This window comes from Caretta caretta, chromosome 21, assembly GCF_965140235.1.
Source record: "Caretta caretta isolate rCarCar2 chromosome 21, rCarCar1.hap1, whole genome shotgun sequence".
Taxonomy (NCBI): Eukaryota; Metazoa; Chordata; order Testudines; family Cheloniidae; genus Caretta; species Caretta caretta.
In genome coordinates, this window is record NC_134226.1 from 8,748,834 (window position 1) to 8,820,167 (window position 71,334).

General features: G+C 48.6%; 2 protein-coding genes across 2 annotated transcripts; one reads left to right on the top strand and one right to left on the bottom strand.

The window, feature by feature from the left end:
- The first annotated feature begins 17,433 nt into the window (after positions 1 to 17,433).
- FMOD (fibromodulin) lies at positions 17,434 to 32,512 on the top strand. The gene is made up of 3 exons (XM_048826946.2): positions 17,434 to 17,679; positions 21,548 to 22,540; positions 29,360 to 32,512. The coding sequence occupies exons 2-3, from the start codon at positions 21,553 to 21,555 to the stop codon at positions 29,509 to 29,511; spliced, it is 1,140 nt and encodes a 379-aa protein (XP_048682903.1). The 5' UTR covers positions 17,434 to 17,679; positions 21,548 to 21,552; the 3' UTR covers positions 29,512 to 32,512.
- Positions 32,513 to 55,260: 22,748 nt separating this feature from the next.
- On the bottom strand, positions 55,261 to 59,454 carry BTG2 (BTG anti-proliferation factor 2). Its single transcript, XM_048826800.2, has 2 exons — positions 59,189 to 59,454; positions 55,261 to 57,763 (listed from the first exon to the last, which is right to left on the bottom strand). The coding sequence occupies exons 1-2, from the start codon at positions 59,355 to 59,357 to the stop codon at positions 57,423 to 57,425; spliced, it is 510 nt and encodes a 169-aa protein (XP_048682757.2). The 5' UTR covers positions 59,358 to 59,454; the 3' UTR covers positions 55,261 to 57,422.
- Between the last annotated feature and the right edge of the window lie 11,880 nt (positions 59,455 to 71,334).

Here is a 71,334-nt window from a genome sequence, read left to right on the forward strand (position 1 = left end):
GGTAGGGCTGCGTCAGGCACGCACTTCCCCGAGCCCGCCCACTTGCCATCTGTGCAGCAAAAGCCACTTTTTAATCATTAGCGCTGCAGGACCAACAGGAGAACTAGGCGGGCGGCGATCGCATCCTCACGGAAGAACGGTTGCAACGGAGCTGCCCCTCCTGCGAAAGAAATTGATCTCCTCTCGTCACCACGGGCAGTGGGAAGGCAGCGCACACGAGGAGAAGGAGGAGCAGGAGGTCTCAAGGCTGCTGACCCTGTGCATAAATCCACGCACCCCCCGGGCTGCTGTGGAATTCATCGTGCTGGCCCAGGGGTCGTGTGCAAACAATGGCTTGTGCCTGCAGCTATCCTAGCAGGGCAGCCTTTCATGGGGAGTTTGATGGGGCAAGGGGCCCCTTCACTCTGCCTCTTCTCCCTCCCTCCACATTCACCTCAGTCTTCACAACCCCTTCAGTGTCTGTCTCCTGTCTCTTCATTCCCCTTTCCTCCACTTCCCTTCTCAGCCCAGGTGGAATGCCGATCAATGTAGTCAGAGACGGCAGGTCCCACCGAGGTGTGGAGATTTGGGATGGTGTCATAATCTTTAAGGCTCCTTGCAATCAATATTGGGATCCTACCATTGGGGGCAAAGCTTGTATGAGTCCCAAGAGTTTGCTCTGTATCCCAAGGAATGGCATATGGCAATGTTAGTGCAATTGCATTAGTAACATTTTCTTTGGATCAATGGATAGATAGAGGGACAGACAGGATTGTCCTGCAGAAAATGACTGAACTCTTTCATAATAGGCATCATTTCCTGCAGGGAATGAATTCACAGTACAGAAGACCCTTTTCAAAGCTTGCCAGTGTGTGCATGAATTAGTGCAAGGGACCCAGAGCGAGGCCCCCTGATTCCTAGCCCCAGCGCTGTCACTGATTCATTGTGGCCAGGCTTTTCAAAAGAACCAGTGATTTTGGATGCCCAACATGAACCACATTCAGAGGCCCTGATTATCAGCACGTGGGTGCTCAGCACTTCTTGAACATCAGGCCCTGTCTCACTCTGGGCCCCCAAAATGGATGCCCCTTAAATGACAAATGCCTTTTGAAAACACTGGCGGTACAGCAATGAGATTATCAGCACACCCCTGCTGTCAAATGTATCTACTGTCTCCCTCTTAGTGGAGTAGCTCGACTCACCAACTCAAGGGTTCATCAAGGACTGTGAAATGTTTAGATGTAAGGCGCTAAGCTCTGTTCTCTAGTCTTTCTCTCCATGTCTCCAGTTAGAGGAATACTGCCGTTGTCTCTGACTGAATACAGCTTTGGGCTCCGAGCCCAGCCACATCCCCAAAACACAGCTCCATCCCTGGGAATGTTTGGCAAGGAGCTGCTGATGGAATCCTTTCAGTCATGCAAACTTGGCTGTACAGAGTCTATTTACTTATTTAATTATTTTCCCTAAAGGCGGAGAAATAACTCATCCCAGCAGGAGTACAGCAGGAGCTCCCAGGGACATCAAAAACAAAACACATATAATTGCATGTGGGGGGAAGTAATCTATGAATCACACAGGTACAGAAAGCTTGATTGAGGTCTGAAGGATCAGGGAGAGCGGGGGGTTTGGGTAATGGGCAGAGGTTTGCAATGACTGGGGCTAGATTTTGGGGGAAGGCCATTTCATGGGGGCATCACACAGGTGTGGAGGAGCTGCGTACAAGGGAATCAGGGTGAGGCACTATTTGGAGTAACAGGGCCAAGGTTTGCAATGACTCATACTTGTTTTTAGTGGGAGAGTAGATCAGAGCATGGCAAAATTTCACATACTAAGCAGGCCACTTTCATCTTGAAGCCGTGTTGGCAAATGTTGGTGTCAGCAAAAGGCAGATTACACCAGTAACAAATAGGATACTCCTGGTCTGTGCAGAATAGAAATCATTGGTGCCTCACTCATGGAAGATGGAGTAAACTCAGCTGACAGCAGCTCCAGTTCATACCCATGAGATCAGATCCCCACTCTGTCCTCAGAGAACATCTGCCAACCAGAAGACAAAAGACAGTCTAAAGAATATGACTGGAAAACTTTGTTCTAATTGCATGTATCCAACCCTCCCTATAACGTATTCAGCTCCCCGCGTGCTAATCCGTGGCAGCATTTAAGAATACAAAATATAGGGGGTTGGGTATTAGGAAGCCCATGACCTGACCACCTGGATATTTGAATAGTAACACTGGAATGAACTGGCTAGTGTGTCTGTGCACCATTGTCCCCTATTAGGGAATCAGAATTTTCCAAGTGTGTCTCATAAGCTCTACGTCTCTACACAGAAATTGCAATGAAATTCTGTGTCTCGTCTGCAGGAAATGAAGTGTTAAGTGGCCACAGCTGCATTATAGTATTTTGCAGTCTTCTGGCACTTTCCATCCAAGGACCTCAAAGGAGCTTACTTAATGAAAAGAAATTAATGTCTGTATCACTGTACTTATTTATTACAGATGGAGAAACTGAGGCACAACTGGCAGCAAAGCTGGGAATACAACCGAGTGGGCCTGCTCCCAAATTCTGTATTCTAACCACTCGACCATTCTTCTGCCCAGTCAAGCATCAGCTTGAGAAGAGACTCCCTAACGTTATTGGGGCAACTCTGTGGACACTGCAAAACCTGTTCGGCCCAGGGAGAGAGCTCTGCATACAAACAGATTTTGTGTCTGTGATATATTGAGGAGTCTCTGACATGAGCAGGTTTTTGCTGTCTTCACACTGGGGATTTGAAAGAGGGTTTGCATCCAACTGGGATTTCCATACATCAATATTCATGAATGTTATCCGCAAGCAGCTTTGATCATTATTAATTATTATTTGTATTCTGGCAGCACCTTCAATGTGCTAGGCACTGCTTCCTCCTCCCTCCCCCCCCCCCCCGACACCAGGAATTCAGTCTATATCTAAGTACCTACATGGGCCCGCATCATGGCCCCAACCCTACCCATTTCCTCCAGCACACACAGGAGAGCGGAGGCGGATACAAAGAAAATATGTACAATTTTTCTATGCATATTATTGTAGCAACCTGCCTGGAACTTGGAGGGAGGAACACAGGTTTCAAGAGGGAAGAGTTTGGAGGAAGCACCTGGAACTTGGTTAACGGGCACCTGGCCAGAGTCAAACACTAGCTATGGTTGCAGCATCTCCATAAATAGTTCTCTTAATAAACAGCCAGTTTAGTTTTATGAGCCTGGAGTTCTTTCATGTTATTACCCTGCAGGCAATGCGTGAAACAGTGATTTCTGTTATTATCTGTATTACAGTGCAAATAACACTGAGATGAGGGTCTCATTGTGCTAGGGCTGCACAGACATATGGTAAAAGGCAGTCCCTGCCAGGAAGATCTTACAGTCTCAAGAGACAAAGGGTGGGAAGGGAAAACAGAGGCACAGAGAGGGAAAGCTATTTGCCCAAGGTCACCCAGCAGGCCAGTGGCAGAACTAGGAACAGAACCCCAGTCTCTTGACTCTTCCATCTAGAGCCCTGACCATTCAACAGCACTGCCTTAGTGGATACACACATTCTATTTATTGTTTCAATTATAATTAAATAATTATATAATTTAATTTAATATATTTAAACAAACCCACATCAAATCTACCCAGCGGCTCCCTGATGGCCTGCGTTAAACGGACGTCACTGGCTGACATGTACCACGCCAAGGGTTGGTTTGCACACAGTAGAGAGCAAGGCAAGGCAAAGACTTCCATTTCTGCAAGCAGAAAATTCACAGAAAGCCCCCGGGTCCCCTGAATGTGCCAATCTTGGGCCTCTGGCTGGCAGCAGCCTTCAGATATAGAACTGGGTCTGAGGAAGGTGCTGTATATGTGGGGCTGGCTGCCCCATGCGTTGCTGTGTTGTAACACAGCGGCACCTAGCCAGTGTTCCTCGGGGGAACGGGTCTTGCTGTACAAAGCAGGGCCATTATGCGGTTCTATAATGGGATAACAAGGTTTGGTCCTGGCTCTGATCTGATCCCCTGGCAGGTAGGGGGACGTAGATGGGCTATTAGCGGCCAGCCACGAAGCGTAGCTTATTTTTCTTTGGCCTCACCAATTCATTAGGGGCTTCGCTGGAGTGGGTGGGCGAGATTCTGTGGCCTGCATTGTGCAGGGAGTCAGACTAGATGATCATAATGGTCCCTTCTGACCTTAATGTCTATGAATCTATGATCTCTGTGATTAACCAGCCAATCCCCTGCAGGCATTATGGAACCAACCTGTGTTATTATTTGCAATGCAATATAGCTCCAAGGTTCCAGTCACGCTCCTGCTGTGCTGTGCACCCAGAATGAAAGAGAGAGTCCCTGCCCCTTACAATCAATGGGCTCTTCTACATGCAAACTTGCACCAGCATATCTAAAGCAGTGATTTTAAATGGATGTCATTAAACTGGTGCCAGCCACAGTGGGGATGTCCTTTAATCAATATAAACCTGGTTTATATTGAGTTGGCTTTTGTCCGACAGGAATATGGTTTAGCTAAAAGGGCATCCACTCCGCCTTCTGTGCTGGTTGAACTCAATCCCTTTAAAAAGCACGCCTTTAGTTAAACCCGTGGAACTTGTGCGGATGGAGAAGGCCTAAGTAGTTCAGAAGGGGGTTTGAAGGGCAGTGCCTCAGCGGTTCGTTTCAGAGAGACATTGGCTGCGTTTACTGAACATGAGCTCCGTGCCCCAGGAGAAATGAGGTGGCTGACGCCAGCGCAAGGAGACACTCAAAAGCAGGGCATTTCATTTATTTATTTGTTCTAACAGAAAGCCAGGCGGCGGGGCCAGGCGGCACGGAATTATAATGGCTTTCCCAGAGAGCTGACGTTTCCCTTCAATTTCATATTTCAGACATTTTTAAGGGGAAAAAAACAGCCCGTGTGCACTGTCTGGGAGACACATTTTGTGCGTGACCTTCTGCACAATGTCTCCCAGAAGGCAGGTGGGGTTTATTTCAAACTAGGGGAAACTGGGAAAGCTATTATGGATTTGAAGAAGTGTGGAAATGTTCCACAGGGTCCTCGGCTGCCTATCAACACGGCTTAAAGAGAGCAGGCCACCGGCAAAGAGAGCAGACCGAGCATAGGGGAAGGAGGCCTGCGTACCTGCTGGAAAGGAGGAGATCTATCTGCAGTGGAGTCCTGGGTATTAAGTGTTTTGCTCTCCAGCCCAGGCATATAGAAACACTGGACTGCTGATTGTTCTAATAGGAGATGTGCTTTCTGCTCCTAAAACGATGGGATGCTTATGCCCCTCCTGCCCTAGATTGTTGCTGTGCACTATTAAACAGCTGGTTCTTTCCACCCCAGAAGTGGCTGCATTTCAGTAAGAGGTGAAGCAATTCCTGTGAACGGTATTTCACCAAGTGCCTGACAGGGAAAGCGTGGTCTAAAAAGAAGGTCTGTGCTCAGAAGAGCACACAGAAGCTGAGCAGGGCCGGCAGCTGTGAACACATGACAGCTTGATTTGTGTTTATCTCCTCAAGAGTCGGCGACACTGTTTTTGGAGAGGTTTGGGGGTCAAATTTTGCCTCCAGATCAACACCCTTGAAGTCAAACTAGTGGGAGTCGAGGGGACTCAGCAGCTGGCTGGCTGTACGAAAAATGACGCATAGCATTCCTCAGAGGGCTTTGCCTTTCAGGGATCTCAGCTGGCTGTCAGTGGGATGTAAAGGAACCTGTTTCTGTTGTGCTGTTTGTTTAGGACACTGAGGCTTCTGAGACGTGCAAAGCATTCAGTGGTTCCTTGAAAACACGAATTCAAAGCTGCGAGTAAGGAAATGCAACATTTTCCCCCTTCGCTCCTTTGACAGCAGCAGCCTGGATGCCACAGCCTGGGATGGTGGGGGAGGGAGAGAGCTTGCCTTCTGCCAAGTGGCTGCTGTAACCGTACAGCAAAGTCATGCATAACAGACATTAAGCAGAAGGAGCCACTTGGACCTGGCCTCTGTCTTGAGATCTGCTGGAAAGCCAAGTCTCCTGTCACCTTGTGTGAAATTTGCCATCTGTTACATGGCATCAGGACTAGGTGCTGAAGGTCGGGGCGGTGGGGAATACCTGCAGCACCCCTCAGATTATGAATGGGAAAATTGCTACTCCAATTTTAAGAAGAGTCCAAATTGTGATCTCAGATACAGCACTGTAAGGCCCGTTGTGGGATTGCTCAGGATTTACGCCAAACAAGACATGTCCCGGCCTGTGATATGTCCCTCCCAGCACTGCAAAACAGGAGACGATATAAGCCAGTTCCAGCTGTCTGGATCTGTCCTCTATCCCACACTCTCTAGGCCTGGCACTCCTTGAATCCCAGTGAAACAGGTTCCATAACCAGTCCCGTGTCAGAGAGAAATAGCTCCAAGGGAAACAGCCTCTGGGAGTATCAAGGTGAAAGGCTAGTCTTGGTAAATTCCATGGGGATGTCATAATTCTGCATTGTCATAGTCTGGGTAAGGGCCTTGGAAGCTTGGTCTCCATCCGCAACCTACTTCACATATCCCCAATACACCGTGGCCTGGGGGTTTGACCAGACTGAATCCCTTTTTGGGATCCCTGCCCACTTTCTGCTCAGGCTTGTTTACTGGCCCATGGCTGGGACACTGCTGTGGTTTCTCAGACCACTTCAAAGCAGCTGTGGAAGACAATCCTTCAACACCCCCCATTTAACCTGGGCTTTCCCGATCTCTTTACGAGGGCTGCTGATTTGCGGGTGCCTGTGTTGTGGGGAAGTCGGCCTTAGGAGGCTAACATCCCAGAGCTATTTCACGCACCACCATAGGCAAACCCCTGCCTAGAAAAGTGCATCCGAGCTGCAAAAGCAGGAAGTGGGCTGTGATCTTTGGACTGTTTCCTGCGATCATTACGAAACCTCTGCAAAGGGCCAGCCTGCCAAGAGGGGCATAGTAAAAGAAAAATAATCTTGGATCTGAGCGGCCCACAGGCTGCCGCTATACCCTGAGCCCTGAACACGAGACATCTTGCCCGCTGTCCTCTATCTCCAGGATAGGAATGAATTGCAGCAGGAGTCTGATAAATCCTGGTACCTGCAAGTGCACTGATCCCAGTTCAGTTTCCATCTGACTGTGATGACCCAGAACTGCCGTGTCTAGCCCTTTGGAGAACCTGGATTCCCATGCAGAATAATACATCCCCAGGATTACTGTATGCTTGAAGTGAGTAGCTCAGCTTCTTCACAGCTGGAAGTTGATTGAACTATCACAGGGGTTTCTATGGCAGCTATCATTTGTAATCATTGAAAAGACAATTTGTCCATTGTAGACTTCCTAATGTATCAGTAGCATAGTGGCTCAAGAGCAACAGGGGCTCTTCCAAGATTTGGGGCATTGCTAAATAGGGAAGGAATTTCCTCCCAAATCCAAAGGATCACTTTTAAACTGGGAAGCAGGATAGTCAAGTGTCATGCGGAGAGTTTACCATGTAAGTTTATAAACCATTAAACTTCATTCAAGTGTTACTGGGCCCCAAGGCCAAATATACATCCCTAAGAACAGGGCTTCATACACAACTCTATGGCAAGCTTACCCACAGGAAGCAAGGCCCAGGAGATGGGAAGATAAGGAAAAGGCAAAAATCCTGACCATTAGGTCACACAGAGGCTTAGGCCTGCCAGTTACATGAAGGCGTCTAAATGCCATCCTGGTAGCATACAAAGCCTCAAAGGGTATTGAACCAGCCTGCTGGGCATACCCCCAGCCTGTGCAGAACTGGTGTAAGACCTCTACATAAGCCCTGCTCTCAGCCCCCTCCATAGAATACATGGACAGAATGCATTGGTCTAGGGCTAGCCTCTGATTCCCAGGACACAGCTCAGGCCTGGTCTACCTAGAAAATGACATCAATTTAACTACATTGCTCAGATGTGGGGAAAAACCAACGTAAACCCCCGTATAGACAGCATTAGGTTAATGGAAGAATTCTTCCATTGACCCAGCTATGGCCTCTCGGGGAGATGGATAACCTACGCCAAAGGGAGAGCTGTACAGGGTTATCCGGAGTGACAGCATAAACCACAAGAGAGAAACATGAGTCCCCAAAAATGAAAATGCAGCTGCACCAGGTGGGTGCATTCACACTTCTTTATTCTACTTTCAGTACCATGGAAAAACCCAGCCACCTCCCAGAAATCAGCACGACTGCCAATTCACTTACTGTGCTCCTGAATGGATTTGCACTTGGCTAATCTTGTGCAAATGCCTCTCTTGGCGCCTCTCTTCTCAAAGTTGTTTCTCTACATGCTAATAACTGACCTTCCGTTCAGCTCGTTCGGTATTAGCATTGCATGGCGTTTGTTCCCGGCTATGCAGCATGGCCTTGCTAATGCACCCTGACGCCTGGGAGAGCCTTTGGAAGCTGCTGCTGCACCTGTAACCTTTCCTCAATTAAGGACCCACCCTTTTCAAGTTGATTTGGCACCGTGAGTCCTCCCCTCGTGGGTATTGTTACTCTTTCTCTTAGTACATAATGGGTATTCGGGGCCACTTTTATTATGAAGATAACAGTCCAAACCAGCTGGGAGCAATGAGGAGGCAAAATTTAGGTTTCAGAGCGATGGGTGCTAAGGAAAAATGGAAGGAAGACAGGAAGGATGAAGATTAGGTAGACAGACAGACAGACAGATAGATGGATAAGCTGGTCTGATAGAGTGTGTGGCAGTTCTCCAGGGTTACATCCAGTTCTTTTCAGACAGAGGAGGATCATCTGAATACAGTGTCCCAGAAGAGTGGGGATGCTGAGGATCTTGGAAACCCTCTCACCTGGCTTGGCAAATGGCTTGTATTTTTATTCGGTCCCAGGGACCATTGACTGGATGATGGCATCTTATGACCCCCACGAGGCTAGAATCTCATGGCACACCCCATTGTCCCAGCTTTCCCATGCTTGGGTGGTTTGTGAGATGTCAGACTTTAAAAATCCCGTGACTCAGATTATATCCTCTTCATATCCATCCTGTCTTCTGCTTGCAGAGTATCTCCCTGGCCTGGGACCCAACCTCGCCTCTCCTGTGCCCAGTGGTGCTGGTGAGGAAATGGATTTCTAGGGCAAACAATGGAGGTTCTGCTTTGAAATCCCTCAAGCCAATGGCTCTGAAATGGGTCAAGCCAGGTGGGTTTGGAGAGACCTTCCTTCCTTGATGAGGCCTTGGGACTCTCATTACTGAGTCCAGGCTTTTGTGGGAGAGAGGAGAAGATGCCTCCAGCCTATCATCAACCCCCCAGTTCCTGGGTTAGAAGGGGTTGCTAATTACCCTCAGGATCTGGGCTGTAATTACCGTGGGACAAGTCAAAGGCTGCTCTAGCAAACTGTCATTCCCCAGTGCCGGCAGCCAAGCCGAGTCAGCAGCTGGAAGCAGAGGGGCACCAGTTCACCCTGCTAGCAGGGGGTTCTCCCGTTGCACCACGCTGATTCTAGAAAACTCCAGGCCGAGAACTCACAGTCACTTATTTATTTCATTTGAGGGTAAACATTAAAGAATCTCCCATGGAAATAGAGTGATCCCAGAGAGTCTGGGGATCCCAGGTGGCAAAGACTTTCCGCTGAAACACAAGCGTCGTTTATAAAGCACCAACCAAATAACTCTCCTCGGAGTCAGAGTTTCCGGGAGTGGCACTGGGGCTGCTCCCCGTAGCCGCATTGTCTCCGAGTGACCGTCTCTCTCTTCAGACTCTCAAATCTCAATTCAAGAATGTTGTTTGGGTTGAAAAAACTATGACTTGGAAAAGTGAGATCATGGGTGAAGAGGCAGGTCCAAGGAGAATTAACCCTCCCATCCCCATCATGACCTCTGGATTTTCGGAAAGCAGTATTATAATGAGGCATGGCAAAACTCAATGTTTTAATATAATTTAACCAATAATATCAATCTTTATTGTTTAGCATTTTTTCAATTTTGATTGATTTCAGTGATCTCCGTTGCATGAAATGATGGGGTGGGGCTGGGGGGGGCTGTCAGATAATTATTCAATGAGAGTAAACAGAGAGATTGAAAAAGTTAAAGCTTTACAAACTGTTGACACCAAATCATCAACATCACGTGTCAAAATATACAATGCAAATAGCCTTAAATCAGCAAGTCAACCCTGTTTGTACTGTTCACTGGCTAGTCCATCCGTCACAAGCCTAATGCAAAATTCTAAATCACTGAAGTTTGGCTGTAATATGTTCAAAAGCAACATTTTTCTTACTTTGTCCGACTGTCTATTTCTATGATTATCCGTGGATATATTTCTTTGTGAGGGTGTGTGCGTGGGTGTGTACAGTGGAATCGACGTTTACCGACACAAATCTAATCCTTCCAAACCTAATTAGAACCACTGGTTATGGCCAATTAGTAGATGTCATGTAGGTGCCATACAAGCTTCCCATGCACTGTTTGATGGAGACACCTCCATTCCGATCTGCCACATCCCCTAATAACCCTCTGCCCCCTTCACCCCGGCCTTCCTTCCCCACCTCCATCCACTCTGCTAGTGCACCTCAATGCCGTCTAATCCCGTCTTGGTCGCTACTGGAGCTCTGCCAAAACACCTGAATCCAGACCTGCAGCACCCCTGGCTACTTCACTCTTTGGCTCCAGCTCTGCTGCCCATCAACCCTATCCTGCCGCACGCCTTGCCGTGCTATTAGTATTGTTCCCATAGTAATAATGCCTAGAGCCCCCAGTCACGACTGGCTCCCCCTTGCGCTAGGTGCTGTATAAACAGAGTTAGAAGTGGTCCGGGCTGCGAAGAGTTTGCTGTCTAAATGGACTAGACAGATGAACAATAACTGACACCAAGCAAAATGTCAAAGGTGCACAACTTGTAGTTAGATTTTTTTTCTCAATGAAGAGCCCCCCCACCCCCCTCCCGCCCCAGGGACCCCAGCCAGCCTGCTCCTCCACGGTTAGGCTTTGATTTAAGCAATCCATACAAGGGAGCAGGGTTCGAGAGGTGCTTGGTTTCCCAGAGGACACTCTTACGAGTGATCAGACTGAATTCTGTGTCTGCCATTTACATTTCCAGGGTAAGAGGCCATTCCCAACCCCAAACTCCCATTCATGGCACAGATGCTCTTATAACAAGCTAAACGAATTAAATGGTTTCCTGGCTTATGCTAGTACTGGGCACAAAGCCTGTGCTTCACACCCTGGCAGTTCCCCTGGGAATGTAATATGGAACCTCTGATGGCCACTAGTGGCCCATCCCCTTGGCATTAGGTCTCAGCTTACTGCAGCAGCACAGGGCATGCAGGGGGTGGGGCACTTGTTCCGTACTAACTCAGAAGGAAGGGTGAGGCCTGCTGGATCACTAGCTCTATTTCCTACACTATCCTGGCTTTTCACTGCAGCTCAACCATCCAAGTCATGACCAGGGCCAGTGCTGCTTAGGTTATAATATTTGACATTAGTGCAGCAGCAGGTGGTATCTATACTGTGGGTCTGATTGATGTTCCACATTCCCTTTGAATCTGCCTTTCCTGGCCTCTTCTTTGAGAGCACAGCCCAACCCAGGTATCTGGACTCAACCCCCTTGCTGGACAGCAAAGCCCTCCAGGAGCCCTGCAGTGGCTTGTAGACCTGCTGCCCACCGCTCGGCTGTTAGCTGCCTTTTCCAGGATGCAATGAGAATGAGCAAGGGAGAGAGAGAGACTCAGATTTGTTTGGAGAACTGGCACCCTCTGTCAGTGTCAATACAAGCATCCTTTCTGCCTTTCAAAGAGGATGGAGAGAGGTAGCGCTGGCAAGGAAGACTGCGTGGATGCAAACTCTCAGACATGCCAGTCAGGAAACATCGGGCCTGAGATCCACAGGCCCTGCAGAGACACGCGGCAGAGTCTGAAGTCAGTTAAGGGCTATTTCTCTGCCTCTCGCCCTGATGTTCTGTAGTCACCACTTCCTGGATCTAGCTGGTCTTTCTGTGTCGGCACTTGTACCGTGCTCATCATCGGGCTCTCTCAGTGCCTTCTGGGAAATCTACAAGGCTAACAAGCAGAGCCTGGATCCTATATTCTTGAATCTCTCTACGGGAAGGTGTTCAAGGCTTTAGGCTTAGGTGTTGCAGATGGTACCCTCCCAGCTGTCACTCACCCTGGCGAGTATATAATATTTATAGGGTATATACCCTGTCTAATATAAGAGTGGGTGTTGTCACTATCCAAAGAAATGTCTAGCCCTTTTAACAGCCTACTAAGTTCTTGGTGTTAGTGGTGTCTTGAATTCCCAAAGATTTGACTTTGGTTCACCTGTCTAACAAGTGGGTAATTTACATTATTGTGTGCACCTCCTCTCTTTGACAGCAGGAGAGACCCCCTTCATAATTGTGTTGCTCTTCACATTAGACCAAGGACAGCTTGTGTGAAGCAAATAGGGTCTTTTCCTCTTAACTGTAGATCCACCTAACAGCACACAAAATAGAACTTCCTGGTTGGTTTAGTGGGTAGGGGACCCTTGCCTCAGACTTGGCAAGCCAAGGGTCAAGTCTGTGCTTTGACACTAATCGTAGGACTGGAAGGGACTGCGAGAGGTCATCCAATCCAGTGCCCTACTCTCAAGGCAGGGCTAAGTATTATCTAGGCCATCCCTGACAGGTGTTTGTCTAACCTGCTCTTAAAAATCCCCAATGATGGAGATGAAGTGAGCTGTAGCTCACGAAAGCTCATGCTCAAATAAATTGGTTAGTCTCTAAGGTGCCACAAGTACTCCTTTTCTTTTTGCGAATACAGACTAACACGGCTGTTACTCTGAAACCGGAGATTCCACAACCTCCCTAGGCAATTTATTCCAGTGCTTAACCTTCCTGACAGTTAGAAAGTTTTTCCTAATGTCCAACCTAAACCACCCTTGCTGCAATTTAAGTCCATTACTTGTTGTCCTATCCTCAGAGGTTAAGGAGAACAATTTTTCTTCCTCCTCCTTGTAACAAGCTTTTATGGACTTGAAGGTGAATACACATTTAAGGTGTTTATTCATGAGGAATCAACGTGTGTTCTTAGTCTAAGGTTTACCTTGTCCTGCAAACTTGTGTGAAAACTACAACTGCCTTGTTTTCATTAGGATTTCACCTTATGTTAGCTAATTCAAGTTAAGAACACATCTTTTTTCCTAATGAAGCTAATGCCTTAGTCTCTTGGTGCCTCAGTTTCCCATCTGTAAAGTGGGCATAATAGCACTTGCCCAACTCATAACTGTGTTGTGAGGATAAATATATTAAAGATTGCATGGTGCTCAGATCCTATCAGAATGAGGGGTCTTGTATGTACCTCAGCATATGTCCATGCTTGAAAGTTGTTTGGGGTTATGTCTATCTGCATTAAGTGTTCCTGAACAACTGAATGCGAGCGGCATATCCACACTGCATGATCCCAGGTTAATGTACTTCTCTTTGGGATCATCATGCCTACACACCCCTGCACTGCTCCAAATAAGCACTCAGCCTTCAGGGCAGCAGACATCCCCCAGTGCAATATTCCTCCACTAGGCTCTATGCATTCTGGTATTTTTTTCCACGGTGCCTTGTGGGATAGTTACCCCATAGCACTGGGATTCTGGAACTCGGGGTCAAACGAATTAATTCCCAACCAATTAGTTCCTCTCACTACATCCCATCATTCTTCTGGCGTTTATGAGCCAGCTCCCTTTTCCAAGCACTTTCACACAGTGTAGCGGAAACACTACTGAGTGCTGTGCCCCTGACGGTCATCACTACAGACAGGTTGCTTCCCATGTGTCCCAAACTGTGGGCAACGGTTTCTGGGGCAGCGCAATACAGGCACCTGGAGAGGAGGCGGCTGAAATCAAGCTGTCGCTTCTGCATGAATTTTTCCTGGAGCGGCTTCCCATGGTGGGCTGCTGTTTTGAGGCACGGCCAACGAGCTGTGATGGGCGGGGCAGGACAGAGATGCAGACCTGGGAGACCAGCAGAGATGGTTCACCCCACAGCTGTAGCGCTGGACCCAGGTACGTGGTGAGTGGTATCTGGAAGCTCGCCACACCCTCATTGCTACCAGTCAGCAACTGCCCAGTGCGGTGTTGGTAGATCAGCCGTTGGGGCTATTGTCATGGAGGTGCAGTGGTGCTATCCGGAATGTGCTGTTGCCCTAGGTCATAAAGCTTGGAGATGCTCAGGGGTTTATTGCTGGAGTTGCATGGTTGGGGTTCTCAAATTGTATATGGGCTAGTGATGGGAACCACATGCTTCTTTTTGTCCCACCCCCAGGACTCAGAATTCATCAACAGTAAGGGGTGTCTCTGCACGGTGCTGCAAGGTCTGGCTGATCACCATAGAAGGTTCATCGGTATTAATGGAGGGTGGTCTGAGAAGGTCCATGATGACAAGACCACTAGAAACTCTGCACCTCATTCTGCAATAATAAACGGAACTGTTGCTTGGCGGACCACGATGGACCTTAATGGTGTTGGATTCCTCATGTCATGTCTGCAACTGCTCAGTGAATGCCAACGACAACCTTGAATTGGTTCTTACTGTGTCCCACAGCATGCTAGCCTCCAAGGAACTTCCATGTTCCCCGTGGCTCATCTGGCGGCTCTGCAAATACTGCAGGGTCAGGCGCTCTGTGCTCGCAACGCTCATCACAGTAGTGCACAGCTGTGCAAGATCCAGGCTTACAGAGATGGCGGATGCGTGGGTTGGCAGGGCTTTTGAAAAGAGGCATGAAACATTATTGGCTGCAGATAAAATTATGGGATGGAGAAAACTGCATCATGAGACATAGAAACCATGTTCCCGGTCCTCCTGTAGAACGCATTTGCTCCCATGAGGCATTGCAAACCCTTCCCCAAACAGCCTGCGCTAGATGGTGGCAAGTTGCACAGTGGCATAGCTACCCACGGTGCACTGCTTTCCGCATCAGTGCAAGTGTTAGTAGTGAGGACGTGCACCACCAACCCATGGAGCATAGTGTGGACATGCAAAAGCGATTTAATTACTCTGGCACCTGTATGTCGACATAACTTAGGTCGACTTAATTTTGTGATGTAAACTTGCCTCAATGACGGGTGGAAGGAAAAGGTGGACAGGCAAGCTGAACATTATGAACAGCCAGAGAGGTGGCTTCTATGAAATGCTTCAACTGGTCAAGGACACAGGGTCAGGGATGTATTATGCCCCTGCTGTGAAGCCAAGGTAGCCTTGCGGACAACCCATCTACTTTAATGTAAGGCTATGGCTACACTATGAAATTAGGTCAATTTTATAGAAGGCTTTTCTCATGATTGCGTGCAGGGACCAGTGATGCATGGTACAAGGCTCATAGCAAGCTTCACTTGGGGATTTTATCCTGTTTCGGGCAAGGCTTTCATGAAATTTCTCAACAACCTCATGACATTTCCAATGACATTCAATGTAATAAGAAATCATCTTACAAGCCCGTGCCAAAAACCACAGGGCTTGTAAGTTGTGTTAAAAACTATTGCCTAGGCATTACACAGATTAATTGCTGTGTAGACCTTTAGGCTCAGGCTGGAGTCCAACTCTGGGATCTTCTGCCCTCCCAGAGCCTGGGCTCCAGCCTGAGCCCGGACGCCTACCCTGAAATTGGATAGCCCCGCAGCCCGGGCTCTGCGAGCCCAAATCAGCTAACTCGGGCCAGCTGCAGGTGTTTTACTGCGGTGTGGAGAGAGCTGTAGCAGGCAGGATGCTGCTCCGAACAGCATTCATATTGCTACAGAAAGTGTGACCCTTTGATCTCTCCGGCCATACCTTGCCCAAATAAATAGCAGCTGCTCTGTAGGACAATGATTCCATACAACCAGCCCCTTTCCTAATAACTTCCATGAATCCACCAACTGTTCTTTCCAGCTACAAAGAGCGCTCCTACTAGCAATTCGTTACGAGTTATTAGGGTCACTGCAAGCATCCCAAAAAGCAGTGATAGTTTAGGCTGGGATTTTCAAAGGAATCTACATAAAGACAACCTCCTAAGGGAGTTTGGCATCCATCTCCTGTTGAATTTAACTAATTTACTCCAGGCTCCTTCAGAAACCCTAGCCCCAGTGCCCTGACTGCTGCTTTACTTACGGGTTATTAGCGGCTGGATGAGGATCTATTGGTTTTTCTTTTGTGAGGGGAGCGGGAGGAAATGTTTGAATAACTAATAATTATGTCTTGAAGTTTTAAAAATACCATGTGTGTCGAGAGCTGGTGAAAGCGGATAGCCCCGGAATTACAAAGGCCTCTTGCTTCTCCAGAGGCAAGTTGGCAGGGAATAATGTGGAATCTGGAAGCAGCTTGGACTGCCCTGGCCCGTGTGGTGGATAAATAATAATATTTAAGCCCTTGTATAGGCCTGTTTGATCTCAAAGCGCTTTACAAAGCTGGGTCAGTAGCGTTAGCTTCATACCACAGATGGGGAAGCTGGCACTGAGAAGCGAAGCGACTTGCATAAGTTGAGCGACTAGCTGTGGCAGAACTGGGAGCGGAGCCCCCAAGGCAGGAAGGCTAGGGCTGTAGATAGCATGTGACTCTGGAAGGCTCCGGTCCAATTCCTTTGGCTGTGTGAATCTTGGCAAGTGCCTTCGGGCTTGTCTACAGGGGAGTTATTCCACTTTGCAAGTGGAATAAGCTGATCTGGAATAAGAGCATCCACATGTGGAGTTAATCAAGAGCAGTGAATCCACTTTAAATTAGCAGTTTACCCTGTTCCAGATTAATGTTCAAGTGGAGACAAGTCCTAAATGTCTCTGGGCCTCAGGTCCCCCATCTGTAAAATGGGGACGGTAGCGCTGCCCTTCTGCACAGGCATGTGATAAAGATTAAAGATGGTAAGATGCCCAGATATTACAGTAATGGGATCATAAAAGGATGGATAGAAACCCAGGACTCCTAAGTCCTGGTCTATGTGCTGTGTGTCTTAGATACTTCTAGGGCATCCTTCCCCACAGTTGCTAAGCAAGCAACTATGTTGCTTCTCATGTGGCTTGACAGAGGACTCCAGCTAACAGGACTGTCAACCTGGCACCTTTCAGCAGCAGGTGAAAACAAATTCTTAGGGTTACATTAGGTTTTTGGTATGTAGTTTATGTACCTTGGATGCTGCTTCATTAGAATAAATATTTCTATGATACATTCCTATTTAATAGTAGAAAAATAAAATATCAAGGTTCGCTGGTGACCCAGAGCCAAGGGATGCAGCCTGTGGGCCATTCTGCCAGCTCTCCCCACCCGCAGTGAAAACGTGAAAGATGCTTTGTTTCGAAGCCGTTCATCCTCAGCATCTCCCCCCACCCAAAGCCCGTTTTTTTTTAAAGCAGCCTCATCGTCTCTGTTTGATGAGAAATGCAGGAGACCTAGGAAAAGTCTTTTACAAAACAACACCCACGGTTCTACTAACTTGTTAAACAGAGAGAGGCTGGAAACTGCCAACGCCTCTCCAAGGAAAGACACGAGAGTGAGAGAGAGGAGAGAGAAAAAGCAGGTTATTTATAAAGTCAGGCAGTGGTAGGGTATCTTCACTCAAGTCTGCAAACTGTCTGCTGCTGGGAGGTCACTCCAGAAGAAAAACCTTGCAGTGCCCATGACCTGCAAGCACACTATTTGATCAGGACTGCGGGGCGGGCACCAACCCTGGCAAATTGAGACACACACATGCTCTTTAATACACAGGAGATCAGGCAGACGAACACTGAGGCTTTGGAAAAGGGACTCTGGGTCCGGTAAGTTGATTTCTGAATTTATCATGGGTTGTGCTGCCTTTTTTTTTATTATTATTTGTTTGCATACCTGCACCGCAGAGGGAATGCAACCCCCTCGTCATGCCGGTGGCATGATGTTGACACAGGGAGCCCTGTGAATCACACGCCAATGACATGGATGGCACAGGTCTGAGCCTCAAGGGCTGCTTTGGTTACCACTGGGGGAGCTTTCGCCCTTATTAACAATGCCATTTTTCACTGGTGACTTGTTAGGGAGGGGTGAGACAAGCTAGACAGACAGATTCATGCCAGACTCCAGACCCCCAACCACCACCTACTCCACCCAGCACAACATCTACCTGGCTCTGCATTGGGTTCTAGATGAAGGATATTACCGGGTTAACAGGGTGAGAAGGTGGCAATGATGGGGATGGATGAAGCTCATGCTGTCCGACTCTGGTTGTTCCAGCAAGGTGCCCTATGCAGCACAATCCCAGTTAGACTAGCAGTCAGTGGAATGGGACCAGCTTATTCGTACTGACAGATGAAGATGTTAAACTTGTTTTATCCTACACATGAAAGGGATACAGACCCCACTGTAGAAATGGGGTTGGACAGTGGAAAGCTCCCTACAGGAAGGGGGCTGTAGGTTGAGAGACAAACCCTGTGGACTTGGCATTGGACAGAGGGAAACTGTGCTGTATATGCAAGAGAGGCTCCTTAGGAGCGGGTAGATTGGGGGAAAGACCATCTCAGAATGGTGTGTACTTGCAGGAAGGTACCCCTAGGAACAATAGTGTATAGTGGAGATTCCCCCTTAGGAAAAGTTCCACATAGTGGGAGAGACCTAGGAATTGGGGCAGACCCCCTAGGAATTGTGCCAAATAAGGGGGGACAGAACCCCTAGGAATTGTGCCAAATAGGGGGGACAGACCCCCGAGGAATGGTGCTGTACAGTGGGAAAGGTGGCTTTTAGTGGGGGTGGAGGAAGCCCATTTCTCGGGAAGCAGGAGTAGTATTTTACCAGTCAAGGTACCCCTGGAATGGGAGGAGGAGGAGAGCTGCTCTCTGAAGCAGCCTGCACCGCACACAGACTCAGTAATGCACCACATTTCGGCTGCAGGAACTCCTGTAGGTATGGAAAATGGAAGAAACCCAAGAGCCCAGCCACGGAGTGTTTCAATCCCTCTTTTCTTCCCACACGAGCAGCCTGCCAGCCAGCAGTGTGCCTAGGTGGCGATGCGCAGTCTGGCTCAGAGCAGGACTGTACCCTCTTTGTCTGGAGTGCCGGGATTCCTCATTAGGGCTGGAGCAATAAATATCCCCCCCTTCCTGCAGCTCTGTTCTGTATGTATGTCTGAGTCAGGGCTATGGGTGCTGTGAGGCCCGCTACAAGTAACCTAGAGGCCTCCTGTGATAATTAGTCTGGGGACACCCCTGCCAAAGCCGCAGTTTGGACAGGCTGTCTGCACTGCAGGGGCAGCAAATCCAGATCAGAATGTCCAGCAGGCACCAATTTCACAGCTTTGCAAGGGCCTGGACATGCCTGCAAGGGGACCTCTGATCTTCCACCCTTACTTGGATTATAGTAGCACCAGCCAAGAGCGCAGCCCCATTGCGCTAGGTGCTGTACATACGGGCAGTGATGGTCCTTGTCCCACAAAGCTTACAGTCTAAATACTCCAGACAGAGAAAGAATGGGAAGTGTTATTGCTATCCCCATTTCCAGATAGGGAACTGAGGCCCAGAGCGAGATAAGGTGACGCAGGAAGACGGTGGCAGAGATGGGAGTTGAAGCCCGGTCTCCTACAGCCCAGGCCAGTGCTGTAAGCACAAGGGCAGCCTTCTCCTTCCGCAGAACAGACCTTAACATTAAGTTGGACTCCCAATGCTCAGAATAGCTGGAAGCAGCCCACTCTCCATCATGCTGGTCACTCTGAGACAATAAGGACAGGCCGTTGAATGTTGATGAAGTGCTTTGTGGTACGTACTGGAAGATGCCTCCGTCTCCAGGGTCATTCTCCCCTCCCCCTCTGGGTGGGTGAGCCCAGTCCTGCCCCCACTGGGAGTTTGCTCACTGATTTGAGGGACTCAGCCTGCTCCCATTGTGTTACCACTGCCCCGAGGTCCTGGCGTGTAAGAGGATGAGGTGAAGGACTGAACCTGCTCTCATCCCTTTAACCTCCCCCACTCAGTGCAGCCTGGGGTATTTCCCAGATGCTTTCCAAACTCTTCCTTGCATGCTGTTCTATGCATGCAGAATTAAGGAAGGAGTGTAAGCCACTGTGTGGGTGGTTATATGGCCCTCATGGCCATGGTGTGCCAAAACCTACTGTCGTTAATGGCAAGGTAGGGCAGTATTATGTAGGTAGGGCTTGTTTAGTTTGCAGAAGAGAAGAGTGAGGGGGGATTTGATAGCAGCCTTCAACTACCTGAGGGGGGGTTCCAAAGAGGATGGAGCGCGGCTGTTCTCAATAGTGGTAGCAGATGACAGAACAAGGAGCAATGGTCTCAAGTTGCAGTGGGGGAGCTCTAGGTTGGATATTAGGAAACACTGTTTCACGAGGAGGGTGGTGAAGCACTGGAATGCGTTACCTAGGGAGGTGGTGGAATCTCCATCCTTAGAGGTTTTTAAGTCCCGGCTTGACAAAGCTTTGGCTGGGACGATTTAGTAGGGGTTGGTCCTGCTTTGAGCAGGGGGTGGGACTAGATGACCTCCTGAGGCCTCTTCCAACCCTAATCTTCTAGGAATCCATGATTCCATTAACCCCATTGTACAGATGTGGAACTGAGGCGCGGGATAGATTAAGTCACTTCCCCAAGTCACGAAAGATGCCTGTGACAAAGCCAGGAATGCCAGGTTTCCTGAGTCTCGATCCAAAGCCCTCTCCAGTAGGCCACCCCTCCTCCCCAGCCAAACAGGCTTTGTCTCATTGCGTCCAGGTGCCTGGGTCTGTGACTGCAGCCTGATGAAATATTAACAGCAACAATTTCATGCCACTAATTTAGCCTCTTTTCTTCTGCATGTAAATTATCCATGAATAGACTTTGATCTTAGTAAACGTGTTTGCGATGCAAAAGTCGATGATGAATGGTTACTTCAGCCTCTGGGTTTCATCGTGACTATTTGTCACTTCAGACAATTGCTATTCATGGGGTCTAATTGGTCACTTAAGTCACAAGGTATTGTTTCTGCTTCCTGAGTGGGTGACGCCTAAAGAGATTCCAAGCAACCACTCATAATGCAAATCTTTATACAGGTCCATGTGCATTAAATATATTTGCAATGTCAGGAGACTTGGGTTCTCTTCTCAGCTCATCACTGACCTGCTGTCTCTGTCTCTCCTCCATCCTGTGTACTTCTTGTCTATATATACTAGGATCAGGAACTCTTACAACGTACAGCTCCGAGCACAATGGGGCTCCAATCTCATTTGTAGCATCTATAGACACTATTGTAATAATAAAATAATAATAATAATAAATAAGTTATCATGATCAAAATGTCACTGGCATGAATGTTCACAAAAAGCAAATGAAACGGTGGTGAATTGGATCCAGCTCTCTCTATTACTGCCACTCAAGGGCCCCCACCCGCAGTGGTATGATAATAACACCTGGCTCTTATACAGCACTTGTCATTAGCAGACCTCAAAGCACTTTACAAGGGAGGTCAGTGTCATTATCCCCGTTTGTACTGAAACGCCAAGAAGGGAAGTGACTTGTCCAAGGTCACTCAGAAAACCAGTGACAGAGTCAGGAATAGAACCCAGGTCACCTTGTTCCCTCTCCAATGCTCCAGGCCCCATGATAAACACCCGCCTGCTTCCTATTTCTAGTCACTTGTGCCTGACCTAAAGTTGCTCATATTTTTCCCACTTCTATACAGGTTCCATGAGGTTCTGCACAATGCACTGGGCTTCTGTCCTGATAGTAGCTGGGCTGTGTGGGGTCTCCCTGGGCCAGTATGAAGACGAAGAAGATATGTACTGGCTGCATCAGTACCGTCGCAGCCAGGCGTTGTCCTATAACTACATGCCGTACTACGAGGATGAGGGCCCTCCTTACTCTTATGTCCCGCCTGGGTCCTCCTTTGCGGAGCCCATCCCTGAGCCCGTTTCCCGGGAATGCCCCCAGGAGTGCGACTGCCCCCCCAACTTCTCCACAGCATTGTACTGCGACAGCCGCAACCTGAGGTACCTTCCCTTTGTGCCTTCCAGAATGAAGTACGTCTACTTCCAGAACAACCAGATCACCACCGTCCAAGAGGGGGCTTTCGACAATGCCACGACGCTGGAATGGATTGCGCTGCATGGCAATCAGATAACCAGTGAGAAGATGGGCAAGAAGGTCTTTGCCAAGCTCAAGAACCTGGAGAGGCTGTATCTGGATAACAACAACCTGACCAAGATGCCCAGCCCCCTGCCCAGGTCCCTGAGAGAACTCCACCTGGCTTACAATCAGATCACCAGGATCCCATCCAATGCTCTAGAAGGGTTGGAGAACCTCACTGCCCTGTATCTCAACCACAACCAGATCCATGATATAGGAGCATCTTTCAAAGGGTTAAAGTCCTTGATCCTTGTTGACCTGAGCTACAATCACCTCAGGAAGCTCCCTGATGGCCTCCCAAGCTCTCTTGAGCAGCTCTACCTAGAGCACAACTACATCTACACCATCCCCGATGAGTATTTCAAGGTGTCCCCCAAGCTGCTCTATATCAGGCTGTCCCATAACAGCCTGACCAACGAGGGGCTCTCCTCCAACACCTTCAACACCAGCAGCATCCTAGAGCTTGATCTGTCTTATAACAGGCTCCAGAAGATCCCCCGGGTTAGCACCAACCTCGAGAACCTCTATCTCCAAGGAAACCAAATCAATGGTGAGCAGCATCCCAACCGCAACCTCTTGATGCTAGGGGGTCCCATTGTCAATGGTCAGGACAAGGGGTAGGGAGATGGGGAGCCAGGTTCTGGCACTGTTTGTTGGATGCGGCCTGGTCTAATGGCCTGAGCAGAGGGACCGGAACTCAGAAAACCTGAATTCCATTGCGGTCTATACCACTGATTTCTTATGTAGCCTTAGGACAGTCACTTCCCTACTCTGTGCCCCTGTTTGCCCCGTCTACATGGTGAAGTGCTCTGAGATGCTGGGATGCACGGTGCTCTGGTAAGTGCAAGGTGTTATCCTTTTGCTCAGTGGAAGTCTTTCTCGTGTCTGTGAGATTATCTTTTTAAATTCTGCAAGATGAGGTAGAACTCCACAGGGAATTTAAAGGTGAAGAAATAACGTGATTGAGATCATTAATGATCAAAAAAAATACTAGCTGAATTAAATCATCAGAGATCAGGTGACAAAGGTCATTTTAGGTACAAATGATGTGGCTGCACTGAGGATGGGGGATGCCACCGAAAGAAGAGGACATCAGAAAGTATAGTGTATCCGAATAGGATCATATCCCTTTAAATGTTTTGAGAACCCTGTCGTGGCGCTCACTGTGTCCTCTATAATAGAAGCCAGTGAGAGCAGCAGCGTGTAGGTGGCTAAGACTGACATGTTTGTGTATATCGAGTAAACACAGTTATTTGGGACCCAGCTGTGCGCCCATGTGGTTTCTTTATATGAACTTTTGTTGTGAAAAGAGTAAAAAAGCACAACAGAAAAGGTGTGAAAAGAAGAGAAAGAAACTCATCCTTTGTATGGCAGGTGAAAGACAATATTCTGCCCTCCCCCCTCACGCTGGTGCACAGATGAATAACCCTAGAGACCTACATTTGGTTCCCTGCACTGGGATGTAAACTGTGGTGCAAGTGACACACCTGATTCCATTCTCACTTACGTGGGTGTAAATGGGGAGTGACTCCACTGAAGTCAGTGGTGTGGGTGGGAGCAGAATTGGGTCCAGAGGACATAGGTTTGATCAGGAAGGAGGGGTAAGTGGCAAAGTGGTGTAACTTACGCCACGCTTTGGCACTCAGTGGGCGTGCAAGTCTGCAGGGCCCAGATTCAGACCCGAAGAGTGAGCACAACTCCTATTAAACCTAATGGGGACTGTGTCTGCTTACACCAGACCTGAAGCTAACTCTGAGAATATGGGTAATGGTGTAGGTGCACCTACCCATTTACGTGCATGGGCAAAGGCTGCTTTCTGAATGCCAGATCAGCGCAAGGTTTGCTACTTTGCCAGTTACATGCACCTGGTAACATACTCTGTCATTTACACCAAGACTGATTTGACCCATGGGAGTTGCACCAGCTCACTCCAGCTTGCATTTGGCCCATGCAGTCCACTTGTGTCTATGCATTTGGGCTTCTGCCTAACTCAATACTGTATCCATTCCTGGCCTGGAGCACTGGCTTCTTGACATTACTGGCTCGGAAGCCAAAAATAGTGATGCTCCTCTCCCTGGGGTGCTAAAGCACCACAGTGCATCTCTTCCGCCCTGCTGCTGCGAGCATGCAGCGTCATTACAATTAGTGAGAGCTGCTGCCTGGCCTTTCCGGCAGCCTCCTCGGCACAGGGACTAAATCCATCTGCACTGTCCAAGAAACTCCAGTGTGGATTTAGCTGGGAGGGGCCTGGGTGATACTGACACGAAAGCCTGAGCAAATGTCTGAGGGAGGGTCTCCATCAGGGTGGGATGATGGGGTTTGTGCTGGGGTCAGATGGGGCTGGGGGTAACAGGGTCTGTGTTGTCACAGGGATTCTTGTATCTGCTCATGTTGGCAGACCCTGAGCCACCCTAGATCAGAGATTTGTGCACAGGATAAATAGTCTTTCTTGACCAGCGGTTCTCCAGCAGGACCGGCATCGCCAGGCTTTGATGACTGCTGCTGTAGGCTCCGCTTGCCCTGCTCAATGCTGAGCTTCTGTCTGTTTCCTCTTTACTGGTGCACATTACATTCGAAGGCAGGGGTTCTCAACGTTTTTCTTTCTGAGGCCCCCCTCAACACGCTATAAAAATTCCATGGCCCGTCTGTGCCACAACAACTGGTTTTCTGCATATAAAAGCCAGGGCCAGAGTTTGGGGCAATTTCCTGGGGCCCCACGCCATAGAGGGCCCTGTGAAGCTAAGTTGGTCAGACTTTGGCTTCAGCCCCAGGTGGTGGGGCTTCGGCTTTCTGCCCCGGGCCCCAGCAAGTAATAATGGCGGCCCTGCTTGGCGGACCCCCTGAAACCTGCTCGTGGCCCCGAGGGGGCCCTGGGCCCCTGGTTAAGAACCACTGTTCTAAGGGGCTATGGAGTTTCCAGACACCACTGCAGTGTAGCATGGACACAGCTGAATGGGAAGTGACAGAGCCAAGGAATTAGTCTGGTTCACTGGGACAGTGGTGTACCATGTTGCAAGAGACACCAGGTGCTGTGTGAGGTCTCATTCAGAGGACTCCCTCGCAAGTGCTGTCTGTGACTTTGATACGGCCATTACATCACTTGTCACTAGCCGCAGCAGAAGTCCCATCTGTAGGGGCAGCATCTCCTGGTTGGAAAGTTGTTGGCCACCTCTCCTTTTCCATTCCTAAAGTCACTTATTGGTCCCCAGAAACCAACTGCCATTAATGGAAGCTCTGCAAGTCCAGATTGGAGAGGGGATGCAACCCTAAACTGTAGCTTGCATGCTGGCCACTTAGTTAATAATATCTCCAGCTATTCCCAACACACATGGAACAAATACGGGAAGAAGGAAGCCTTCAGTCCGTGACAGCATGTTACTGAAGCAACCCATATCATGGGCTCCAGTAACCAGTACACAAAGGTTACCATGTTCCATAGATGACTCTTCATTCAGAGGGATCCCAAGAAGACACATAGAAAGGACCAGACAAAACCAAGCATCTTTCTTCTTTCAGTCTGCCTCTCTCTCTCTCCCTCCTTACTGGGATCCACTAAACTTCTGCCATCAGCAGCTCTTTAAAATTTCTCCAATTTGGCAGCATCGGGGAATTCAGCTTTGGGCCTGTTTATTCTAAAACCTTGGATCACGCAAAGCAGCTTGGATGTAATAGGCAGATACTTTCACGTCGGAAAGTCTCATGTCAGCATCTAGATTTCTCTCCAAAATATCCAAGTCACAAGAGCAACGTTCCTGTTCAAAATTTGGTTCCCCCCTAAAAGGCAACTGGAAAAATCTTGTCTGAGATTCTAAATGTGCTATTTTGGGGGGTTCCGGAACCTTTAACCTGACAGTCACCACTTTTAATCCAGCCTAGGTCCATTGCTGACCATAAGTCATGAATGTTATTTTCTGAAGGATGTTCAGTACACTGAAGAGGTTTCATCTTATTATTTATTATTGTCTTGCTTATAGACCCAACCGAGATCGGGACCCTATTGTACTAGGGGTTGCATAGACTCATGGTAAGAGACAGTCCTGCCCCAAAGAGCTTGCACGCAGATCCTCAAAGATATTTAGGTGCCTAACTCCTATTTATTTCAGTTTACCTCCAAAGTGGATTACGCTAATTCAGAATAAGGCATTCCTATTCCGAAATAAGAACATCCACACATGGAGTGAATCAGGAATAGTTAGTCTGCTTTAAATTCATATCCTAACTTTTTCTGGATTATTTTTCATGTCAACAAGCCCTTGGTCTCTTTTGCCTTGCTTTGCCAACTGTTTGATGCAGATAAGAGCACTGCCCTACCTCACCGCAGTGTTGTGAGGGTAAATCCATTTTTTAAGAAAATGGGGGGTTCCTAGAGTAATGGTGGCCATATAAGCACTTAAGGCAGGCACCCCAAAAGAGGCCCCTCCAGGTTAGTGGAAGCATCATGTGTGGGAAGCTTGCCCTGTCATTTCCTGTGCTGCTGAGGTTCTGTGGTTAAACAGAAGCCTTTCATCTCCAGAACCAATCTGGCATCTTTCGCCAGGGCGAAATTCACTGAAATAAGAAAACAAATGGAACATATATTTTTTTAAGCTGAATGCCTGGAAAAATCCATTCCTGCTTCACTCCCCTGACAAGCCCTGCGATCCGGATGCTCTGTAATATCAGAGAAACCTGAGCAACAAGCCGTGGCTGCCTGGATCACTTACTTAAATTAAGTGTTCGTGATGCCATCAACTGTTTTAAGGGACATGCGTAGCCCTGCACTGGGGAACTGACAGACATGCAAAACGAGAACAGACTCCCAAATGTTTGCTTTCAACGTGTGCAGTTGTTGAGTCTGCACATAGATGGCGTTAAATCATGCTGGCGCTCAACCCCTTCTGTTTATTTAGTCATGCATTTTTACGGCTGTTTTTGCAGCTGAACTTGAAAATATTCAGTGGGGTTCTCTGAAGACCTTTATTTCCCTGTAGTGAATGAGGAATGCTGCAGATCGACAGAATCGAGAGGCAGTGTTTTGTTTTAACACAGACCTGGCCTCTGCTGAGCTTTTAAGATAATGATGTTATGATCTCCTGGATGGAAGACGTTCTCCCTGTGACCTCATCTCCGATGGACAATATCACTTTGTCTTTAGTGTCATCATCCAAGGATCTCAAAGAACTTTACAAATCCTAATGACTGAAGCTGAGGCAGTGTGGTCCAGTGGATGGGGCATTGAACTAGGTTTCGGGAGAGATTGGTTTGACCCCTGGCTTTGCCACGAACAAGCTGTGTGACTTTTGGGCAAGTCATTTAACCTTCTCACCCACTGACTGTCTTGTCTTCTGAAGCTCTTTAGGGCAAGGGCTGTCTCTCACTATGCGTATGTACGGCACTTAACACAATGGGGCTTGGATCTTGGTTGGAGCCTTTAGATGCTACTGCAGTGTTCCCATGTAGGTAAGTATGTTGGGGTACTCTACATACTAGTACTTAAGTACTTTAAATTTTCTGTACTTAGTACCTGAATTTAAATACATTTTAAAGATACTTAAAGAATAAATAACTTTTTTTATCTACAAATACTTTTTCAAAATAGCTGTTTGAAACCATCACGTCCCACCCAACTGTCCCAGAATCTGGCTGGCCCCCAGAACCCATTGTCCCAGCTTAGGGGTTTCAAGCCTTGAGTGCCGGCTACCAGGGCTTTTTTCTGTTGGCCCCGCTGTTGCACTAGCCAGGGAGGGTGGCAGCCTTGCCCCCCACCCAACCTTCGTTTCTGATTGGTCAATGCAACCAGCAGCGGGAAACCCGCTCCCCGGCCCAGCTGCAATGGGGAGACTTGTTCACAGGCCCTGGGGAAACCCCAGAGCACAAGGCCCCCTTGTATGGATACTTTTCTGCAGCAACAACTCTGTGATGGATCAGTGTCCAAAGAAAAAACAGATAAGCTATTATAAGAATTAGCTTAATTCTTATAATACGGGGGTTGAAAGAACTTGTACATGTACTTATAAATACATCAGTTCTATTTCCACAGCATACTTGTACTTCTTGTAAAGTTCTCTGTAATGGTGTGCTTGGCACTTATATGGAAGTCCATTTTATCAGTACATGTGGCCACACTGTGCTGCTGTAACAGAAATAACAGGGTGTCACAACAGGGAAATGGAGGCAGTGAGAGATGAAGTGACTTGACCAAAGACACATAGTGAAACAGTAGCAGAGGCAGGAATAGAACTCACGTTTCCCATCTCCCTGCTCTTACCATTAGTCAGGGCTACTCCCCCTGTGAAAGAGCGACAGAGGGCCAGCAGACAGCTCAATGCCTATTCCCTGTCCCGCTGCCCCTGGGTGGTGCTGGAGAGATGGAGTCTCACTGTTCTCCCAAGTCTGCGTGTGAGCAGTGCGGTCACCTCCCCGGCTTTAAACAAGGAACATCTGTGCTAACAAATTCTCTCTCCCCGGCTAGGTATTTGTTAAGTCTCCACCAAGTCCTGGAGCTTTGCTGCCCCCTGGTTGCTCTCTTCCTTCCCAAAGGCTGCACGGAAAGCTGGAGCATGCCCCTCTCCAAAACATACCCTCTCCCACAATACAACAGGGGGCTTTCAAGGTTTGCTGTGGCTCTGTAGTGACCCACTGGGATCAGAGCAGCCCCCTTCACTGTTAGCAGACAGATCTTGCTAGAAGTAAGGATAACAGACCCAGCCCTGCTCTGCAAACTACTTCCCTTCCCCATGTTAACAGGAGGGCAGGGTCTGAACCCTCCCTCAGCTACATGAGTGAAACTCCATTGACTTCAGTGGGGTGACTCCTGATTTACACAGGAATGAATGAGAGGAGAATCAGGGCCAGGGCATTTTCTGCCCTTTCAGACATAGCTAGTGATTTTGGTAGCTTCCGTTTGTTGGGTGCCCAACTTTAAGCGTCCTGATTTGCAGAGAGAAGGCGCTCAGTGCTGTCTGAAAATCAGGCCTCCTGAAGGTGTTTCAAAATCATTACTCAGTTCTGAAAGTTTTGGCCCTTGTCCAATATATGTTCCAAACCCCACTGAGATAGCCCAAGTGTGGTTTTTAGTTATGGGAGGGATTTTTTTGTGTGTGGGGGGACAACAAAGGGGGCACAGTGGTTCTCAACTGAATTCCAAAGGCCCTGTGTCTGCACTATGGAGCAAGACATTGCAATAAAATGCACTGTATAAAAAAGTGTATTCCCATGGTGCCTAGGCATTCTAGTCATGTCCACTTGTTATGACTATTATTACCCATGGTGCTGTTAGTACTGATCGAGCCGAGGCATGGCGCTTTCCCATCAGGACTGTATGAACACTAGCTAGAGAGTTCTGAGCTCCAGCTGTCTCTTAGTGCTCTGTCTCCTTTTCCCCCTGCAGAATTCTCCATCAGCAGCTTCTGCACACTCGTCGACGTCATGAACTTTTCCAAGCTCCAGGTCTTGCGGCTGGATGGGAATGAGATCCAAAGGAACGCGGTGCCCCCAGATGCCCCCCTCTGCCTGAGACGTGCTGCCGTCATTGAGATTTAACCCCAACCGACCCCCGCCATGCTCCCCCCCTGTCCTCAGGGCAGCACCACACCCATTCCAGTAATCCAGGCTGGGGGAGGCCTTCATTCTTGTTTTAATGCAGCTTGATGGTTTGATTTGGCTTCTGCAATAGCATAATATGGGTGGCACAATAGCAGCCAAAGTAGAAGGGATGTGTCATTAACTCCACCCACTAGCTGCTACCCCTTTTAGCTTATCAGGTCACACCAGTATGGAGGCAGGTCTCTGCTTTGTCCTATAAAAACCCTACTTTTCTCTCTCTAACCAGCCAATCAGTTCTCTTGATGATTCCCCACCATTGTCTTGCTGCCCGCATGTCCACGCGGCTCCCACCAGTATGGGTGGGTTGCCTGGAGGGGACTCAAGTTGTCTCCGTTCAGATGCATTGGATTTGAAAGTTTGATGCCAGCTGGGATGGTTTTGGGGTTCATGTTCTGTGTAGGAGGAACTGTGGTAAAGGGATCAGAGACGGGGGAGGAGGAGAATTCAAGTTTTTAAAAGGTGGTGTGGAAAAACAGAACAGGCTATGGGACAGGATGGGGATCATTTGAAGAGAGACTGTGGAAGAGAGGAGCAGAGAGGAAGGGTGAGAGGAAAATTTGAATGGAAAAATTGCAACAATCTATGGGTCAGAACTTCCCCAGGTGTAAATGGGTGTAGCCACACTGACTTCAGGCAGCAGGTTTAAAACAAACAAAAGGGAGTATTTTTTCACAGTCAACCTGTGGAACTCCTTGCCAGAGGATGTTGTGAAGGCCAAGACTATAACAGGGTTCAAAAAAGAACTAGATAAATTCATGGAGGATAGGTCCATCAATGGCTATTAGCAAGGATGGGCAGGGATGGTGTCCCTAGCCTTTGTTTGCCAGAAGCTGGAAACAGGCGACAGGGGGGGCAGATTTGTTTGGTTCAAAGGTTTGCAGGCTAGTTTTTGAGCCCCGCACTTCCCTTCCCTCCTCAGAATGTGGGCAAACCAACACGGCCTATTGCCCGATATGTGGCCAGGTGTCACCATCTAGCTGGAATTTGCCACTAGGATGTTTCAAGCTGAATTGGTCCAAAAGAAAAAATACCAATAGATACATAAAGCCTGGTTCCCATTTATCCTATGGCCCTTTTGAACTGCAAGAGGGTGGCAGAGCGGCTTTAGCGTGAGTGCAATTATCTTAGTGCCAGCGAGACTCTGTGTTGTGGGTTTTTAAATTGATAGACCGTGGGCCAGATTCTGATCTCTGTAACAGTGGTGTCAAACCCGGAACAACTCCATTAGATAAACTATAAGGGTTACAAACCCTCTTGCTTCTAGGTACCGGTTAACCAGCAACTGCTGGAGTTAGGGTGAAACTACTGCTAAGGGAAGCTCGTCCAAGAATTGTCCTGAAGGAATTTCTTGAACATTGCTGTGAAGCCGCTGATACTGGTCACTGTCAGAGACAAGATACCAGACAGATGGGCTCCTGGTCTGAGCTAGTATGACCATTCCTATTGTATGCTAGCCTTCATCTTTCTCTGTAACATTTATAGCGTGCCTGCCACCAAAGTGGCTGCCAATGGAAGTCAGTGAGATGTTACTCTGGATTTTTGCGGGAGATCCAAACGTAACCTCTCCTCTTTGTATTAACTCTTAATTCATAGACACAAACACCCTTAGTGGGCAAAGCAAAAGGCGCATATGTGGCTGAGCAACAGAGATGGATCGACAGGCGGCTGAAACAAAGTTAGCCACGTGAACGTGACACATTTACCAGGCAGCAGCGCTCACAGGTGGGGGGTGCGGTGGGGGGGTTGTCCCTGTCCTGTCAGCCAGCCATGCCAAAGTACCTATAGGTGCTGGAACTAGGAGTGCGGGGGGATGCTGCCGCACCCCCAGGCTTGAAGTGGTTTCCACTATATACAGGGTTTACAGTTTAAAATTCCACCTTTTTCTGCAGGGTGTTTGCATTGGATAACTGAGTTTCTGCCAAACTTTGTCCCCTTCGGGTGGGACGAGTGGAATTTCAAGGCTGCAAGAGCATTAAGTTTCCCAGTTGCACTAAGTTGAAAGTTATAAACTTCTGGCACGACGTAGCAACCTTTTCCAGTCCAGGGAGCAGGAGGGCAGATCTTGGGTGGCAACTTCCTTGGGGTAGTATCATTCTCTGAGCGGCCTTTCCTGCGTCAGCTCCACCAAACGAATTTGCAGGTGACCAGGAGGAGACAGTGCAGCAGCCATAGCTTGTGAGAAAAAGCGTTCTTGTTACTTTCAACTTCTGTGGAATCCAGGTTTGCTAATCACTGCTCCTAACATAGGGATCATACCTTTCTTTCCATGTGCTGCTTGGCTGCAGATGAAGAATGCTACAGTTTAACAAAGTGGCATTCAGAGTCAGTGGTAACTATAATGCGACTCGCCTTGACATTACAATACCAGGCAGGATTCACTCTGGTTCCGTGAGCTTTTGCTTTAAGGCAGACGATCTGATTCTGGAAAGCTGGTTTCATGGTTGTGTGTGAGCCCAGTCAGATGTCGCAATCAAACGAAAGGAGCTGCCCAGACTCACCCTTATTGCAAATTCCCACTGTGCCTTCCCATTGTGGTTAATTGCGTTTGTTAAGTGTGGCACTCTCTGGCTGTACAATTGTTTGCTCTTTTCTCTTGAGGAACTCACAGGGTAGCAAGGCTCGGTCTGCGCTAAGCATCAATCCCCTTGGACTGTTTTGATCTGAAACACCCCTTTTCCCCAGCCCAGATTGGGGTCCCATTTAAAAAAAATCTTGGCGGTGAATCTGAATTTCACAAAAGCCAAAATACCAGCTAGGTTCATTGGACAAGGCAGAGAACAAGGGTCAGGTGACCTTCTGGGGTACTTGGGAAGCTCAAGAGGCCATCTAAACCCTCCACATTTAAACTGCATGCTAACAATATAAAGGAATCTGTACTCTCACCAAAGCATGAATTGTAGATATCATACCAATCAATAAAACCCTTTTTATAATTGCATGGAACGTGTTTCAGGAATGCAAAAAAGAGAGGCCAAGTTCTGACTGTCTGGATGGCAATTAGAGATGGGCCTGAAACAAACACTCCAGAACTTTATAAAGGTTTAAGCCTAAATTTTCAAAAGTGACTAGTGATTTTGGGTACCAAACATGAGATGTTAACCTTCAAGGGGCGTGTTTTTTCAGAGGGCAGGACCCTCAACGCTTGCTGAAAATCAGGAAGTCTCCTAAGAATCTCAAGTTGGGGTTCTAACAACAGAGGTGATCAAGATCACTCGTCATTGTTGCAAAGGGAGACCACAGAGTCCAAACCCAGATCCTAATTTTACAGTCAATACCATGCTCCAAACACTCCTGAGCTTCAGGAGTTTTGAAAATGCATCTCTGGATGCAAATTTTGCAGCTTGGATCCCTCTTCCGTGGTGACTTGGCAAGCTCTCATCTTAATTCTTGTCCATTCCGAAAGGTTCTGGAAGGGGGCTTCTGGGCGGAAGGGGTTGTTACTTTAAACAAACAAACCAGCAGCTACCCCAAAATTACGAGAAGCCTGCTGACACCATCACTCAAGGTACCAGATCTGCCACTGGGCTAAAAGGTCAGATAGTCAATTAATGCAAATCATGTAGCACCACTGACCTGTCTGGAAAGTGAGCCGTGGACAGCGCCCTGGTAAAGGCTTTCTGCCAGAAGCCCCATTAGCCAGTAATTTTACTACAATAGCTCTTAGAGGCCCCAATGCACAATTGCTCTCGGTGCTGCATGCCCATATAGTAAACAGAGTCCTTGCTCTAAAGAGTTTGGGGGGGTGGCATCACTCTCTCTGGATACCGCTAAAACATCCATGCACCCAGGGCTTAAATTCAGCCAGAACTGTCTGGAGCAGAGCTCTGGCAAATAGTTTCAAACCCATGAGGCAGAAGCCCTGAGCCCTGGCATGCCCCATGGGGCTGAAGCCCTCAGACCCCACCCAGCAGCTGAAGCATGGAGCCCCGAGTGGGACAGGGCATGGGGGGGGGGGCGGGTGCCGGGAAATACTGTATGGGAATTTAAGTCTTGCCTGCACCCCTCACTATAGCCATTGGCTGAGGGGTGTTGCTTTCAAGCAAAGCATCAGAGAGGCAGTGTGATTCACAGGGTAAGGCCCACCTTGATTTTAAATGCATATTTACTGTGATGAGTAAAATCTTTTCCGGCACCACTGTATTTCTGACGCTAGGTGTCAGTGCTGCATGTCAGTTGCATTCAACTTGCTCTGTTTTTAAAGCCTGAGCTGAGATGGGAATGTTCTGCCCAAGTTTTTCAGCCCCAAATACCCACCCATCTGGCACCTCTCCGAAGCCTTGATGAAGAACACCATCCGCACCCTGCAGGATGGGGTAGGTTAAGGCCAGACCTGTGGGAGCTGAGTCTGCAGTCTGAAGTTCCTCCAACTCAACAAGAAGTTGATGGCAGAACAGTGACGGCTGGGCACAACCCCCCAGCTGATTGCTCCATGCTCGGGAGGGTTGGAGTGGGCTAGAACGGGAGGGCCATCAAGCACTCAGGAGGAGGAGAAAGGAAGAAAGATGAATCTAGTAGAATCTAGTTTGGGGACAAGGCACGTGTCTCCAGGGATTCTCCAGAATATTCATGAATCCGGGCTCCCTGACAGCCTTCATCGGCCCCATCCCATGGGAAGGCAGGAGGCAGATAGGGGGATCCAAGGCACGGCCACTGTCAGTGCCTGTTAAAATGAAAAAGGACCTTGGACCCTGCAAGGTTAGAGCAGATCAGAGGCCAGCTATGAGCTACAAGCCCATGAGCAATCCAGGGATCTAGTGATATAGACAGCTCCTCTCTTTTCAGAGGAGAAGCGGATGGGGTGAGGCAAATGGTGCTTCAGACCAGGCTCACCTAAGAAACAGGCTCTTCCTAGGGGGGGTAGGACGAGCCTGAGATAAAGAGTCAATAGATTCCCACAGATTTCTAGGTTGGTCTCCCTAATGTACAGCCACTGGCTGGATGCTGGCACACCACTATCTGGATCAGCTGCCTCCAAATGGGATGCCTTTCCATGCCTGGCATCTCTCCATCCTTCCTACCTGCACCCAAAATCCATTGCCTTCAGGTGGGGGCAACCCCATGGCCCACACTGCCTCTTCACATGGCTTCCCAGGACCATCTAGAGATGAGGCCCACAGATACTTGGGTACTCCCCACTCTGCTCTTGGGAACTGCTAGCACTTTGAGCTAGCCCGCATGGTATTCCAGCAACCCCTTGGGAAGAACGGAAGCCCCTGGAGGTGGAAAATGATGGGGTAAGGGAATGAGAAGTGAGTCTCACCCACCAATGGGACCATTGAGCAAACACAATATGAGTACATCGGCCATCACAAAAGCCAAGATAATCCCTTCTGCACAGAATCTGGGTCACGTCCAGTGAAGTCAAAGGATTTCAGCCAGCGCTGGGAGCGATCCAGGTGTGGAGAACTCCTGAGCCTGTGGGTACCCAGCGTGGGCCTACATAGGAGCACAGCTGTTGCAGCTGGAATAGTCGGGTCAGCCAGGCAGGAGGCTGCCTGGCAGAGAAACTGGGGCAGCGAAAGCTGTAAGGAAATGCTGAGTACCAATTGCCTTGACACAGGTGCGCAGAGCCGAGGTTCCACAAACAGCAGATGGGAGATAATGGCAGTCTCTCTCCTGTAGCTTGCGCCACGAGGGGCTGACAGTACCGGATCCATGGTGCAGGAAGAAGGGAACAGCTTGCAGCCTGACCTAGATAAGGAGAGAGACCTTTAAACAGGCCAGTGCCTGACCACACTGGAGCTCAATATACTCCTCTCTCTCTCTGTCTAGGAGTTGGAAGGAAACGTGTTCATCAGGCGGCACACGTGAAATTCGAGGCTGGGGTTGGCCGCTCATATTCGGAACTTTATGAGCGCCATGTCCAGTGATCCGTGTCTTCCTCATGTCAACTGATTTTGGCTAGCCTTCACTCTTCTTTGCACACCCCGTTACCATATGAGTTTCCTCCCCACCAACTACACTACTCTGTTGCTTCCCTTCTTATCGGCTTGATCATCTACTCTGGTTGAATTCCCATCCCAATCTCCAGGCATCTGCTGTTGTCAGGCTAAGATTAAGTCATAGGCACTATAGGCCAGTGCCTAGGGCCCCAGTGCTTGGATCAGTGTCAGAATCACAATTTTCATTAAAAGCGAAACAAAATGTTTCTAGCCTTCGTCGTTGCAAAGAACATCCCGAAAATATGAACCCAATGCCTGAGTATGCAGACAGCCTGCAACAATAGCTCTGAGAGGTGCGAACTGCCTCATGCATCTCAGTGGGGTGTTAGCTCCAAGACCCACTACACTGGGGGCTTCCTCAATGGAGGACTCACTGCAGTCAAGCCAGACCTTATGTTAAATCTCTAGCAAAGAGAAGGCCAGTGTGTGGGAGGAGAAAAGTGCAGCCGGCCTAGACCACCCACACACCTCAGTTGCTGGGGTAAGTACTGAAAGGTCCCTCTGCCTTTTTTGGGTTTGGAGAGGAGTTCCTGGTACACGATGCATGAGTAAATATGATGTGCCGTGAACCCCTTTCTGTTAGGGGGTCATGCTGGATTATGGAGCTAACGGAGCCAAAGCAACAAGGGAACCCCACAGCAGGAACAGTCCGGGAATCCGAAAGGCTCGGATTGTCACTAGCATGGGAGTTTCAGGGAGCACACTAGGTGTGGTTAAATGGGATCAGTCCCAGACAGTCCCTCTCCAGCAGATGCAGCCCTCCATGCACAGTTGTTCACATACAGTGTGAAGAAGTGAGGTTTTTACCCACGAAAGCTTACGCTCCAATACGTCTGTTAGTCTATAAGGGGCCACAGGACTCTTTGCCCGTGAACATACAGTTCACATACAGTGACTGCTGGATTTCCAGACAAGTGGGAAGTATCAGTGACTCTCATCAGGTGCATGGTCCCTCCTCAGCTGGTGTTAGCCCAATGGGTCTCCCTGCTGACCCCCAACCATGTCTTATAATGCCCACTAAATGCACACATCTGTCTTTCCTCACGATCGTTGGGAAGCAGACAGTTACCAGTGGCTGTGTCCGTGGCTTGGACGTAGGTATACACCAGCTGCAGTGACTGTGTCTGCACGCCCTGGGATTGACTAAACTCCCAAAGTCCTGCCACACGCTCAGGGTCAGCCCGGAGATGGATTCTTTGTGGAGAGGATCAGGCTCAGCATAAGCCCAGGGATGAAGTGTTTGTGAGGAGGGCTCTAGCGTTCTCTTCAGTTGGTCCCAGAGTCCTAGCCAGGGCATTACAGCACACGCCAGGCTGTGCATATCTGGTCCTGGCGTTCGGCAAGTGACCCGACACCCATCTGCCTTCAGTCTCAAAGCCCTGCCAGAGGCAGCCTGCAATCAACCAGAAACATACCATGGCTCACTACCCATCCTCCTTCCTCCATAATAACATCCATTCATCCAGATCAATGGGAGTAGCGGGGCTAGGAATGGGAAACACCCCCCCTGAAGCAGTGCGGGGAGCCCCACTGCCGTGCGGGGCACGAGCATTTGTGGGACAGTTTTTCTCTTGCAAACAGGGCTGCAAATTCCTTCCCTTTCAGATGCTCAGCACCCCCCTCCCCTTCCTGTGCTCAAAAGCTGCCCAAGTGCCCTGTACACACAGCTCTTTGTTCCCAGGTCAGATTTTTGCCTTGGAGCGCGAAGCTGCCCTTCCAAAAACAACAGCCTGGCACCCTGGGACATCTGCATTGGAGGCCCCTGTCTGCTGACCCATCCCACACCCCCAAAGCCATCGAATTTGGCCTGGGGCGAAAAAGAGGGGGAAGAAAACAAAAATTAAGATGCACTGGGGTGGTTCTCGTAGACAGTGGGGTTGAGTCACAGGCAGGTGGGGACTCTGCATATTCTGCTTTTAGGACCAGATCCTCAGGTTGTGTAAATTGGTATAGCACCACTGCATGCCACAAAGCCTTGCAGATTCACACCCAGCTGAGAACCTGGCCCGTTAACACCAATGGAGTGATGCTGATTTGCACCAGCTGGGGATCTGACCCACTGATACTAACAGAGCTCTGCAGCTTTATACCAACTGAAAATCCACTGAAACTTGGCAGATTTACCCCAGCCAGAGATCTGGCCCGTCGGCTCCAATGGAGTGATGCCAAGTTACACCAGCTGGGAATCTGGCCCTGAATATTCAGCTTCACAAAGGGCTCAAGGACTGGGAGAGGGGCAACCCCCACGCCCCTGGATGGCCCGTCCCCAAGGCAGCCTCAGAAACATCACTGTGCATTTCCAGCTCCATGCATGTTGTCTGGACAAAAGCCTCCATGCAGGGGGGAGATCCCAGCTTGGCTGGGGCTACTGTCCTGCCTAATCCACCCCGCGTCAGCAAGACTGGCAAGGGGGGCTTGACTATCCCGCTCCCTTAATAAAACAGGATCAGGGCTTGCAAAGCAGGTCAGCGCTGGGAAAACACCCTGCAAACAGACTTCGCCCGGCGGGCAGCCCTGGCAAACACAAGCAGCTGCCAACTCCCCCTTCTTCTGTTCCCCCCCCCCACCACCACCACCAAAGGCCACGGCTGCTACAAGGATTGTTGATTTCTAAGGGGCCTCTCCCCCACCACCCTCCCTCTGCAGTGGGCACCAACCCTTTAACAGCACCCCAAGTCACGCCCCCCCCTTTTTATCTCCCAAAGGGGAAGGCCCCCATTGGGCCACCAGGCTGCCCAATCAGAGGTCTGTTGTCATGGGGGGGGTGGAGTAAGCCCTCGGCGGTGGGGGGAAGATTTTTCACTCTGTTGCTGGGAGAAGGAGGCAGAGGCTGGTACGACAGGCTGCCCTGTGGGGATGGGAGCAGGCAAAGCTCCATCTATCCAGGGCAGGCTGTTCCCACCCACTGCAGGAAGAGGGCTGGGGGAGGCGACCTTTGTCTTTGCCTGGTTTCCTCGATCACCAGAAATAAAAATCCTGCAGTGCTTTTCCCTGCCATGGTGGCGCAGCGTGCTATGGGGAGTGGGGGGTCCGTCTTGGGGCACACAGCAGGGGGATTGTTAGAGGCCTCAGCAAGACACAGTTTCCCAAGTGACCTCGGGTTTCGGACACCTCCCTTTTAGGGCACTCACTTTGAGCCAGGTTTTTCAAAGGTGCTGATCCCATTAACCCCGAGCAGTGCTGCAGTTACTCCACTCCCCTGCAACTCAGCCCCTCAGAACCAGATTTTCAGAAGCACCCACCGCGGTAGGCAGATTTTCAGAAGAGCGCAACCCCTGTGTAGGCACCTAAATAAGGCCCAAGTTTTGCAAAGTTCTCAGCACCCAGCAACTCCCCCTGTGACACAGATGGACAGATTTTTCCCAAGAACTCAGCACCCAACCTGCATCTAGTGTGCTGAGCTCCTGTGAAAATCTGGGAAATATCTTAAAAGCTGGACTCCCTAAAAATCAGTGCTTACGTCTCAAAATCTTGACCCTGGCGGTCAGCTGTTTTATTCTGGTCTTAAACACCCCCCAGTTACAACTTTAGACACCTCCTGGGTGCTCAAGGTTATTTGGGTTTGTTGTTTCAGCACATGCCATCTTTTGTTTATATCTATATTTCCCCCCAAGAAAAGTGCAAAAGACACAAGGAAAATCACAATGCAATGAGTAATCCATTTAAGATGATTAACACTCCTGCTCCGATAGAAAAAATCAGAGAGAGAGAGAGGCTCTGTCTATTTATCTAAGGCCTTGATTCCACAAAGTTATTGTGAGACTACTCACATAACATTAAGCATGTGTGTAAATGTTTGCATAATCAGAGTCTGAGTCATAACAAAGGGAAGTGTACACATATACACACACACTGTCTATTGCTTTGTGTTTTTCCCTTCTAGGTTGGGTTTCTCCCTGGTTGAAGTTATCATACATATTTGTCACTTCTATCAGCCACAGGCAAAATTCTGCTCTTTGTTATGTTGGTGACTCTACTGAGGGGAGTTTGTTTGGACTGATACTTGTGTAGCTAAGATCAAAATTTGCAAACACACAGGCCTGCCATCTGTAAAACTGGGAAAATAATCCTCACCTCACAAGGGTATTGTGAGGCTTAGTTCCTTACTCTTTGCAAAAGGCTCTGGGAAGGTGCTAGAGATGAGCAAATTATTAATTGTTTATTATTATTAATAAGCTGTTGGTTGTTTGAATGTTGGGCGCCAGCAGTTCCTATAGTTCTGGAAGAGGTAACAAACAGCGCAGATGACTTCCCTTAATAACAAGGAAATAAATAATAAATACTTTGCTCTGGTGACGCGCTTTTCGTTTAAGGCCTTCAAAGTTCTTCACCAACTTTCTCTCATTTTCGCAACACTTTTGGGAGGTAGGGGAAATATTATCCCTATTTTACAGAAGGGAAAGCTGAGTCATGGAGAAAGTAGATTATTTATCCTAGGTCACACAGCCAAGTCAGGAAACGAACTGATTCCCAGTCCCCTGCTCTAGCTGTTATACCCCCGCCCTAAGACAGGAATAGAACCCAGGAGCCCTGACTCCCAGTGTTCTAACCATTAGACAACCCAGCCTCACCAGTGTATTTGGAGACTGCACCTGTACCTCCCTACTCCTTCCTGTACACAGATAAGTCTTCAATCAGTATTTCTGGAGTGAAGGGAGGCCGAAGGAAGGGGGAAGGAAATTCCCAATCTGTTCAGCTCTCTTTCTTGTCTCCCCTTTTGTTGAACCTGCCATCTGTCTCGCAGTACAGTACGCCCCGCACCATTCTACGGAAACAGCGCGCGTGCCGTAAATATCAAGGCAGGCTTTGTTTCTGCTTCAAAGACACATCAAGACCCTCGCTACTGAGCCGTGCCGTGCGACCAAAGCGTTTCCCAAACGGGGGCTGCCGCCACCTCGGAAGGCATGGTGGGCCGCAGAGCTCGCTGTGCTGTTCTGGCTTTCCCCTGTCCGTGCTTGCGTTGGGAAAGTCAGGAATCGGGTGGGGAGGGTTTGCTTTTCATTGTTTCCTCTTTCTAACCTGGCAGTGTTTCACTCTGACCCCAGACGAAAGGTAGACGCTCACTGTGTGTCCCTGCTCCAGCCTGGGGTTTTGTCCTCTCCATGATACTAGCCCTGCTGCTGCCTTGCTGAGGGAGAACTGTATTCAGGAATGGGGCCGGGGGGGAGGGGGAAAGAGTCCCGCTGCCTGAAAGTGTGTGTGTGTGTGTGTTGCCCCTGGAGATGGTGCTCCAGCTAACATCTGCCATGCCATGCTTGCAGAGTTCAGGAGGAGAACAAGACCCACAGAAGGACCTTCTCCTTTTCCTTTTGTCTCTGCTGCAAACAGAAATGTAAATAAAACACAGGGGTCCTGCTCCCCCAGCGAGCACCAGAGAAAGGCTCCTGGTAACCCACATTTCCAAGGGCTCATTTTCAAGGCAGGCAAAGGGTATTGTAGAGATAAAGGAAACTCTAGGGTTTTTCTCCTAGCACCTTTCACCCGAGGATCTCAAAGCACTTAACAAACAATGAATTAAGCTTCAAAATCCCCTTGTGAAGTAGGGAAATATTATCCCCTATTTTACAGATGGGCAAACTCAGGCAGAGAGAGAGTCAATGAGCTGCCGAAGGTCATACAGCAAGTCAGTGGCAGAGAACCCAGGAGGCCTGACTCTAACCACTAGTACAAACTCCCCTGCCTAGCAAGCCTTTGAAATGATCAGGGTGCAAGAAGTGGCATCTTGCCCCAGGCTCTGGTGTGGTAGCTTCTAGAGCCGCTACCATGGTGCTTTTAACACGCTAGGGGTGGGCATAAAGGACGAAGAATGGATACCGGCCCTAAAATCGCTGGTCTGAGTGCCCAGACCCTGGGTGCCGAGAGGAGGAGTGGGGGACAAACATACGGCGAAAGCACTAGCCAAGAAGGACCTGGGAGGCTGCTCTCAGGATGCTGATGTGACATGATGGCCCCTGAGCTGCTGACCCCAATATGGTGGCACTGGTGCAGCTTAAGGCAGGGGAGGAAAGGTGCATGCTGGAGCTCGGTGGGATAATGCAGGACAGAGAGACACAGGGGAACAAACAGCGACCAGGAAGGTAGGAGGCAGTGTGCTCCAGAGAGTACAACCTGACCTGCGGTGCGACCTTAGGTAAGTCATTTCACTTTTCTGTGCCTGTTCCCCTTCGCGTCCTTTGTCTGTTTTGATGATCAGCTCTTCAGGGATTTTCACACGTATGGACAAGGCTTAGCACAACAGGCCCTGACCTTGGGTACTCGTGGTGCTACGGTAAAGCACATTATACCACCAAGCAAAGGCCTGGAAAGCGAATAGATGCTGACGGTCACAGGGACACAGAGATAGATAGCTTGGGAGGTCCCTAGACATGGGATCAACAGGCTAACTGCCCCATTGGTTGTTGCTGTCTGACGGTCCCTCTGTTCCAGCACTTAGACTCTCCGTGGTGTGATGGATTCTGCAGATGTCCTCTCTCCTCCCGAGCGGCCGTCGCGTCAGTAAGCTGTGCAAATAGACCCTTTATTGCAGAGAAGGTAAATTCCTATTGAAATAACAGCCTACAGCTCACCCAGGGCATCTGGCAGCTCATTCGCTGGAGCTTTGATCCTGGCTCCTCTGTGCCAGCCCGTGTCAGGGATGCTCTGGGCTGGCTGCAGGGCTCCTAGTTGCATGGTTTCATCTGAAATGCGGGAAGGAGGCATTAAGTCAGCTCGCACTGGGCTTTGAGTAAACAGAGAGGGGACCAGGCCCTGCACTCCAGATCCAGGATTTGGAGCCCTGCAACATTCGGGGGGGTTCAGCTCAGGCGCATCTCTTAAAAAAAGAAAGTGATGGAGTGGTAACAAGATCTTCCTTCCTAACTGCTTCTCCCCCAGCCATGCCTCTTGTTTCCCTCTACCCCCTGCATTTATGTCATGTCTCCTTGGCTCCCAGCTTGTCTTTTCCTCTCTTTATCCAGGGAGCTCCAACTCACCGGAGGGGAATCAGATCTCAAATGATCCTCTCTGCCAGATGGGTGGGGGGGAAATTGTCCTGGCCTGTGAAGCTGCTGAGTCAGAACAGGGCAGCAAGGACTTTGTAAGCAGCCAATTGCAGGGCTTGCCGGTAAGGGATCAGTTACACAGTGAAAGTGACAGAATTGTAACAGGGGCCCTGTCTGGGTCCTGTCTACCTAGGAGTTCGAACTGGGTTATAAGACCATTTCCCAGCGCGGTTTGCTGTGTTCCGCCATACGCTGGCCTTCCTCTCTTGTGCATATCTGTTGTTTTCTCCTTTTTCTCTTTCTTACGTATCCCAACTGCTCTGTTTTCCTGCTTCTCCCCTTAGTAGTCTCAAGCTCTAGAACAGTACGTGCTGGAGGACAGTCTTGTGAGCCAACACCAGTTATTATAGATTATACCGACAGTGCGCTCAGCAGAATACAATACACAAAACAAAGACAGCCTCTGCCCCAGAGAGTTTACAGGTTCAAGGATAGACACACAGGGGATGTCGTAGTATCTGAGCACCAGGGAACAGACAGCTTAGATCTGGGAGGGGCATTTATTTGGCTTTCCCTCGCTATTTATAAGTCATGTGTGATGAACGGCAAAGATGAGGTTCCTCTTTTAGAAAGGTAGCATGGCCCAGTGGATAGGACCGCAGAGAAGAACACAGGAGACCTAGGGTCTATTTCCAGCTCTACCACTGATCTTGGGGAAGTCACTTCCCTCCTCTGTTCTCCCTTCCACCTTTGGTCACCCTTGTCTGTTTAGATTGTAAGTTCTATAGGGCAGGGACTGTCTTGCACTCTTGTTCTGATCCAAAGCCCATTGAAAGACTCCCACTGACTCCAATCGGCTTCAGATCTGACTTATATGTTTGTAGACAACGGTGCTCTATTGTAATACTACCAATAATAGTTTCTGATATCACTGAAAATGAGTGTCACTGGTCATTGGCCTTTGAGTGCCAAACATCCAAGCCACCAGGTAGCAAAGACCGTAGCACTTCATGCTAGTGATTATATAATGAGGGAGTACGACACAGTAGTCAGAGTGTGGGAGTGTGAATCAAGTGTCCTGCTGTGTGACCTTGGATAAATCACTTCAACTCTTCATACCTCAGTTTCTCCATCTTTAAAATGGGGATAATACTGCGGCGGGTTTGGGAGGGTTGATTAATCAATGATTGCAGAGTGCTTTGACATCCTTGGGTGAAAGAGCTCTAGAAGTGCAGCAAACCAGTAAAGAAAGGGGGGCAAACAGTGTTTCTAATAAGCTAAGATTCCAGTGGGTTTTTCTGAATGAGCCCCCAGCTGCAGAACCCAGAGGTCAATAGAAAATGTAGGCATGCCGAGCTGTAAAAATAGCGACACTGTTTCACACCAAATCGAAATGCAAGCCCAGCGCTTCCACCTCGCAGGTCCCATTCCCGCAATCAAAGGCCTGAAGGTAGAAAGTATCTGTTTGCTTTGGCTGTCTGTACTGCACAAATAAAGGGATATTCTGAATACACCCATGCACAAGGGCGTGGGGCTTTATTTTTGCTGGCAACAGATCCCTTCTTAGAAACAGTGCCCGCCACCACCTTTCCTCCAGAAATGTCATTTATTTCTCCCCCTGCCAAAAAATCACCTGACATGATGGGCATCATACACCAGCCTCTGTCAGGCGCACTGTGTTGCATGAAGCATGGTTACTGTAGACGGTACACTCCAGAATGACTCAAGCTGGGTGTAAGTGGGCAGAACATGCCCTATAATACACTAATGTGCTCTAAACTGGCATCTCCTAACCTGATCCTGCCTATTCTGGCTGCCTCTAATCTAATGAGTCATGTCCTGACCTGATCCGTCATGCCCTAGAATGTCCTAACATGATCTAGCATGCCTTATAACATTCTAACTCTGCATGTCCAGACCTGATGCCCTATAAACCATACTGTACTAACATGTTCCAGCACGCCCTAAGATTTCCCAGTTTGAGACATCAGCTGAGTTGTTTAAAGCTTGTTCTCTCTGGGTGACAACAAGCGTACGTGAGTCTGTGGGCTGGACAGCTTATTCCGTTCCTTCTCCTATTTAAAATTACCCTGAACGTTTTTGTTGGCTTCTACCCAACCTAGGGGAGAAGCGAGCTTGTGGAAAGGCTGATACAAGGAGGATGTTCTCTCAATAAATTGGAGAGAGTCCAGCGAAGGGCAATAAAAATGATTTGGGGTCTAGAACACATGACTTATGAGGAGAGGCTGAGGGAGCTGGGATTGTTTAGCCTGCAGAAGAGAAGAATGAGGGGGGATTTGATAGCTGCTTTCAACTACCTGAAAGGGGGTTCCAAAGAGGATGGCTCTAGACTGTTCTCAATGGTAGCAGATGACAGAACGAGGAGTAATGGTCTCAAGCTGCAGTGGGGGAGGTTTAGATTGGATATTAGGAAAAACTTTTTCACTAAGAGGGTGGTGAAACACTGGAATGCGTTACCTAGGGAGGTGGTAGAATCTCCTTCCTTAGAGGTTTTTAAGGTCAGGCTTGACAAAGCCCTGGCTGGGATGATTTAACTGGGAATTGCTTCTGCTTCGAGCAGGGGGTTGGACTAGATGACCTTCTAGGGTCCCTTCCAACCCTGATATTCTATGATTCTATGATTCAACTGGTCAGAAGACCAGCTCAGTGGGGAAGATTTATTTCTGAGCGCTAATCTCCTCCTCTGCCTTCTGTATTCCCAAATTCTCTTCCTTCCGTCTGTCTTTGAATAGCTGCAGTTCAGGACCCAATAAAAAAAAGAAGTAAATGAGAGCTGGGTGACTAGACCCACTGCACAGCTGGGAGTAAGCATGCAGGTGCATGTTCACGTTTCCTCATGTTGGCATGTGAACGTGTGTACGGGTTTGTGTGCGTGCGTGCGAGAGAGAGGTGTGTGTCACAGGCAGGGATGCGGGGACAGGAGATTGGATGGTCTAGGAATTCCACAGAAAAGAGTGTTTGTCAATCAATATATAAAGGAAAAACAAACAATCTGTGAACTAACAGCTGATGGACTGAAATCAGTATTAATCATTTGGACGGGTGGGTGGCACTCAGGTACTACTTTGACGGAGGCCATACAAGTATCTAGACAGATCGACCTTTATTTCACCATTTCTGCTGTTAATAGTAAATACTTTCTATATCAGCAGCACCGTCACCCGGAGCATTTCAATGCACTTTTCAAACATTAATAAATTAAACCTTAAATGAGTAGACAGGGGAAAAGTTAACCCTGTTTAACAGATGGATAAAGTGAGGCCTGGAGCGCGTGAGTAACTAGCATGTGTGTGGGAGAGTTAAGAATAGAACCTAAGTATTTTCAACGTCGGTCACCTACTCTAATCACTAGGTCAGTGCTTCATCTCTGATAAAACTTCAACAAAACTTTGTTCACAATCACACGGGGTCAAATTCAAGCTAATCCCCTTGAAGATTTTCCCTGTTGGAACAGGAGGAAATTGGCCCTTTCAATAAGGTAGTCTATTTTCTGGCTCGACCAAAGCCTATTAATTAACAATGCCATGAATGAATCAGTAAGACCAGCTGCTCTGCTTTAGGTTCGTGCTTTCACTTTTTTATTTAATCATTTGATAGAATAGAAATAAACTTCTGGGGGAAAAGAGCATTGTCGGAGGAGAAATGTTCCCAGCACTAAAATAAAAACATCTCAGCTGTGCCTTGGCCTTTATCTGCCAGCTGGAGATGCCCTGGCACATAATACGCATTTGTTGACGTTGTTGCATATTAAATATTCCCAGGGACACATTTTCTAGACGTCCCTAAAGGAGTGTTTGTATTCATACAATAGGAAAGCCAAAGGGAGCCTCAGTCCCTGCAGAGCTGAGTTATTACAGTGCTGGGCGCCATCATAAGCACAAAGAGGACTGGCATTAGCACGAGTTTGTTGGACTCTCACCTCCAGGACATTTTTAAACAGCCGGGCTGGGTGTTCTGGGCATCAGGAATGGTCTGCAAAGCCTACTGCCTCCAGTCCATCCATTCAGACCTTAGCAGTGACCCGAGAGTTGTTTCCACCTGGTGGCTTGTCTGTGAAGAATGAACGGCTGGATCGTGGTCCCACCCCCTGCCCACAGGGGTGAGTATCACAAAATCCACCACCGCATTTGCACCCACCAGAGATGTTAAGGATTCAATGGTGCTTGAACTCCAATGTCACTCTTAAGGTCCACCCCATTGTATGCAGGTGAAAGGGGCCTGTCTGTTGGGAACCCCTGAGTAGCATGAGCATGGAGGAGGGGATAGCACCCAGACATGATGTGCAGAGAGATGTCAGGCAGCCGCCTGAACGCTGAATTCTCTGGCATTGCTCGGCCTGCGTATGTGAATTCTAGACGTTCTCTGGCTGAGGCCCCAGTTCACTCCCAGGGTTGGTGTCAGTCCGTCTGCCACACGTGAGCCTGCTCTCCGAAGCAATCAGCATAGACCATGACATTCATATCTGCCTGTTGGGGGAAACCTGAACCACTCCTTTGCCTTTCCAGAGGACATGGGAGGGACGGGACGCCACCAGTGACACTGCGTACAGGGCAAATTGGGAACCTTATCTTCCCAAAGAGGCCCCTGCTAAGCTGTGAGGAATGCACAAGGTAGCAAGGCCAATGTATTCTTAGTCACAGCCATCTCCAGAGGCTGCATACAAGCTGGGTTTAGACCCAGAGTGGTAACTGTCTCAGGATCAGTAGGACAGGAGGACAAAGGCACCAACAGAAAGTCCTTGCCACCATGATGCACATAGCACTCAGCGTCCCCATCTTGAGTCAAAGCTCCTGACATGCGTGGCTGTGAATACCCAGCACCTGGTTCATTCATCCCAGTCCCTGGCAATTTGTCTGTCCAGTTCCTAGCCTGAAACACTCCACTAATCAACTCACTGGAACAGCAGATCAGGGCCCAGAGCGGTGGCTCAGTAGAGCCTGACAGCTACACCTCGGAGTGCAAAAACCAGGCAAGAAACAAAAAAAAAAAACAATTCCCATGAGATTCACATTCTACTTGGCACCCGCCACTTAGAGGAGCACCCCTGTAAGAGTGGCAGATATAAAACACCCTGTGGGGTGAATGCAGGCTACTTATGCTTCGGCCACTTCCCCTGCGCTATCACCACTGGCCAGCTCACCTCTGAGCTCTCTGAATGATTAGCTGTGCCTGTGACCCTGCACAGCCCAGGAGAATTAAAGCCTTGGGCTGATCTGTGCAGGTCTCCTGTATGTCCTGTCCCCTTGACATTCCCCGCCAGGAGAGAAAGCCACCAGCATGATCAGGGCTGGCCTAGTCCAGCAATGTGATGTGCAATGCAGCTGTTTGGGCTACATTTCTCCCCTTCCCCCCATCCTATCCCACTCCGTCCCAACCATGAAAGAGGGCAGGGCGGGAGGGGGGGAGAGGAATAACTCCATAAACACAACACTCCTCATGGGAGGGGAGGTGCTGAGGTCATCCATCATTGGCAGCCCCCACAGCCACAATCACTGCAGGAAAGACACTGAGATAGGATCAGAGAGCTGCTTTCCCTACTATCAGGCTGGCTCAGCGTGGGACATGCCCAGACTACTCCCTCTCCCAAAAAGGGCTATTTGGGGTAGGATACGGGACGGGGGGCGGGCAAGGGGTTGCCATTAGCTTGTTCAGCTTTGACAGATTCCTCCGAATAGGGAATCAGCATGCAAATCCCCCCGGCTAGAGATGCAAGTTCTGCCCTGACCTGTGTAATGAACAAACAAAGAGAGGCCACTTTTCTCCCAAGCTCCCCCAGCCCCGCGAGAGACAAAAGGTGCAAGCTTAGCATTGCCTGAAAGGAGACACAAAACACAACCTCCCCCTCCCCGCCGCTGCCACCCTTCTCAGTTCCCCCCACCCCTCGCAACGTCCCCCACTAGACAGATGGCAACGGTCGCCCCCAAACACCGGTTGCGTGCCACAGGGAACGAGCCCCTTTTATCCCATAACAGGTCGTAAATGAGAATGCCGCAGACAGGCCCCGAAGGAGCGCCTGGGGAGGGGGAAGGGGGAGTGCTGTCAGGCCACTCGGAGGGAGACAAAAAAGCAACTGAGAGTCACTCCCAAGGGAGCCCATCTGTCAGTCTTTTGGGACTCCCTTGACCACGTGCTCGCAGTGTTCGTGCACTCTGCCACTCTGCCGGCGCAAGCCCGTCACCCTCCGAACGTTCTAGGGATAACACTCTGGGCCTATCCAAGTGTTTCTTTTCCATGGATCTCAAATACTCACTTTACAGGATCTCCCCCAAACCTACATGTGCCTATTTTCTGGTGGAGAATAGAAGGATTATTGTTTATTATGTGTATTACGGTAGCAACAAGAGACCCCAGCTGAGATCAGGGCCCCACTGAGCAAGGCGCTGTACAGACACATAGGGAGAGACAGTCACTGCCCCAGAGAGCTTACAATCTAAATAGGAGAAAAGGGTGGGAAGGGAAAGACACAGTCCCATATATGATAGATGTGTGTCACTAGCCTCTATTGTCCGTATTACAAAAGTACCGAGAGGCCCGCGCCAAGATCAGGGCCTCAAGCTAGGCGCTTTATGTACACAAAGTAAGAGACACTTTCCGCCCCAGAGAGCCCTCCTAGCCTGAGCAGGAACACTGCTCTCTGAGCCCAGCCCTAGCCCACCTCTGTCATTGGCTGTTTGAGCGCGTCCCTCTGTTTGGAGGGGGAACGCCACTTAGTGCCATTCAGCCTCCTTCACACAGGCCGAGGCATCGAGTGACGCAAGGGAGAAGGACGCCTCCCGGCTCCATTGTTCTCTGTGGGAAGTGCCCATGTTTCAGGAAGCATAATGGAGACAGTCGCCTACTTTCTTCCAACCCGGGGACATTTATTATATTTTTTCCTCCCCGTTTTTTAATTTTTTTAATAAACAAGAGAGAATTTGCACATCTCAGAGCCTCCGGCCACAGCGCGTGTTTTGTGCTCTCCACCCCGTGTGGCTGTGTGAAAGGAAGCGAGCAGACAATGAGCTGAAGGAAGGTGCTGTGTTGTTCAGTGGCTGGAAGGTTTTGCGGTTGTTCAGGGGGGACTTTTTGTTAGCATGAAACAGCGCTTCAGTCTGCTCGGTTCTGATCTTGGAATTCTTCCAGCTAGACCAAGCCCAAGGAAAGAACCGAGAAAGAACACAAAGCATTTACATTAGCATTAGCATGTAGAAGAGAACAGGGTGCGTGGGTGTGCATCTCTGGTGTATATGTGTACACATATGCTTGTATCTGCATAAATATAGCTGACCCTCTTAAAGTCATATTTTCCACAGCTCAACTTCACTCATAGCAAGGTTTCTCTAGAGCCAAAACTAAAAACTGGAAACAAATTAGTTATTTTGCGTGTCACAGTACCCCCTAGCAGCCCTAGTCATGTGCCAGGACCCCACTGTGCCTAGGTGCTATACAAACACAGAACAAAATGACAGTCCCTGCCCCAAAGAGCTTACAATATGGATTGGCCATTTGGCTTTGTCCTACTCAAGCTCACTGTGTGTACAGCTGCTAGCTTACAAAGTGGCACTGAACGGAGGATCACTTAGGGAGAGGTGCAGCGGGAGACCGGGGCCAAGGGAGCCTTTATAATGACTGTAAAACTCAAAGGATTTGTAAGAACAATAGACATGGCCCCAAGTGCCAAGTCAACACCTGGATCTGGACTTCTGTCAATGTTCAAGCGAGTGAGGGATTTGGTTAGGTCCATTGTAGACACAGGACCAGATGCAAAGTCTGGGTCACAGTCCAAGCTTGTCCCAACTGTGATGAAATTTGGTTCAGGACCCATCTCTAGAGAAAATACTAGATATGGGGGGGCTCAATTTGCCCTCAACGCTGAGCGTATTTGGTCCCTTCAAAGAAACTGGGGGAAGCCAGCACTATATGTATGCATGGTACAGGAACTACCCAGTGGTCTGTGATGTTCAGGAGGTCAGGCTAGCTGATCCCTTCCCTCCATGAACTCTCTGACTACGACACAGTCCTTGACCGCCCTTGGCATTTGCCCTGATTCCAGTCACTCCTACTGGAATTAGACAAAACTGCTATATGCACCAGTCGACACCTCCGTTTCCAGTCGGAGAAAGCTCTCTTGGTGCAAACAGGGGCTTTGCCCACCTGTCTAGTGGCACAAGGCACAGCATACGCACTGGAATTCTGCTGATCTGGGTGAGTCGACGCCTCTCTGTCAGATTGTGGAATCTGTTCTTGAGGAGACAGACAGTGTGATTCATGCACTTTTGTGATCCTGGAATCTCCCGGTAAAACACCGCCCACTCTTGAGCACCTGTGGGCAAATGAGGAGCGCTGAGCCTGCACCAGGCTTCCTCTCCTCTCCGCCTCCATGCCTCGAGGAGGCAGGTGTTGCAAGTCGGCTTCAGGCCGCAGCCCCGTCTCCCCAGATACAAGAGCTCACAGCTTCACCCACGCTGCTGCCTGATTGGCCTCTGCAGCGCCAAAATAGAGAGCTCCCTTCCCCCCTAACCCCAGTCAGAAAACAAAGTGCAGGAAGCACCTGGAGGCTGAGTGCCTTCTCCGGGAAACAGCCCGGCTAGGGCAGAGGGCCCTGCAGCTCTTAGTTTCACTTCTGTGTCCCCCCTTCCCTTCCCCCCCGCCAGCTGCTGGAGGGGAAAAAACAGAACAAAACAGCTGACGCCTTCGCCAGCAGCCTGCCTGGGAGGATTAAACCCCCAGCAACAACGGCGAAACATTCCCAGCCCAAACGTGCTTCCTAGGGCCAGAAGCCAGGCTATGCGCCCAACTGGAACCCCCCAGGCCAATACCACAGCCATGGGGAAAAGCTGGTTACTGCACTACCTCCCCAAAGACGGCCAGATCTGCAATCCTGTCACTCCCTGTATTCATAGCCCAGGAGGGTCCTATTCAGTTCTTCATCTTTCCAAAGGAGCAGAGCAGTGGAGGAAAGATAGCCTTGTGGTTAAGGCATTGGACTGCGGACTTAGAGCTACGTTTAGTTCCTTGCTTTACCACAAGCTCCCTCTGCGTGACCTTGGGCAAGTCACTTATCCCCATTTTACAGATGGGGAATTGAGGCACAGAGAGGTTGTTTCCCTTCCTCACGGGGGAATTTATGAGAATAAAAAATTGACATTTTGTGAGGCACTCAGATACTATGTATTGTGCATGGACAGTGTGTTAGGGCAATGAGACCCGGAATGCAGCTGCTAGGTATTTCTGTAGTGTAAATAAGCCATGGGAGCCACAGAAGTACATAGATATCAATAAAATCTTAAAATCTACATTAAAAGCTCATTACGAGAGAGAGAGAAAAGGAATTTACCCTTGTGCTTTTGAATGCTAGTTTTATCTTCCTCATTGCGTGCTAGCTGCTGTCCTCCACACCAGAGGTGACTGCATTTCAGCACTGAAGTGATTCTTATGTGGAGATCACACACAGAGAGCTCCTCTATGTTTGAGCCCTGAATTTGTCCTGAAGCACTTAATCTTATCCCCCTCTCTGCTGAGCTGAGAGATGCCAGGGAATTAGCAGCATGTACCCAGCTAGCAAGAGTTATGAACTGGCCTTCCTCATTGGAGGAAGAAGTTTACAGCCTGGTTTATAAGGCAAAAGGCTTAGCTCTCCAACGTCAACGCAGAGGCGGGCATACGCCCTTGTTTATGGAAAAATCCCTCTGTACAAAAAGAACAGACGCAGGAAGCGTTATTGTGGATTTACAGTGACACCCACCCCAATAAGCTTTGGTAAAAGCTGAGTCCAGATTTCTGCAGGGAAAAGATTGCCTTTCTTATTTACTTAAGATCTTTTATACAGGCTGCTTCAATCTGGCAGGGGAGGAGAGAGCTGGTTAACAAGGCCCTGTTGGTGCTATTGTAAGATGGTGCTATTGTAAGATGTGCAAAAAGCACGGTTCCGGCGGAGACAGGTTCAGCACAGCTCCTGCCAGCCTTTTCCAGCTCACCCGACAGAGCTATATGGCCTGCATAGGGCCATGTGGGTGCTTTTTCAAGCCTGGTCTATAGATACAAACCGCATCCAGCCACCCACCCAGAAAAACAGGGAGATCCCCACAACAGTTTAGTCTGACAAACTTCTGCTATAGAATGGGCAAAATTCTCTTCTCAGATCTCCTCTGTCTGTCTCCCTAACCGCAAGGATCTCTCAATAGTGTCAATGAAAAAATAAGAATAATATTGATTCAATTTAAAAGAAACTCCACACCAAAAGGGGACATACATTTAAACACACAATTTCAGCTAGCACTTACACACGGCTTTTCATCCACAGACCTAACGGTGCTCTACAAAGGTGAGTTGTAGAGAGAGGTTAAGTCACTGAAATGAACCCAAGTTTCCTGACTCTCAGAGCAGTGCCCTAGCCCTGGGACATGAAAGAATTCTGTTAATGAGGGAGACAGGTTTGGTCTAGTAGATATGGAGACCTGGTTTCAATTTCCAGCTCTGCCCCTGGTTTGCTAGTGACCCTGGAAAAGTCACTTCCCTTCTCTGTGCCTTGGTTTCCCCTTCTGTAAAATGGGGGTAATTATACTGACCTCCTTTGTCAAGTGCTTTGAGATCTCCTGATGGAAAGCGCTGTATAAGAGGTGGTATAGTGGGACTGAAATGCTTTCCTGAGTCTCAAAGGCCATGGGGTAGGTGAACACATACATAGTTCATCTTTGCCCACGTTCAGTTTCAATTGCTAAACTCCATCAAAACATCCTTTAGATGGTCCCAATTTTAACAATTCTACCAAAAGGAGAACTGCAAAGCAGATACAAATATTTGAGATGAATATACTGGCTTTTTAAAGGGCAAGTGTTCCCGTGTGAAGTCAGGTTGCTGTGGAAGTATCAGCCACGGCTTACTAACACTCTGCAGCGTAAAGGTGTATTTTTATCTTGATTGCAACATAAAATGGAGTGAGTCACCGTGTCACCTGAAAGCTCAGAATACGACCTTGTATAATGGTGATGAATGCAGTTAAGTCATTAAGAGGGCGGACATCTCGCTCTAAATAGAGCCCTTGAACCTACATATTCTTAGGAAATCAGCAACTGAATAGGGCAGCCATTCTTCTTTAAAACCCCTGTTTCATAAGCAGTAGGCAATTAAAGGTTTAGTCTATACTTCAAACTTAGCTGCAGCACTTGGGGGAGGGGGTGTGTGAAAACTTCACACGTGTGTATGCCCTACCTATGCTGACCTAACCCCCAGTATAGACACAGCTAGGTTGACTAAAGGACTCTTCCCTTGACCTAGCACCTGTTGTTCAGGAGGGGGGAGTGGCTACAGCAATGGAAAAACACCACTGTAGTCTGGGCCTGTGCTCCAGGGTTACAGCAGCAGAGCTATGGCCCAGCAGTGCCTGTTGTGGAGATATGGCATAAGTGTTTATTGAGGGGTGACTTTCAAGGGAAGCAGTGTCTGTCACAGCACCTATGCTGACCTAAGTTCTGTATCATGGATGCAAAGAGTTATCTTCTTAAAGAGGTACTGAGGCAGTAAAAAACAAATGGGAAGAATCCACTTTATCTTCCCTTGTGGGGGCCTTATTTATACTGATCTGAGGCAGGTGCTATTTTGTGTTGGTGCTTTGTCATTACCTTAACTTTTTAGGGCAGCAATGATCTTTTGATCTGTTTGTACAGCGCCTAGCACAATGGGGTGTGGGTTTATGACCTGTAGTCCTAGGTGTTACCACAATACAAGTAAATAACAGGATCCCATTCAAAGCCCACTAGTGTTAGAGACTTCAGGGGGTTTGAGATCAAAGTCAACAGGAGTGTCTTATTCGATTTCAATGGGCTTCAGATTCCATCCTGTAACAGGGGCAATTTTAACCACACCACAACCAGCCTCTTCAGCATTCCAGCTTGACTCTCCTCCCTAAATACCACTTTTACAGTTCCTTGCAGGAACCATTCCTTGAAAATGATGTGCTGAAGAGCCACCTCTCAAAAGGACAATGAATTGATAGTATATACTGGAGACAAGTACTGTAGGCCCTGAATCAACTCTAGCTGCCATTTTTGTGACAACCACAGATCCTTCAATGGACTGGAGTCACTGGATCAAAGGTTTTTCTGGCCAATGATCTCTCTCTCTCTCTCTCAAGGACTTCTGTCAGAAAGCATCTACTGGCTTGTCCATTTGGAAGGATGACAGCGAGCTTTAGGGATACTGATTTATGGAACATTGTTTACTTGGGATTGCGCAGGTACTCTGTAGGCACCATGTAGTTTGGGATCCTCCATAGCAAAGGGAGGGCCATCATTAGACATTTCACAGTGGCAGGGGGAACAGATGTAAGAGAACACCTCATCTCTCATTCTATAATTCCATATTTTTTAACCATAGTGGAAGCATCAAAACAGAGGTTGAGGAAGCTATTCCACCTCCATGTTCTTTATGACCCCTTTCCTTCAGCAATGGAAGGATACCCAATTGACACTACAGTGCACTCTGGATGGGAACTGGTGCCCAATTCAAAACCTCACTGATATCTTGTCACTGACTTCAGCATGCTGTAGGTCAGCCCTGGTCCTTTTTCCCCTAGAGTTTTCATTTTTTGATTTTTAAGATCAGAGCTCAGCACATTGAGTGTGAAGCTCTTTTGAAGCAGATCTTTCTCAAATGTGGATTTTATGTCTGTGTGCACAGTCTTTAGCGCTCAGTGTTTAGGTAAGACCATAACGCCCTTTTGTGAACAATCCACCAGCACAGATGAGTTTCTCAGCACAACGTAGTTCTTCTGAATTGCTACATTTTTATTAAAGTAACAAAAAGTGTACATTGGTCAGTGAATCTGTACATTTTGTATATAAAAACACTACTGTACAATTAGTATTATTCCCTCCCCTTCTCAAAAAATAGCTTACAAACTGCCTACCATTTTCACCAAATACAAAGCAGGTCCCGCTCAACGGTCCAGCTCAGTTTTTAAAAAAACAATGAAAGAGGAGAAAACCCAACAGACACTACGGTACAGTTCTTCAGCTCTGCAACAGGCTTGAGAAGGCAACAGAGAACACACTTCATTCACAGCTTTTACATGTAACAAGCTACAAAAAACTGATTCTGTCTGAATTTGGTTGGTTTGAAAGCAAACAAAACTTAATACTAAATTCCTGGCATAGAGTTAACAGCATGAAATTTGGTAGGATTTTCTTAAAGAAAAAAACGAAACCAAAAAAAAAAACAAACAGAAAAGAAGGGGCTTGATTGGAACAATGGTAGTGTAGGAATTTGTTTTTTTCAAAAGCACTGTTTTTAATAGGAGAGAGGGCGGGAGCATATAAAGATAAGATTTGCATTCATCACACCAAATTGATAAAGAAACCAAGTACCAGTATTTGGGAAGGGAGTGTAGAAAAGCGAACGTTGGTTTGTTTGGGAAACCTGATGAAAACGTATGAGTGAGAACTATCAAGACACCAGATAAGAAAGAAGGATCCCACACAGCACTTTGAACCGATACTTTTCTTGGAAGGGAAATTTACAGTACAGAAGCATCCACGTATTTCCCTTCATTGTGATGAAAAATATTGCACAATTCAACTCACTGTCAGCTCACAAAAGGCTCTAGAGTGCTTCATTCTAACTTCTGCTTTGCTGACAAGAGAAGTTACAGCTGGTGTGATGTAACTTCAGTTTTACAAGTCAGATCTCTTTAGTGAGAATTAAAACTGCGTGGGGGATAAGCACAGGCCATTGGGCCTCTTTAAATGATATGCTGAGTTTTCCAGTTCAGGAGTTCAAATGCTGGTAAAAACCCTACAAAAGCCTGAACCCAAGTTTGCACATGGGAAGCAATCAAAAACATTTAATTATCTTTTTTAAAAGGGGGTTGGAGGGGGTCGGGGAAAGAATTGTGGCAAAGAGGAATCCCCTTCCTTCTCCAGAGTGCCCAAGATCTGGAAATATATTGCACAGTGTCTGAGAACTTGAGTCATAAAAAGGCTAGGAAGGAACAGCTCTAGTTAGGCAAATCATTTGCCAGTTCAAAACAGGAAGGCAAAAAACCCAGTGTGCTTTGAAACTAATCTGAGGAAGTTTCATTAAAAATAAAGAGTCTTAAGTGCCTTGTGTTTTTAAGTCACCTCTTAAAGGGTCACTGGCAGGGGCTTCAGTTGGTCAGTAAAAAGGCAGTGAACAGACAAAGTCCTGGTAAAGATGTGTTCCCCAGGAGGTAGATCAATTCACATTGGTCTGGCACTTCAGAATTACAAATGTGCGTTGGGAACTACCAAACCGTTTCAGGGCCAAATCCTGAACATTGGGCTCAGTCAAAACTGATTAAGGATCAGAAACTTTAGGCCACAAATTGCTCAGGCTTGCTGGGGGAATGCGGGGGTGGAGGGGTGATGAAATTGCAACCCCTTATCAGTGTAATGGAGTAGGCGATTTTTTTTTTTTTTTTATCGCCAACAATCAAGGCTAGAATAGACTTCTCAGGGAGTCATGACACTCCAGTCAACTTGGGGGGGGGTTAATTGTTTATACGATCTTTAAAAGCCCCACCCACTCGGTATTCTAGCCTTTTCATTCACAGTTGCTCAGCGCTTACTCCATAGTTAAAAATACTCTTTAGAAATGCTGTATTTCCCTCTACCCCGTTTGGCTCCTCCACCCCAAGCTGCCCAGACAGGCAAGCCCACCCACCCAAATTGTCATTCAACACTAATTAGGTAGATATTGGCTTCATAATAAAAACCTCATAAGCTTGCAACAGCTTTAAAAAAGAAAAAAGGCACCTAACACTGCTTCGCTACAGAGCAGCGTCTGATATTTAAATTTGGGATTTTCTTGCTTTTTTTAAAAAATATAAATAGCTCTTCATTTAAAAATAGATCCTCCAGTGAGGTATACAGTAGCCTAGGTCTTCGCAGTGTAAGAGCACTAGGAGCATTTAGCTGGAGACAGTCATCATGTAGTTTTTGGAAGGGCTCGTGCGACCCAACATCATCTGGTTTTTACAGGTGAGCATCCCATAGGAGCTCACAGGTGTTGCCGCTGCTGCTTCATACAAAACACAGATGGAGCCATCTTCACCGATCCGGTAAGACACCTCGTACGGGTCCACCCAGAGCGTGAGCTCACTGGGCAGGAGCTGATACAGCTGCTGGAGGTTGAGTCCGATCTGGCAAGCTGCTTTGCTGATAATGGGGTCCATTTTATGATTGATTCGGATGCAGCGATACCCAGAGCCTTTGAAGGGTTTCTCAGGAAACCAGTGATGTTTGTAATGCTCTGTAAGAAGAGAAAAAATTTCTAAGTGGACATGCACCCCCTGCTGGAGCTAACTGGACAACAAGCAGCACTTGCAGGACACCCTTCTTATAAAATAGTCTCCCCAAAAAACATGGAGGCCCATCTTAAGTACTTCGCTTGTTTACACATGAGCTGTTTGCTCTTAAATTCAGAGCTAGGATTCTCCAGGCATCAGCAGAAGGAGCGTGTTTTAACCTTAACTATACCAATCCCGTCAGTCTGCTCTACTACTATGGGGAATGAAACTACAACTGACTACACAAACGGGATCCAGCAGATATTTTCCATCTCGTCATTTGTGATTGTGGGGCATGAGCTCCCATGTTGGTTTGTATTTGTTATCCTGACGTGTCTTAGTCCAGGAGAGATCATCTAGTCCAACATCATCAGTGTGCAACAAAGACTAGAGAGGAACAAACTTCTAGAGGGGGTTGTTAGCAACAAGTTGAAGACACATCAATGTTCAACTGGAAATGGCAGAGCTGAGCCCTAATGTCTCATGGCCCAAGAGCAAAGTTAGGAAACATTTCCCCTGCCCACAAAGTTGGCCTGATCCAAAGCCCACTGAAATCAAAGGGACCCTTTCAGTTTACTGCAATGTAACTAAACAAGATCCTAGACACCAGCTGCTGAAACAAAGGGGTCCAACTTCCAGCAGCACGCAAAGATCAAGATCCTGTTTCCATCTGATCCCCTTACCCCAGCAAAGCAAGGAGCCACTTCCAGACCTGCCTTCTCCTGATGTAACAATGCAGCTGCCCCCCACTCCCTCCCACCCAAAGTAGTTTCTTATGTTATAGGAACATAGACGGTGGGGAGAAGGACTGTGTTTACAGAGCTGTATTTGTGCCAAGGTGAGGACACTCCTTTAACATATGAGTTTAACCGTTCACTCGTTAATTTCTCTTTCAAAAGAAGAAAAAAAAAAGGAGAGAGAGATAGCCACAGTAATCCCTGTACTGTGCTACATCTTTACACCAGCTGAAAGGGAGGGGTGTGAAGAAGCAAATGGCCAATAAATTCCTACAGCACCGTAAGCTTACGTGGCACAGAATGAACATTGGGGAGAAGGGGACCCTAAAGGCTGGGATCTGGTGAATAAGCCCCCCACCCCACACACAATAGGGCGCATGAGGGGGAGCCCCAAGCACCCAATGGGGTGCCCCCCCTCCAAGGCGCATGAGGGGGAGCCCCAAGCACCCAATGGGGTGCCCCCCCTCCAAGGCGCATGAGGGGGAGCCCCAAGCACCCAATGGGGTGCCCCCCCTCCAAGGCGCATGAGGGGGAGCCCCAAGCACCCAATGGGGTGCCCCCCCTCCAAGGCGCATGAGGGGGAGCCCCAAGCACCCAATGGGGTGCCCCCCACTCTCTCTCTGGGGGGCAATGAGCGTGTCCCCCCCTCACCTGTGAGCGCCTCCTGCAGGGCCGCACTGAAGACCTGCAGCTGATGCTCGCTGACGCAGCCCCGGGTCCGGAGCAGGCTGGACACGAAGCCCACGGCGGCGGCGATCTCGGGCACCATGTCCGCCCGGCTGCTGCTGCTGCTGCTGCCCCCGCTCCAGCGCTGGCTCATGGTTGGGCTCAGAGGGCGGCGCGGCCCCTTTAAGGCTCTAGTGTAGGAGAGGGGCCGGCGGCGTCGCTGCACCGACCGCTCTCAGGCTCTGCGCCAGTCTCGGAGGGGAAACAGCGAAGCGGGACCCTTTATACCCCTTCCCCGACAGGCGTCAGCAGCGGCCCGGCCTCTGATTGGCTGAGTCTCTGCTTTGCTATGCTAATGAGGTGTGACCTCAGCAGGGTGGAAGGAGTGACGTGAGTGCTGGGAAAGCCAGGCTAGCTGCGAGCCGGGCTGGGGGAGGTCCAGGAGGGGCTATTTTTAGGGTCTGTCCTGGTGGTGGGGGGGGGCTGCAGGAGGAGGGGAAAGAACGGCACATGGCATGCCTGGGCACCGCAGCGTCTAGGGTGACCAGACAGCAAGTGTGAAAAATCAAGACGGCGGGTGGCGGGGTAATAGGAGCCTATATAAGAAGACGACCTAAAAATCGGGACTGTCCCTATAAAATCGGGACAGCTGGTCACCCTAGCAGCGTCACACAGCTGCCTTTGCATTGTTACGAAGCCCTTTAGATCAGCGGCTCTCAACCTTTCCAGACGACTGCACCCCTTTTTCAGGAGTCCGGTTTGTCTTGTGTACCCCCAAGTTACACCTCACTTCAAAACTACTCGATTACGAAACCAGACATAAAAAACCAAAAAACCACAGCCCGCTAGTACGGAAACACTGCTGGCGTTCCCTTTTTACCATATAATGACAAAATCAATCAGTTGGAATATAAACATTGCCCTGTATAGTATACAGACTGGGATAAACAAGTCATTGTATGAAATTTTAGTTTGTATTGACTTTGCTAGGGCTTTTTATGTAGCCTGTTGTGAAACTAGGCAACTCTCTAGATGAGTTGCTGTACCCCTGGAAGACCTCTGCCTACCCCCAGGGGTACGTGGGTACCCTGGTTGAGAATCGCTAATTTATACAAACGACCATTATATGAAATTGACTCCCAGTCTTCTGTACTAGCAACTCTATTGGCTTTTTGTTTGAGTTGTTGGACTTGCTGGTAGTGGGTTATTTTGCACTGGACTCCTGAACTTTGCTTGTTAATTTTCAACTAATGTCAAAGATGCCAGGAGCATACGGATAGAGGTGCTTTTTAGTATTTGCATAAATTTAAATAAATGATAATCCTCTCCGTGGGGAAAGGCATTTAGATGTTACAGAGATGGCTGTGGGCAAAAGCAGCGTTTTCTGGGAGGGTCTCAGAGCACTTAACAAATATTCTTCATTCAACTAAGCTTCTCAGACATCCCTGTGAGGTACCAGTGTTACGGACTTTGGGTGGATTGGGCTGGCATATGTGAAGAGTTGGTCTTTTCCCCAATGACTGCTCCAGAATCTAAACTTGCATTAAGAATAATATTAAATCCAACATTTTCAACCGTGACTAGTTATTTGGGGTTTCATTTTTTAAGGAGCCCAACCTGACACAACTTCAGGCCTTCTCTCCTTCCTCGCCTGCTTTGATCAGCCACAGAGAGTTAACAAATTGACTGATATTTCAAAGGATCCAGAGTTAATACTGCACTGAGTCAAGTTCCTTGTGTGTAAGTATCACATAAGACATTATGATCCCTAACACTTCATATTGGCATTCTCAGCAGAGAGGATTTGAGGCACCAGGTGGGACAAATCAAAAGTGTTTTAATATTTTTCTTGTTAAAATTGATGTAAAAAAACCCAACACATTTTCTATGCAATCCGATCTGCATGAGACCATTGCAGAATCTGTGTGTGTTTGTGTGGAATCAGACCATTGTAGGATCAGAAGATACACTCTTTGCCTGCCACTGAAATGCAGCCATTTCTGAAGTGTAACACTATGGTAATTAAACAGCACACAGCAACATTCTACACAACAAATCAGGATGGGGGGAAAGTTTTAAAATCTTGTTTCGGTTTAGAACAAGTTTATTTTAAAAAATTGATCTCCTATAGTTTTGTGCAAACCCAAGGTTGGTGCTTGCCCTAGCTTAAGAAAGGTTTGGGATCCGCATGTAAAAATGATCAGTATTCACCCAATTGAGTATCAAGCTAGCCTGAAAGTGGAGCAAAGTAACAGCCATGTCCTACCCTCCCCCACCCATCTGCCATTGCATTCATCAGTGGGTACAAGGAAGCAGGCAAATCTCTTGCTACAAACCAGATTTGTCCTTGTAGGCTTTGAAATAAATCAAGAGATTAAAGTCATTTAAAGGACTATTTTTTTAAATCGGTGACGCTTAAAGAAGCACATGGATGCAAGTGAGATAGAAGTAAGGATAGTGCAGGATGAGATTATTTATATTACTTTATGCCTAGAGGCCCCACTGGGATCAGGTTCAGGACCCCCTTCGTGACTGTATAATGCCTAACACCCACACAATGTAAGGGCGCATCTATACTAGAGAGTTTTGCTGCTTTAACTATATTGGTGTAGTTAAAGCAGCAACCTCCTCTTCCCTCCCTCCCTCCCAGCCCCTGTGTGGACATAGTTATATCAGTATTAAAAGTGCCTATCGTTTATTCCAGTTTGGAAAGCAAAATAAGCTATACCAGTATAAGGCACCTTTGTACCAATATACCTGCAATCCCACTCGGGCTTATATTGGTATAAATATATGGGATAAAAAAAAGTCATATTTCTAACTGGTGGCATTTTACTAATGTAACTTTTCTTGTGTAGACTAGCCCTGAGAGACAGTTCCTGCTGCAGAGTTTACAAACTAACGAGACAAAAAAAGATAAAGGCTGGGAGAAAGGAAATATTAAAACCCACATTTTAGATAAGGACTTTTCTCTGTAGTATTTGTGGTGTTCAGAATCAGCGAAAGCTATCATGATCATGTGAGAACATTAGCTGTCTTCAGTGCTGGGCTCCGTTGGGCCAATGGCTCTCTTTACCATGGGACGAGCAAATAGGTCTGGCACTTAAAACTCAACCCACCGCGGGATCAGAACTGTGCTAACTACAAATGGATGTCTTAATATAGTTGGTGTTAACAATGATCTTACAACTGTTTCCCTGATCATGGGGGACACGTTTTGGTTTTTGTCCTCCCCCTTCCTCACCAACTAGCGAAACTATGTGATGACACCGTTTCTCAGTTCAGACCTGCTAAACCCTCTCTGCTACATCCCTCCTTAATCCTCAGCTCTTCCAGCAACCTTCCTGACTCTGTCGTCAGCAATACACCTGCACGTCTCAGGCACTCGCTATTGTCCAGTGTGTCGCCTTGTGTGTTGGCCTTATCTAACTAAAGCCTGATCAATGTAGGTCACGCTAGCTGCATCACTCAGGGCAGTGAAATATTTCACATTCAGAATACCATAATTAGGTCAACCTAACCTCCAGTCAAGACGCCGCTAAGTTGATGGAAGAATTCTTCTGTTGACCTAGCTACCGGCAGGTGAATTATGTACAATCAGCAGAGAAACCCCTTCCATTGATTTAGGAAGAGTCTATACTCCAGCAGCACACTAACCCTAACACCAACGCAAATTCCCACTGATACGAATGGGAATCTGTGGGGGAACAGGAGTCTGGCCCCCCTCTGACCCAGTTTCAGGATGCTTGCTTTAGATTGTAATCTGTTCAGGGCTGTGTCCTATGTGTTTGCCAATTGCTTTGGAAGCGTACAGCAAAAACGACATTATTTTAAAATAATAATTGAAATCAGGAGTTTTAATTTGGTTTCAAAACCATTCCAGCTAAACCAGTTTCAGATGTGGGTTTGGCTGGCAAGTGGGTTCGGTTATTTAATAAAAACGTTTTTAAAATCAGGGTTTGTCCATACCGATTAGCCAAACTAGATTTAAAACCCGTCTGGCAGGAAACAAGTTCACACTTGTGTTTTCAGACAGTGTGTGGCCCTGCTTATCCCAGCCAGTCAAACCAGATTTCAAACCGGTTTTGCTGGAACCCATGTTTAAATAAAGGTTAACAATTGGTTTTCAACCCACAGTCAAAGCCCAGCCTCAGCAGGCCAAGACACCTACACAGGCCGACCATCTGCATGTAAAGGAAATCAAATACACTTTTTCCATAGTTCTTTAACGGGACAGCAACCCACCATGTATTATGTTGTCACTTTGTATCAGTACATAATCTTCTGTACTATTGTTGCTTGGAAACAGACCTTATCTCATCTTTATCTGCCCCAGACAACCCGGCCCACTTCACGCCCTAGTGTTTAGGCCTGCTCAGAACTGGTTTATCCATGATGGTTATAATGCCAGCAGCAACCTGTTAGCTGCCAACAACAAGGACAAATCAATGTAAATTTCCGGGTGGGGAGGACCGAGGTGGGCAAGGCCACTATGTTTAAACACAGCTGTCGGTCGTGAGCCAGTTCAGATCCTGAACACCAGAGACAGAGGTCACAACAAAATTCTGCCTATGTTGCAAACATCAAACCTCTTTTAAAACCACATGGTTGTGAAACCACATGGTAGCTTTCACCTAACTGTGATAAGTGCAAGGAAAAGAGTGGGGACGGAAAACAAAGCGCATCGTTGTCTCGCAGCTAGGGCCAGATTTTCAAGTACTCGGCCCCCGTAGCTCAGTTCAGAACACAGCATGCACCCAATGTGCTGAGCTCCTCTGAAGATCTAGCCGCTGGCTCTGGTGCCTAAATAGAAGCTCTTTCTCAAAAGCTGGTCCTTTGTGCTGTTGGTTTACTTAGATTTCGGAACATGATTCTATCACAGTGTTTGGCATGTGGATAAGACATTTTAGCACATGTATTTCTAGGCATAGCACCAGCACAGTTAGACTTGGAATATATACAGGCCCATAAAACACGATTACAACATCTTTTTTCTCCCTGTCCACCCAGGCAAGAATGCATTTATATACAGTTGGGTGACAGCCATGTTTCACAACCGTGTTTGGACGTGGTTGTTTCTGTAGTGCAGACAACATTCCCAGGGGAGCAACTTCCCAGGGTTGCCCTTCTGAACTCCACTTTTCTATCACCAGGAATTTTTCCCTTCGTAAAACATGCCTGACTTTTTGTGAATGAGGGTCTAGGCTGAGATACTTTAAGCAATTGATATCACCTTCTTACTGTACTCAGTGGAAGAATGGTGGTGATGGGGAACTGAATGAATTTTCTTCTAATTTTCTTAAGACTTCTGGGCTGATTTTCAAGGATGGTGGGCATCCACAGCTCCAGCTAACTTCAGGGAGAAAGAATTGTGGGTGAAAAATCACATCCCATGTGCTGATGGTACTCTCCCTCACCTCATGACAGTAACTTATCTTAGAAGAAGCTGTGTATTCAAAGAGTGACACTGCCAGTAGGAGAACAAGCCCAGGCAGAAACACCCCAATGCAGAAATCTTGCCAGAGAAGGTGAGCTGGTGATCTCACTGTCTATTTCGGAGCTGGTTTCCTGTCCCTCGCATCTGGTTAAAGTTTTTCCACATCCTCTTTTTAGAATGCAGCTCCTCCCACCCCACCTTGCTTGTGTCAATGATTCACGTTGCAGAGCAAAACCGAAGGAGGTGGCATGGGCAGAAAGAAATGAGAGATCAGCCTAAGCAGCAAAATTTGGATCCAGAGCTAAACATCACTGAGTTTGGGGCTTTGCAGATGTGGGGTTTTAGTTGGGCCCATTATAGAGAAAGCAGCTAGCTGCGAAGCCTGGACCTAGATTAATGACTCGGGAGATGAGGAGTGTTCAGATCCAGAGTCCTGGTTGAGGCCTTTCTCTAACAGAAGAGGAGCAAGCAAAAATTAGCATGATAGAGCTGGATGTAGCACTGGATGGAACAGAGGGAGGGCCAGGGGAGCGGAGAGAGAAAGGAAGCGCTGGGGAGATAGATGAAGCAGGGAGCAATGCAACAAGACTTGCCCCTCAACACTACTTCACCATCATGCTTGACGAACTCTGCAAATCAATATATCTCTCTCAAAAACATCTTCCCACAGTTCCAGCCTCCTGCAAGCAAGATAAACAGCACGTTTCGAAACACAGACACATGCAGGAGGCCAGCAGTCCCCCAGGCAACTCTACCTTATTACAATCACACTGAGGCTTGCCACGTCAGCTGGCCTGCTCCTTTCCTCTTTCTGTAGAAAATTCCCCTAATAAGTAAATATCAGAGGCAACTCCAACTGGAACACACGCTCCAATTTCCCCTACCCACCCACTCGCCACAAAAAATTGGGGGACATTTGGATCCAGTACCCAGCTTCATTATTAGTATGACAGCAGTGCCTGGATCAGGGTCCCAGTGTGCTAGGCACTATAAAGGCAGTCCCTATCCTAAAAAGTTTACAATAGAAAAGACAGCCAACAGGTGGGAGGAGAAACTGAGGCACACAGCAGTGAAGTGGCTTGTCCAAAGTCTCATGGCAGCGCTAGGAACAGAACCCAGATCTCCTGACTCGCAGGACAGGTCCCTATCCATGGAATAACACTGCCCCGTTATTTCAACCCAGCTTTTAAATGGGCTGAACCAGAACGCCCTGCAATTTCGTAAGAGTTCAGAGTTTAAATCCAAACCTCCCCACTCAGGTCCATCTCTTGTTTATATACTGATTGACAGCACCTTTCCTTCTAAGGGATCGCAGAGTGCTATATATAGGAACCACTTCACACTTCCCTGAAATAAAGCCAGGCTACCTAAAGGTTGTTCTTTTCTTAGAAAAAGAGAAGTTAAGAAAAAAAAGAAGAACACCTCCGACTGAAACTACAGGAGGGGAATTTGTAGGTGGTTAGAACGTAAACTACCTCCCCCAAACTGGAAGGTGGCCAGAGGACACCAGCGCGACTGAGTAGCTGCCAAAGAGGCAATAAACTTTGCTGGAGGATTCAGAGTATTAATGTGGAATAACATGTCGCTCAGCACCATAGCAACTCAATTGTCAGTGAAGAGTAAAATGGCAGGAGTCACAGTAGCAGCAGTTGAGCAAATTTACCAGCCAGCTCAGAAGTGTCTGACACCCTGGCTGGGATAGGGTGGCTCCTGAGCGGGACACATTTTTATTCTGTCTGTCCTTAAGGTCTCCAAAGAATTGCTTAGACTAGAAGATGAACAATCCATAGGGACCACTGAGACCCTGCACTAGGGTGACCAGACAGCAGATGTGAAAAATCGGGACAGGGTAGGGGGTAATAGGAGCCTATATAAGAAAAAGACCCAAAAATGAGGACTGTCCCTATAAAATCGGGACATCTGGTCACCCTACCCTGCATGCCCAAAAAGCCAGTAGGTAGAGCTCTTCATATTGGATTCTAGGGGACCTGGCTCTTGGAGACGTATGAAATCTGCTACCTACGCGGAGGGGCATGGCAAATGGGGCAAGTGGCATATTTAATGCAGGACCGTGGGATCAGCTGCTGCCTGAGAGTCCGAGTCTGTGCTGCACCTCCAGGATATTCAACAAAAAGAAAAGGAGGACTTGTGGCACCTTAGAGACTAACAGACTTATTTGAGCACCTCCAGGAGATTCAGCGCACAAGGTGCAGCCCAGGAAAGACGAGCGCAGAAGTGGCCTTAAACCCTCCGAGTTCTGGGCTGCTCCGGTGCTTGAAACCTCTCACGGCTGGTTTAACTTATGACAGCTTGGCACAGGCCAGAATCCTAATGGCACCGTGTGCTGTGGGCCTCCTCCCCCAACCCACCCCCATCTTGTCCTGCCCTGGATGTCAGGGCTTGCGATGGATGCAATGGCTGCTCTGCTGTTCCTCTGCTGTCGGAGGTCTTCCCCCATCCGTTGTGGGGGCTTTACTTGACCCCCGTATGCTGCTGGAGCAGTGTATGCGTGGTGGGGAGAATCTACTCCTAGATCAGAGACCATGGTGGCTGAAGCATAACAGATGGACAGACGTCAGGGAGAGGAGAGACGGCGGAGACGAGCGCCCCAAGAACAGACTCTGGCTCTGCCCCTCACTGCTGAGTGCAGTATGAACCTCCCAGCTCCCTGTGAAGAGAGAATCACCCACACAGACGGAGCAACACTCTGGCATCCAAACCTGGGTGTGACCAGAGGGTTAATCCCAAATTTAGAAAGAGATTCTTCTAATACCAGAGGGGGCGGGTGGACTTGGAAAGAAGCCCTAAATCTAGTCCCAAGTGCTCCTCGCCATGCCTGGCACTGCCCTGGAATTCTTTGCACCTGGGCGAGGAGGGTGGGACAAGGGTTGCTGCTTGGATTCCTCCTGCCCCTGCATTCGGTGCCTTCCTATGGCACGCGGACTTCGGTTCGGCCAATACGCTGCATTAGCTCCCGCCTCGTTAATAGCAAACACAAAAATACAGCTGGAAGGCAGCAGCAGACACAGAGTTTGTGTTCTATTAGCCCGATAGGAGCGACGCAGGCAGGCCTGGGGGATCAATCAGACTAACCCCCTCGAGGAGCAACTACTCTCTTAGGAAAATGGCTCGTGTGGGCTGTGATTGGCTCATTGTAAAGGAAGGGGCTATTGGCAAAAACGTCTGGATTTGGATTTTGAATCTGCACCGTTTGGATCCAGGCTTTTAGTTTGGACCCCTCTCTATTACTAACGAAGCACCTCAAAACAGCTTCATCATGAAGGACTGAACGTGCATTTCAGCACTAGCTAGTACATCAGTGTTGTTTCTGGGGACATTATATTATCCATATTAGAAGTGGAGTGAGAAGGGTGTTTAGTCTGTCATCTCAGAGTGTGTGCGGGGCGAGGGGAACTCTGAACCATTTACAATTTTCAACTCAAAACCTTGGGACGTCTCCAAGGATTTGTTCTATTGCTCAATTCTGCACGTTGCTCCAGTCTCACTTTACTGAAGCCCAGGAGCTTGTTACAGGGAGTTATTAGGGAAAAGGCACATTTGGAAGTGAAACATGTTCAAGTTAAACATGGCTTGCCCTGCCAGCTGCTGGATCATACACAGGAGCAGAACAGCCTGCTCCAGACCTTTCCCTGTGTTTCATCCCTACCCCTACCCCACTGTAGCTTGCTGTGGGACAATATGTTCCCATAAACAGATGATACTTTGCCAGAGAAGGGTTAAACTTCTCCCCTCTGAACAGAGAAAATATGTACTTCCTAGGACAGCACCACTAGGCCAAAATGGACACAGCTTGCTCAGGCATATCTGAGGAAGGCCTTTGATTTGTTTGCTATATCTCAGGGCTCAGTTCTGCAACACTTTGAAGGAATCGATAGAATTACTCATGCGGGTAGAGATGGCTCACATGAGTAAGGACAACAGGATCAAAGCCTCATCCTCCAGCTGAAGAAATCTGTTTGAGAGGCTTCCTTACTAACATGGCTGATATAGTTTATATTAGAGGGGAATTGATTTGAGGGAATAAGATGAACTCCCTGAAAAATACAGAACCCAGAATCCTCCAGATAGTTTAGAGTCTTGCAGGGGACGAAAGGGAACAACTTGGCATGCGTCTACACCCTCTACCCCCCCCCCGCCCAGGTCTTCCTCAGCAACCTTGAACGCCCTCCCAGTGCAGAGCTCAAGTGATGAATATAAAAGTTGTCTTCACGTTGTTCAGCTGTGTGTCTCTGATGCTATCTGTGAGGCCCTCAGTATCATCCACAAAGCTCCCAAGCCTGCATAGGCACGGGAAGGAGGAGTGCAGGGGATGCTGCAGCTCCCCCAGGTTTTGTGCCCGGCATCCTGGCCGCTGGCTCCGCGCCCCTGCTGCCCAGAGTCCTGGCCACCAGCCCCACTGCTGCCTGAGCACTCTGCTGCTGGCCCCAGATCCCACTCGGTCACTGGTCCCGAATCCCACCCAGTTGCCAGCCCCGGAGTCCTGCCCAGCCACCAGGTCTGGGCCGAAGGGCTCTGCCGCTGGCCCTGCATGCGGGGTCCGAGCCGCTGGCCCCGCACCCAGGGCTCCGCACCCGCCCCTAGCTGTGGCCCCCACCTCGACCGCCTTACCCCTGTCCACATCCCCCTTTCCCCGAGCCACGGCCCTGCTCCCGGCCCCAGCTCTAGGGGGCGGTGAGGAGTGCAGACAGGGATAAGGGGGGTGCAGCTCATCATCCCCCACTCCAAAAACTGTTCCAGCGTCACTGCAAGCCTGGGTAGAAGTCAATGCACTGCTTGCCAACCTTGCATACCCCTTAGAGTTACATCCCCCCCACCACCCCACCCAGCAGCAATGGCATTGATGATTTCCACCCCCACACACACATAGAAAGATTTGTTCCTGTGACAATAAGGGGTGAGCAAAACCTTCTGGGCTGCAATGTTTAGCTCTAATTTTGGTTGCTGGGCAGGGTGTGGAGGTGGTTGGGTTGTGTTTAGGGCCCGTGATATACAGGTCGGACTAGATGATCTGGTGGTCCTTTCTGGCCTCAAACTCTATGAAACATACCACGGCTGGTGAGCAGGCAATGCACTGGCTCATGAGCTCCGGTGACAGAGCAAAGAAATCCAGACTAGGGGTGCATTTCTTTCTGAGGCGTGGGAGGAACCCTATCTGGGCTGAAGGCAAAGGCAGCCCTAAGGAGATGGGGAACAGGTAACAGCAGCTAGGAGGGAGGTTGTTACAATCGACACAACAGCTCCCAAGAGCTGGTTGCACCTGGGTATGTCTCCTTTGTGTTTGTTTGGATGCGGTGACATTCGTGTTGTTCCTGACAAGCCTCCCCACGACTAACATTCCCCAGGCTGGACGTGCCTGTTCCAGAGGAATGCAAGGAACATGCTCTTGAATTCCAAGGCGGGAATCTGTAAAGAGCCAAAGCCTTTGGCAGCCACTGGCGCTGCTGCACTTTCTCTTTATAAAAGAACGGATGTTTTGGAGAAACTTTCCCCTTCCTGTGACGGGTCTTGGCTGAGGCTGCTCGGAGGCTGTTACTGTTCAGCTGCTTTGTCAGGAAGCCCTCATCACAACCAGGATAAGGGGAGGCCACGTTGCCGAATCTGAGACGTCAGTGGCGGCCTCGGGAAGAAAATGGAGGTGCCAGGGCAGACACTGGGAGACCTCCTGTGCTGGACCAGAACCCACCCTCTTTCCAGGCACCGCGAGCCCTGCCCTGCTTTTGAACCATGGAGCCCTCTGACTAAGCAATTCATTTATAAGGATTAGGAGGCCTTTCCCAAAGGGGCATGGTCTAGTCCTCTGAGCCCAGGACTGGGAACCAGGCATGTTTGCGTTCTTCTGAGCCCGCTTGACTAAGGAGTGATTTGCCCATGGCAAGCCACTTGGCCTTGCTGAATGAGACCTGATGAGAGTGGGAAAACAAGTGAATTGCACCTGTATGATGAGCAGAACCAGAGCCGCTGGGTTTCTGGAGGGATCAATCTTAGGCACTTTTATGAGCCCCATCACCACAGTACCTCAGCACATCACCATCTATAATGTAGCCTCACATCACCCCTGTGAAGCAGGGCCGGGCTGTTATCCCCATTGTACTGATGTACAGACAGACTTGCCCCAAAGGTCACACAGGGTGATTGGGGAGGAGCAGGAATTGAACGCCGGGTGTCCCAGAGCACAGGCTGGTGCTCTAACCTCTAGCTCATCCTTCCCTTGCTTGGTGTGAACAGGGGCTCAGGAATGCCAGGCTGCTACATCACAACCTAGAGCCACAGCATATAATGCTGGCCTCTCAGCCTACTTAGGATCTTTCCTACAACTCTGCCTGCTTGCCTGACGCAGCCTTTATTGCTAATGTCACAGCACCCGCTGGAGAAATGCATCCGTGCTGTTTGACCAGCCTTACATTTTAAAGGGACATTGCCACACCAGGTGGCAGCTCCCAGGGTGCAGCTCATTGCTCAGCCATTCTAGTGACAGCCATGCGAGGTGTGGGTGCCCGTGAGCCTTGGCAGCTCCAATTCCCCACCCCGTCCTGCTCAACAGGCAGAAGGTCATGTCATACCAGCAGCTCGGGGCATCCGTCACTGGACCTCCTCCCTGGGGCTCTCGACACCGAGGTGGCTTCCTGCGTCAGTTGCTTGTAGGCGCAGTACAAACGCTGGCGTGGATCGCTAA

Bases quoted from the DNA above. Each gene is read 5' to 3' on its own strand.
- BTG2 (XM_048826800.2), bottom strand. From the start codon at position 59,357: ATGAGCCAGCGCTGGAGCGGGGGCAGCAGCAGCAGCAGCAGCCGGGCG. The intron at 57,764-59,188 runs GTGAGGGGGGGA...CTCTTCTTACAG, and splicing joins CCTGCAGGAGGCGCTCACAG to AGCATTACAAACATCACTGG.
- FMOD (XM_048826946.2), top strand. From the start codon at position 21,553: ATGAGGTTCTGCACAATGCACTGGGCTTCTGTCCTGATAGTAGCTGGG. The intron at 22,541-29,359 runs GTGAGCAGCATC...TTCCCCCTGCAG, and splicing joins CCAAGGAAACCAAATCAATG to AATTCTCCATCAGCAGCTTC.